Raw genomic sequence first — 72,089 nt, 5'->3', positions numbered from 1 at the left:
TTTCAAGGAATTGGTCTCTTTCATTAAGGATATCAAATTTGTGGGCATTGAGTTGTTCATAATATTCCTTTATTAGCGTTTTAATGTCCTTGGGATCTGTAGTGATGTCTTCTCTTTCAAACCAGATAATAGTAATTTGTGTCCTTTCTTTTTTTCTCAGTTTGCCTGGCTGAGGCTTATTGATTTGATTTGATCTGTTCAAAGAACAAGTTTTCGGTTTTGTTGATTTTCTCTATTGACTTCCTGTTTTCAATTTCATTGATTTATGCTCTAGTTCTTTTTATTTCTTTTCTTCTGCTTACTTTGGATTTAATATGCTCTCCTTTCTAAGTTTCCTAAGGTGGAAACTTACATTATTGATTTTAGATTTTTCTTTTCTACTGTATGCATTCAGTACTATAAACTTCCTTCAAGCACTGTTTTTATTGCATCTCACAAATTTTGTTTAGTTCACTTAGTTCAAAATACGTTTTTTGTGAAAAGGAACAGGTGAAGTAATAAGTGAGTATAATTCAAAATATGATTTTGAATATACATTACAGTAATTTTTGAACAAGTACTTGATTATAGCATAAGAATCAAATATGGAATACTTAAGAGGGAAAGAAAATGAGCTGCCCAGCTACACAATGAGGAATAAGTTGCTAAGTATGTGTCAAACAGAAAAATATGTAGAACTTAGTAGTCCACAAAATATCAACAAAAGGAATGGCATATCATAAGAAATGCTAGATAAATCTCATCAAATTCTAAGCTTGAACAGAATCATTTTTTAGTTTCAGTTGTACAACATAATGGTTTGATATGTGTATATATTGTGAAATGATCACCATAATAAGTCCAGTTAAAATCCATCACCATACATTGTTACAATTTTTTTCTTGTGATGAAAACTTTTAAGATTTACTTTCTTAGCAATTTTCAAATGTGCAGTAGAGTATTATTAACTACAGTCACCTTGCTATACACCCCTGTGACATTTATTTTATAGCTGGAAGTTGTACTTTATAACCCCCTTCACCCATTTTGCCCACCCCCCACATTCCCACCTCTGGCAATCACCAATCTGTTCTCTGTATATATGAGCTCAGTTTTGTTGTTGTTGTTGTTGTTTAGATTTTTGTTTTTAGATGCCATAAATAAGTGAGATCATATGGTAATCGTCTACCTGTCTAACTTATTTCACTTAGCACAATGCCCTCAAGGTCCATCCATGTTGTCATAAATAGCAAGATTTCATTCTTTTTTATGGCTGAATAATATTCCATTGAATATATATCCAATATATATACCATAATTTCTTTATCTATTCATCCATCGATAGACATTTAGGTTGCTTCCTTATCTTGGCTATTATAAATAATGCTGCAGTGAACATGGGGTGCATATAGCTTTTTGAATCAGTGTTTTTGTTTTTTTCAGATAAATACCTAGAAGTGGAATTGCTGGATCATATGGTAGTTCTACTTTTAATTTTTGAGGAAACTCCATACTGTTTTCTATAGTGGCTGTACCAATTTACATTCCCACCAACAGTACACAAATGTTCCCTTTTCTCTATACCCTCAGCAACACTTGTTATTTCTTGTCTTTTTGATAATAGCCATTCTAACAGCTATGAGGTAATACCTTGTTGTGGTTTTGATTTGCATTTCCCTGATGATTAATGATGTTGAGCACCTTTTCATGTACCTGTTGGCCATCTATATGTCTTCTCTGGAAAAATGTCTTTTCAGATCTTCTGCCCATTTTTAAATTGGATTGTTGGGGTTTTTTGCTATTGAGTTGTATAAGTTCTTTATATATTTTGGATGTTAACCCCCTATCAGATATGTGACTTGCAAATATTTTCTCCCATTCTGTAAGTTGCCTTTTCACTTTCTTGATGGTTTCCTTTGCTGTGCAGAAGTTTTTTAGTTTGATGTAGTTCTGCTTGTTTGTTTTTTTCCCTACTTTATTTATTTATTTATTTATTTTTGGCTGTGTTGGGTCTTCGGTTCGTGCGAGGGCTTTCTCCAGTTGCGGCAAGCGGGGGCCACTCTTCATTGTGGTGCGGGGACCGCTCTTCATCGCGGTGCGCGGGCCTTTCACTATCGCGGCCCCTCCCGTTGCGGGGCACAGGCTCCAGACGCGCAGGCTCAGCAGCTGTGGCTCACGGGCCCAGCCGCTCCGCGGCATGTGGGATCTTCCCAGACCAGGGCTCGAACCCATGTCCCCTGCATTAGCAGGCAGACTCTCAACCACTGCGCCACCAGGGAAGCCCTGCTTGTTTGTTTTTGCTTCTGCTGCCTTTCCTTTTGGTGTCAAATCTAAAAAGTCATTGCCAAGACCAATGTCAAGGAGATTACCATCTATGTTTTCTTCTAGAAATTTTATCCTTTCAGGTCTTACATTCAAGTCTTTTGCCTATTTTGAGTTAATTTTTGTGTATAGTGTAAGATAGTGGTCTAGTTTCATTCTTTTGCATGTGGCTGTCCATTTTTTCTAAAAGCATTTATTGAATAGACTATCCTTTCCCCATTGTATATTCTTGGCCTCTTTGTCATAAATTAATTGGCCATACATTTGTGGGCTTATTTCTTGGCTCTCTGTTCTGTTCCACTGATCTATGTTTTTATGCTGATACCATACTGCTTTGATTACTACAGCTTTGTAATATAGTTTGAAATCAGGGAACATATGCCTCTAGCTTTGTTTTTCTTTCTCAAGATTACTTTGGCTATTCTGGGTCTTCTATGGTTCCACAGAAGTTTTAGGATTGTCCTATTCCTGTGAAAAATTGCCATTGGGGTTTTGATAGGGATTGCACTAAATCTGTAGATTGCTTTGACGAGTATGGACATTTTAACAATATTAATTCTTCCAATCCATGAGCATGAAATATCTTTCCATTTATTTGTATCTTCATCAGTTTCTTTCATCAATGTCTTTCACCTTCTTGGTCAAATTTATTCCTAGGTATTTTATTCTTTTTGATGCTAGTTCAAAATATTTTTAGATTTCTCTTGAGATTTCTTCTTTGATCCATGTGTTATTTAGCAGTATTTTGTATAATCTCCATATACTTTGAGATTTTTCCAATTATCTTTCAGTTATTAATTTCTAGTTTAATTCCATACTGGTCTGAGAGCAAACAGTCTGTGGTTTTCTAGTTTAATTCCACACTGGTCTGAGAGCAAACAGTCTGTGGTTTCTATTCCTTCAAATGTGTTAAGGTGTGTTTTATGACTCAAAATGTATCTGTCTTTGTAAATGTTCCATGTGAGCTTAAGAAGAATGTGTATTCTGCTGTTATCGATGAAATAGTCCATGGATGTCAATTATATGCAGTTGACTGACAGTGTTACTGAGTTCAACCATGTCTTTACTGACTTTCTGCCTGATGGATCTGTCCATTTTTGATAGAGAGATACTAAAGTCTTAACTATAGCAGATTTATTTACTTCTCCTTGCAGTTCTATCACATTTTGCCTCATGTAGTTTGATGCTTGGTCGTTAGGTGCATACATGTTAAACATTGTTATGTCTTCTTGGAGGATTGACTCCTTTATGATTATGTAATGTCTTTCTTTATCCCTGATAACTTCCCTTTTTTTGAAATCTAAAATTAATATAGCTCCTCCTACTTTCTTTTGATTAGTGTTAGCGTGGTATATTTTTCTCCATCCATTTACTTTTAATTTATAACTGTCTTTATATTTAAAGTGGTGTTCTCGTAGACAACATATTGAGAGATTATTCTTTAACCACTCTGACAGCTTCTGTCCTTCAACTGGTTCATTTAGACCATTGAAATTCAAGGTAATTAATTTCTACCATATTTGTTACTGTTTTCTATTTTTTGTCCCTGTTCTTTGTTCCTATTTTGGTCTTCCACTCTTTTTCTGCCTTTTGTGCTTTTAACTGAGCATTACTTGATTCCATTTTCTCTCCTTTATTAGCAAATCAGTACACATCTTTTCTTCCTTTTTTTTAGTATTAGCCCTAGCATTTGCAATATACATTACAACTAATTCAAGTCCACTTTCAAATAACACTATATCATTTCATGGGTAGTGTGAATACCTTATAAAACAAAATTATCCTAATTTCTCTCTCCTATCCCTTGCATCATTGTTGTCCTTCATTTCACTTATATATAAGCATACTTAATTGTATATATATATATATATATATATATATATATATATATATACACATATATATATATATATATATATACACATATATATATATAGGGGGCTTACATAATTAAATACAGTGTTGTTATTATTATTTTGAACAATCTGTTTATCTATTAGACCAATCAAGAATTTAAAATTTTCAAATTTATTTTACCTTTAATTATTCCTTCTTCAATGCTCTTCCATTCTTTATGTAGATCTGAGTTTCTGACCTATAAGATTTTTCTTCTCTATAAAGGACTTTTAACATTTCTTGTAAGGCAAGTCTACTGGCAACAAATTCCTTCAATTTTTGTTTGTCTGGGAAAATCTTTATTTCTCCTTCACTTTTGAAGGATCATTTCACAGTGTACAGAACACTAGGTTGGTGGGTTTTTCCCCTCTCAACACTTTAAATATCTCACTCTATTCTCTTATTGCTTGCATCATTTCTGAGAAGGCAGATGTAATTCTTATCTTTGTTCCTCTACAGGTGAGACTTTGTTTCCTATAGTTTCTCTCAGTATTTTTTCTTTATTTTTGATTTTCTGTAGTTTGAAAATTACATGCTTATGGGGTCATTTTTGTTGTTGTTGTTGTTTTTGTTGAGGGAGGGCAGTGGCATTTATCCTGCTTGGCATTCTCTGTGCTTCCTGGTTCTGTGGTTCGGTGTCTGAGATTAATTTGGGGAAATTTTCAGTCATTATTGTTTCAAATATTTCTTTTCTTCCATGCTCTCTCTTGTCTTCTTTGGAATTCCCATACGTTACATATGCTACTCCTTTTGTAGTTGTTCCATAGTCCTTGGATATTCTGTTCCTTTATGTTTATTTGGTTTTTGGAGTTTTGGAGGTTTCTACTGAGAGATCCTCAAGCTCAGAGATTCTTTCTTCAGCCATGTCCAGTCTACTAATAATAAGCCATTCAAAGGCATTCTTCATTTCTGTTGCAGTGCTTTTTTATCTTTAACATTTCTTTTTGGTTCTCTCTTAGGATTTCCATTGTTCTGCTTACACTGCCTATCTGTTCTTGCAGGCTTTCTACTTCACCCATTAGAGCTCTTAGCATATTTTTCATAGTTGTTTTAATACCCAGTGAGAAAATTCCAACATTTTTGCCATGTCTAATTCTGACGTTTGCTCTGTCTCTTCATATTCTGTGTTTTGCCTTTTGGTATGCCTTGTAATTTTTTTCTTGATAACGAGATATGACGTACTGAGTAAAAGGAACTGATGTATATAGGCCTTTAGTAATGTGGTAAGGTTTGGGGAAAAAGGAAACGTTCTACAGTTCTATGATTAGGTCTCAGTCTTTTAGTGAGATGCCTCTGGACTGTGAACTTCTCAAGTATTTCACAGTTTATACTTCTCTCCTTTGGTGGGACAGGATGGCGAAAGTTGGCTGGAGTTGGGTATTTCCCTTTCCCCAAGTGAGTTAGGCTTTGATAACACCCCAGCAGTTTAGGCCTTGTTAACCAGTTTCTCCTAAAAGCACGCCTTGTTAAGGAGAACAGAGTGCACTGGGTACTTCAAAATGCCTCCTTTTTCTCCCTCTGCTGGAAGCAGAAGAAGATTTTTCTCCAATATTTGCTGTGAGAACTGGTCAAGCTCCTTGAGGTAAAACTCACAAAAATATGCGGCCCCCTATGACTAAGTTCCCCTTGAGCTTTTAACTCCCAGAGTTGTCCACACTGAGCTTCCATCAGAGTCAATTACAGTTCAGATTTTCCTACCCAGCACTAGTTCCCATAGCAGTTTCCTCTTGTAAGGCTCTGCTCTATCAGCCATGACTCCCTGTTTTTGCCTGAATGTCTCTCCACTCTTTGGGGCAGTGGTTTATCCTGTGTCCTCACCTCTCTTATGGATCCTAGGAGAGTCGTTGATTTTTCAGTCTGTTTGGATTTTTTACCTGTTTTAAGATAAAGTGGCAAATTCCAAGCTCCTTACATGTAGAACAAGAAAGAAGTCACTTCTGCTCAATTTTGTGGTGAACCTAAACTGTTCTAAAAAATTAAGTCTGTTAATAAAAATATTTTTTAAAAGAGGCCTCTAGCTCCTTCAGACTTCTGGGAACTGATAGCATAAACTACCCTTCACTTAACCCAGTCTCCTGAGCCTCCAGAGCTCTTACTTTCAATAAATAATCAGTATTCTGATAAATACCTATTCACAAATGTTACAATCTTAAAGAATCCTTCCTATGTTTTTGTGTCTGAACAGAGCAGCAACAGTATATGCTATTTCCTTGGAAGGAACTATAATGAACTACTAAATGGGTTTAATAATGAGGCTGCTTATAAGAAAGCTTGAGAAGTGTTAAGCCTTTCCTGTTTGCATAGAAATTCTAAATACTAGTATAGTATGTAGATGACAATTTTAAGGGACCTAGATTTCCACCCATAACTGTTCTGGTGTGAAGACCTGAATATTTTCCATCATGGCAACTCAAAACTTGCTTTAAAAAAAATCATTATAATCAGTTCACAGCAAGACATTGAGGAGCAGCCAGAGGCAAGAAAAATGTACGGGCCTCAAAACTAACTTTAAGAGAGTTAAATCGTAAAGTAGAATTCTGTATCACTTTTTCTCCTAGATTTTTGCCTTGTTAGCACCAAAGATTTATGATGAAAAGCAGCAATTTCTCATCTAACTCCTCCCCTCTTTCAGATACATCTCCAAGGATAATATCTCTTAACTTTTTATGTTTCTAGGAGTTTCAGTGGTTATCTCTATAAGTGTAAGTAAGAAGTTTGTTTCTTTTTATTATCTTGACTTATTAAGTTTAGATAATATCTGTTGACTGCCATCTTTATGAATTGTGAAAATTGAGTTCATTTTCCTTGCTCTCTCCTCCCCTTCTCCTCCTCCCAGTGTTGGATATTTATATTGTTATTTTTGCTTTTCTATTTGTTAACCATTAACTATAAATAACACATTAAACACCTACTTCTCATTACATTGCCTTTCTACAGAAGCTCCCAAACACACTTTGTAACATAAGCACATTAACATCCAAACATATTTTCTCTGGTTTTCATTAGATTGATTCTAAAAGATGGAAATCAATAAACACAACAATAATGACTATGTAAATTTGCTCTAATGTTATACTAGAAATATATTCCCTTCTCTACAGGTCTCATTATTTGAATAACATATATATGTTATAATGTGGTTTTTGCCTAAAAGAATTAATTCAACAAACATTTATTTAGCATTTACCACACACAAGTCAATATCAAATCTGATGGATAAATATATGAAGGAAAACTATGTGTTCCTGTACAAAAAAAAAACTACAATTCAGGCAGAAAGTCATGAGATCTGAAAAGTATTCGATTCGGTATGTTGTGAATGCTGATTTAACCCTTTTTTTAAGTGATTGGAATTTTAATTATTGGGATGCATTTAGACATGCAGCAAATATTCAAGTGCTTACTATGTATCAGGTACTACATAGAGCACTCAAGAAAAATTGGTAAGCCAAAATAAAGACGGGGCTATAAAGACTCTAAGGAAAGGTACGTTATAAGAACACAATAGAAGTGGACATGATTTAGTCCTGGGAAAGTGAAGACAGAGTTGGGAATGACAGTTGTGCTAAGATTTAAAGGAAATGAAAATTAAACTATGTCGAGAGGAAAGTAGGAAAACGGCAGGGAAAGTAGCATCCTGAGCAGAGCAAACAACATGCCTAAAGCCCTTGGGATTACTCTTTAGATAAACAGAAAGAAAACCATGTGGAACCCAGAACACAAGGGAGAATGCAAATTGTTTGATGCTTGATAGATTAATGATATGTATGTGTGTGATTACAATACATATTATGTAAGTAATTTTACATATATGTGTGTTCATTTGACCCTTGAACAATGCAGGTTTAAACTGTGCAGGTCCACTTACACTCAGGTGTTTTTCAATAGTAAATACTACTGTACTATATGGTCCACAGTTGGTTGAATCCATGGATGCAGAACCACAGATATGGAGGAACCAAACCACATATACAGAGGGACAACTATAAGTTTATATAGGATTTTCAACTGTAGGAAGTGTTGGTGCCCTAACCCCTTGGTTATTCAAGGGTCAACTGTGTGTATATATATATATATATATATATATATATATATATATATATATATATATATATATATACACACACACACACACACATATATATAAATAAATATATAAATTTCATATATGTGTAAAAACTTTAAAAGGATATATTATCATAAAAAATCATATCTGATGTTAATTCCTATATATCAATATTATACATATAATAATACAATTATGTATCCCTATATGTATTATATATGAATTTCTAATTAATTTACCAATTCCTCTATGGATTACTAAAATAATCAATTCTTTTTTCCAATAGAATTGTATAAGCAAACTATGAGAACCTATGTAACCCCATATGTAAGATTTAAGTTATTTCTTCCAAAAAATTTTCAGCCACCTGTTTATTGTAGCTGGAAAGACAAATATGATTTATGTAATGTCCACACTAGTGAAATTACTCACTGCTTTGCAGTTCTTGCAGCTCTTTTTTACCCCTCCCCTTTGTTTTTCAAACACTGCATGCTCTTGTAAACTCTGTTGTTTCTGTATGGCCCATTTCTTAGAATAGTATTTTTTTCAGCGGAACTTTGAATCCATTAATAAAATCAATTAAGTGAGTTGATTTTTTAAAAAGTGATAGGATAGAATCAAACTTTAAAAATGTTACAGTGCGGGGCTTCCCTGGTGGTGCAGTGGTTGAGAATCCGCCTGCCAATGCAGGGGACACGGGTTCGATCCCTGGTCCGGGAAGATCCCATATGCCACGGAGCAGCTAAGCCCTTGTGCCACAGCTACTGAGCCTGTGCTCTAGAGCCCGTGAGCCACAACTACTGAGCCCACGTGCCACAACTACTGAAGCCCGCGTGCCTAGACCCCATGCTCCACAACGAGAGAAGCCACCGCAATGAGAAGCCCATGCACCGCAACAAAGAGTAGCCCCTGTTCGCTGCAACTAGAGAAAGCCCGCGCACAGCAACGAAGACCCAACACAGCCAAAAATAAATAAATAAAATAAATAAATTTATCACAAAAAAAAAGTTAAAAAAAATTCATTAAAAAAATAAATGTTACAGCGCATTATACATAATGGGCAGTGTTGTTTCTGAAGCTTTTGTTTTATTTATATATATACACGCATACACACATCATATGGAAACTTTCTTATTGTCATAGTCAAAAACATGCGAGAGATACTGATCTAGAAACTATTATGCTAGAATAGTCAATAACAATGCCAAGGGAGTATTTTTTCCAGCATATATATGATTCAATCTGTCTGCAATAGAAGTGTTTGCACCATCATCATTAAATGTTAGGAAAGGCAGTCTCATGCATGCTATCTTTTGGCCACATAAGAACGAGCCTTGGGCCTAGAACACTTCCTCACCAAGAGATAAAGAATCCTCACAGTCTGTACTGGGTTATCACCTCCTGTGAGATTATCTTTCCCTGTTTCAGACTCAATGTGTATTCCTTTGTTCTGGTTAGGCAAATATGTCAATGGCCCTCACCCATGTTCCCTGCTTTCTCTATTTCAGATCCCAGAGGAGAGGGGCCAAGGTCTTTCTACTGCAGTAGGAAATGGGTGAATACAGCTATACTGCCTCTGCTGGCTTGCTGCAGAGTAGATCCACTGGCAATGGGGGACAGACACACTGCAAAGAATTGGATTTGTGCACTCTTTCTCTCCTCTTGCTATAAGTAAATGCTGTACCACTTGAGCCTGGGGTACCTGTTGTCTGTTCTCAGCAACCTCAAATAATGGTCTGGCTTCTCCCCTGTGTGGCACTTACTGCCTTTTAATCTTGGCTGCAGAGCCTGGCCACTTAGTGAATGGTGAAACATTAAGTATATCATCAAATAAGATTTAGTAAATGACTATTTAACTTGTAGAATACAGACAGAATTGAGCCTTGTTAAGACAGAGTTATATAAACGGTGCAACTTCCTGATTGCACATATTCCAAACATCTGAATCTTGACTGGAACAGAAGATAGGGTTCACCAGATCAGGCATCTATGTACAGCAATACTTAAAGTAGTTAGTTAATTTACAAAAGAATTACAAAAGTTGAACCACATTCAGTGCCCTTCAACATCATATTAATATACAATAAAATATAAAGAATATACACTAGTTCTCATGTCAGACTCCAGTGTTGACTCACTAAGGAACTATTGATAACCTCTAATGTTGGTGGTAAAGGAAACAGTTGTGATCAATATACAATCCTCTTTCCATTTCCAACATTGGAGAATTTTCTGAAGTGGTAAGACTTTAATCAGTTGGGGGACACTATTCACTGAACACCTAGTATACCAATCAGGGAAGACCTTTCATGGACTGAGAGTGTGTCATATACTAAGGACTACGGTTAAATCAAGTCTGTGCATCTGAAGTTTGAAAAAAAAAAAGAGGATGAAGAAAACAAGCATAAACATTGCTTCCTATGTCAAGAGACTTAAAAATTAGTACAAATTAGGAAAGAAGGAGAATTTTTCAGCAGTATGGAAAACTGATTGTAGGGAGACCATTCTAGGTAAGAAGAATAAGGAAGAAGAATATTCAAGTTTCTCATAGTACTGAAATTATTTCCTAAAGGTTTGTATAAGCAAATATTTAATTTGTCCTACTTCTAGAATTTTTTTTTTATCAAATGTCTGTGCTTACAGCACTCTAAAATCAGTATTCTTTTTGTGAAAATAAGTTTTAAAATATACCAGAATCTAAATCAGAAGACTATAAGAGGAAAAATTATTACCTAAGAAGCTGGGTGAGCAGGTTTTGAAAACTCATAGTCATCCCTTCAGGAAGAAGCAAGGTAATTTAACTGGAAAGGATGCTGGTTGAAAGGGAGATCAATATGTAATTTTAGCTAGATCGCTTCCCTATTGTCTTCTGGGCAAATGCCAAAGAAACTCTCTGCCTAGCTTGGGACAATGGGTCAAACCAGAAACACTGCTTTGCACCTGAAAGAGAAAATGAAGCTGGTACAGACAGTATGCTGAGACAGTCTGAGATTCCATTAGAGTGTCAGTCGTGAATAAGGTGAGATGCAATTTCTGTGGCTTTGAGATAGTTTCACCATCACCAAGTCTCCCTGGGCAAATTCATTGCTGTATTTATGATGAAACTTCTCATTTTCTGCTATGTTTTCTCTCTTGGACCTTAAAGTATATTCATCTTTTATCAGTTCCACACTTCACTGAGTGTCATGAGCTGGAAGAGATAATAAAATACTGGCTGGTGCTGCCCCCAGAGAGGACACTGAACCTGCCTTCATTTCAGGAGACTGTTCTTACAGGAATTGATTTACCTGCCAAGACCACTGTCTATTAAAAAAAAAAAAAAAAAAAAGAATTATCTTAAAGCAAAGCAGAGCCAGAAAATTAGAAGCTGTTGTCTAAATGTAGACACTGTCCTCAAAGACTGGTAGGAAGGAGGATAAGATGGTATCATCAAATTCAGAGAAGCAAGAATGAATAATTATTATCATCAATTCTTCCTTAAATTTTATTTTTATTTACAAATATTTTTCAGTGTTTATTTTGCCCTCCACTTCTAGGCAATAGCATTCACATTATTTTAAATCCCATAGATTTTCTAGAGAGAAAAATAACGTTTAAAAATAAGTCTTCTCAAGACCATGGTTCATATTACTGGTGTGTGTGTGTGTGTGTCTGTGTGTGTGTGTGAACACAAAGGTCAGGCATATCATTATCTAAGATCTTAACCATCAAAGTAATAGCACTTTTACCTTGAGACATGCCTTTAAATACAAAAGTTTTAGCCCTAGTACTTTAGTGATTACCCTCTTGCTCAAACTTGTTCTTCTCAGCCAAAAAAGTGGTTTCTTCCATATTGAGAAAAGTTTTCCAGATCAACATATTTTAATTCACAGTCAATGATTTTTACCTCTATTTAGACAAATATTAGGAGAATATAGTGAAATTAGGAAAAGACCTGGGGAAACCGGCACAGCTTAAACTGGAAACATTGAATCCCACTGGCCTATCTATTCTGTAAGACTTTTATGAAGTCAGCTATCTTGAGAAGACTCTACAAAGGAGGTACAGTTATTATGGGATTATTTTCTGATTTATTTTGATTTAACATTAAAATCTGCCAAATATCATGACTGCCTCTGAAGGCAAATCTAAAATATCCTTTCATAACCAATAAATGAATCCAGAATGTTAAATTCCTAAGTAATAAAAAGAGTTAATTTCCCTCAGATAATTTGTATAGGGGACATCGTTGATGGCATCTGTTGTCCCTTCCCTGATTTCTAACATCTGCTCAAGTATCCATCCCTAGGCCATTTAGCTCATGAACTTGAAGAGAAATTGATCACACTCACAATTTGAGGGTTGGCCCTGAGTGCTCCAACATAATGCAGTTTCCTTGCCATGACTGGTTCAAAAACCAGACCTAACCCAACCAGCCCATAAGCATTCCTTTGGTTGCAGGTTATTAACTAAATGATTAGGCTAGTGAGGCATGAGGGGAAGTTTACTAGACAAAGTGAAAAGAAAGTTTCCCTGCCTTAAGAGAAAGGCAGAAAAGACAGTCCATGTATGTAGTTGTGTACGGATGTGAGGCTTAGTACTGCTGCAGCCTTCTTGTGACAAGACTAAGAGGAAAACAACACAAAAAGGATGAAAATGCCAAGAATATCTCAGCCAATCAGACCAAGTTCTGGTTAAACTAGGCCTAGTTGCCACCCCAACTATAAATATTTTGGGGTTCTTGAGGGCTAGTTTGAGTTGAATCTTCCACTACTTATGACTTAAAATACTCTAACACATATAATTAACAGCCTTCTCTTTCATAATTAAGACAATTATATAACTAATCATGTTTCACTTTTTGCTGCTAGGAATTGAGATTCAAATTTGAAACTCAGCCACAAAAATTACGTAAGCCTTGTGGCCTACATTTTTAGTACCATTTAATAAGGTCCACTTTTCCATCCTGTCTATTTTTTTCTGGTTTTTCAACTTTTTCTTTATAATTTCTAATTTTTATTATAAACCACCACAGATTACTTACAGAATAAGTTGAGGTATAAATAAGTTAATAAAATAAAATAAAATGAATTAACACAAAATAAGTGGAACTTTCTCAGAAGGCCCATAGTACAAACACAAGCAAGGAAAATCAAAGAAATGATTAAAAGTATTTTACAAATCAGAAACTTTTTATCAAAGAAAGTATGTTCTGTTCATTTTCCAGATAAATGAAACATTATTATATTTTATGTAATCAAGCAGAAGAAATAGAATTGGTTTTATATGATTTTTGATGATCTAAATAGAATTCAAATTGCAAAGCAACAGAATTGATACCCTAAGAATTACTGCAAAGTGGCTCATGTTATGCAACTCATTTTATTTTTTCTGACTCAGACCATTTCACTTCACTAATCTAATTAATTTGTACTAAAATATGTCAAACCTGTTGCATTAAATTTTACATTAAAGTTGTTTGCTTGCCAAAGAATGTTTTTCTCTAGAATTGGGTTTTGGAATAAATGCATATTGCCCATTACACATTTTTCACCATTTTGATAGGCATACACTTTCTTTTCATAAGTATCCACAGCATGGAGATCATAGTGCATTTTGTACCTGAAATACATATTAAATATCTGATGAGAGTATTACAAACACAATTTAAATATATATATGAATTTACAGTAAGTCTGGTAGGAAAGCAATCAACTCTGCTTAATTTCATCTTTCCTTCTTTGTGATTACAAATCCAAATTTTATTCCTATAGGACCTAAACCTTAAAAAGCAAGACAGGCTGTCAACCAGACAGGAGGGAAATGTTTGTCAATCCGTATAAGGACTAGCAAATATGGTTTCTCTAAAAAAATTAATGGATAAAATATTTTGATAATTCTTTGGCACATTAATGGCTTACAAATAATAGAATGGGTTACTTTGAGGAATACAGGAAAGCACACTGAAGAAGGAAAAAGAAAAAAAAAGGAAGACTTCCCTGGCCCCTGAGAGTACAAACTCCCACCATTAGAGCTTCTTTTATATTAAGTATTACTTTCATCACTAAGACACTTGGGATGATCACTTAAATTTTCAGTTCTCTTAATATCATGAAAGCAAGATTTGATTAAGGGAAGAAAGTAGCATGGTGAGATTGGACAACAAAATGGGAACACCATAAACTTTGCCTATTTCCTCATTAAGCCCACGCCAGCTAAGAGGTATGCAAACACAGGTCAGCACTATTTCAACCTGTCTAAGTCATCCACATGTGCTGAAGACTCAGCAACCAGGCCAACTACAGAGAGAGGTTCTAGGCAATCTTATTGACCTCTCACTGCTCTACTTGTAGCGCTCATTGTAAATGATATATTTGTTATGTGGTTGTATAAAATCATTTACAAATCAACATTCATGAAAAATTTCTCTTGTAATAATTTGGAAATTTGTGTCAATTATAACTACAAAATTAAATATAAACAATTTTAAAATCTGCAACCCCTATACAAATGTATCTATAAATGATTTTCATTTAGTGACAACTATATATTTCTATGCGTGCCTTCATTAGATGGCAGCTGTCTTTAACAAATTGGCATAAACTGCAAAAGGAACTCAGAGATTTGTTGCTGCTTGTCAGTCAAGCAAACACTTATTTAAGCACCTATACAGTTCTGGGCACTTCTGACCACCACGAATATTCCCACCCCATTTTCCATCACTAATATGCTCTTGGGTAGCTTCATGGACAGCTCATCTGGGGGTTCGTAAGACTATTGCTGTAAGTAACTAGAATCTGAATGTGAGCAAATCACAACATATACCCATGTAAAGTCTCTGTGCAGGAAGACAGGCAACTCTCTCTTTAAACAGATTATTTTTAAACTTAAATGACTTGAACAAAGCAAATAATACAAGACTCTAGGAGCAGGGCAAAGTTCAGTGTCTGAGGCCTCCGTACCTTAAACCAAAAGTCTCAAATCAGGCTTCTTATGGAAACAATAAGAATGGAGAAAAAGCTATTCCCCATACACCCTTATGCCCCAAAGCAGAATTTCCTCACTCCATTTCCTGAAGGGCCCACAGACCTCTCTGGCCTCAGAAATAGTTATTCTGAATTTGTTTGTGGTTTGAGAATTGTGGATAACATTTTACTTATTATAGTATTTACATGTAACACTCATTCACCTGTTTTCTTGCTCTCGTTTTCCTGTTAGAATCATTGCAATAGCTATTCATTATTTACTAAGACAAATAAGAATTCAAACTGACAAGAACTTTCAAACTCCAGCAGAGCAGAGATTATGCTTTAGTGACTAGCTGTGAATTCATGTATATGGATATTCATAAAAACAAGTAATTTCAATTTTTCTCTTTAGTGTGTCTGCTCTTATGGAGGGATAAATGCTGACAAAGAGATGTTACATACGAACTCAAAGACCTAAGAGTTAATGTGCACTTTATTGTTGTCCTGCAATTCCTTCCAATCTGGCCCTAAATCCCTAACAATGACTTAAAAAGCTTTCAAGAAAAATACAAGAATATTGACAACTTTCTGAAATGCTGCCCTCAAAGTCCATGCCATCGATCTTTTATTCCCCAGTCCTATGCAGCTATAATCACAGAATGCCACAGAAGACAGGATTGACTTCTGAGTCAGACAGCCCTGGATTAGTATTCCAGCACAGTATTCTTCTTACTGTGCACTTATCTGCTCTAAGCCTCAGCCACCTCATCTACAAGATGGAGATAATATGAGCACCCACTTCAGAGGGTTCTGGAAGCTTTAATGGGACACCTAACGTACAGCGGCAGTGTCTGGCACAGTGAGTGCTCAGTAAACATTACTCCTTTCTCCATACCCCTCTACAATGCCTAAACTATTGCTAACCAGGGCAAAACTACAGATTAGGAGACAGAATCTCTCATGTAAATGGGATTCATAATTATGACTGCCATAGTTTCAGTATCAAACATGTGTAGGTAAATCCTGGGCCCATGCATGCTCACAGCCCTGTTGCTTTCACCTCTTGTCACCATTGGACTTTCTGCTGTGTTCCAACTGAACTTTCTCAGATGAAAATGGAGCATTGTTTATTTCCTTGGACTGACACTCATCCTACCTCTTGCCAACTATTTCTCCAAGGAAGCAGAAAAATTCAGCCTTCTCCCTCACATCCTTAAAGGATGGCTAGAGTTCTTCTTCAAATGAACAAATTATCTGAAAACTTTGAGTAATGCTGCTGTTAAGAAACCCCTATCTTGGTGGGAATGTAAATTGATACAGCCACTATGGAGTACAGTATGGAGGTTCCTTAAAAAACTAAAAATAGAGTTACCATATGACCCAGCAATCCTACTACTGAGCATATACCCAGGGAAAACCATAATTCAAAAAGACACATGCACCCCAATGTTCACTGCAGCACTATTCACAATAGCCACATCATGGAAGCAACCTAAATGCCCATCAACAGACGAATGGATAAAGAAGATGTGCTACATATATACAATGGAATATTACTTAGCCATAAAAAGGAACGAAATTGGGTCATTTGTAGAGACGTGGATGGACCGAGAGACTATCATACAGAGTGAAGTAAGTCAGAAAGAGAAAAACAAATATCGTATATTAACGCATATATGTGGAATCTAGAAAAGTGGTACAGATGTACCAGTTTGCAAGGTAGAAATAGAGACACAGATGTAGAGAACAAACGTATGGACACCAAGGGGGGAAAGGGAGGGTGGGATGAATTGGGAGATTGGGATTGACATATATACACTAATATGTATAAAATAGATAACTAATGAGAACTTGCTGTATAGCACAGGGAGCTCTACTTCACTTCACTGTACAGTAGAAACTAACACAACATTGTAAAACAATTATACCCCAATTAAAAAAAAATTAAGAAAGAAAGAAACTCCTGTCTTGCTCGTCAATTGGGTTCCATGGTTACTGGGGAAGATAACATTTCCAGAAACAGCATAATCTTAGTAACAACATTTTGCAAAACATACTACTGAAATCATAGGCTACATTTATGGAAGGCCAAGCTATGCTCAACTTAAATGTCTTATGTTCCAAAACACCATGTGTAAGCCAATTATTTGGAACTCAAAATGCATTCTCCCATAAAATGTTATACATTGACTTAGTGTTTCTGTCTATCACACATAAACTACTATAATTCATGATGCAATCTACCTGAGATAGAGTACCAGACATACTGATGTGCACAATTAGTCTCTATTTGTGTAACTCAAGTATTCACAGCCCTCATCAGCCTTCAAGTTTAAATTTGTTCATTTGTTCAACACATGAATATGATATGCATTGCCTGCTGCTAAATGCCAGGCACCTTTCTAGATACTTCAGATATAATGACAAGACAAAGCTCTTGGCCTCATCATGTTTACAGAATAATGGGGGAAAGAAACAAAGAACAGATAAGCACTATATAACTTCAGGTATGGAGAAGTGCTATGAAAGATTTTTTAAATCTTAGAGACATTCTTTCTGAGGAGATGACATTAAAGCAGACTTAAATAAGGTGGGGATGGTAGCAAAGTTACTATCAGGGATAAGCATTCCAGTCAGAGAAAACAGCAGTGCAAATGTCCTTAACTGGATTGGGCTTGGTAGTCAGAATATTCTCAGTCAATGTCAAAGGAAAATTGTACCAGATGGAGTTAAATAGGCAAGGAAGAGTCTATTCAAGACTATTGCAATAGAGAAAAGAAACTTAACTCTGCTGAAACAAAAGGTGGGAGAGTTTTTAAGCACTGTGGTGAGCTAGTGGAAAAGTACTGGAGTAAGTTAGGGAGGAGGTGGGTCAATCTGATTATACCATCTGTGTTTGCTAATTGGTGGTAATCAAAGTTAGGCTCCTACCCTTCCATAGAGACTGAGAGATAAAGGTGCTTTCTTTCTTGACAAGATTCCATTTCAAAGGGATGGCTCTCAGGTCCTTAAGAAAGACATTTTTGGGTTGAAGAAGACCTCAAAGGGGCAGAGAAAGAATTTACAGTTGCAATTTTTCTAAAGTAAACACTTTAAAGTGATATCTAATTGTGGTTTTGATTTGCATTTCTCTGAGGATTACCAATGTTGAGATTTTTTGTGTGCCTGTTGGCCATTTGTATGCCTTCTTTGGAAAAATGTCTCTTCAGGTCTTCTGCCCATTTTTAAATTGGGTTCTTTGGTTTTTTGATATTGAGTTGTATGAGCTGTTTATATATTTTGGATTTTTACCCCTTATCGGTCATATCATTTGCAAATATTTTCTCCCATTCAGTAGGTTTTCTTTTCATTTTGTCAATGGTTTCCTTTGCTGTGCAAAAGCTTTTAAGTTTAATTAGGTCCCATTTGTTTATTTTTGCTTTTCTTTCTTTTGCCTTAAGAGATGGATCCAAAAAAATGTATTTCTACAATTTATGTCAAAGAGTGTTCCACCTATGTTCTCTTCTAGGAGTTTTATGGTTTCAGGTCTTATATTTAGGTCTTGATCCATTTTGATTTTATTTTTGTATATGGTATGAGGAAATGTTCTAATTTCATTCTTTTACATGTAGCTGTCCAGTTTTCCCAGCACCACTTATTGAAGAGACTGTCTTTTCTCCATCATATATTCTTGCCTCCTTTGTTGTTGATTAATTGACCATAAGTGCATGAGTTTATTTCTGGGCTCTCTATTCCGTTCCAGTGATCTATATACCTTTTTGTGCCAGTGCCATGCTGCTTTGATTACTGTAGCTTTCTAATATAGTCTGAAGTCTGAGAGGGTGATACCTCCAGCTTTGTTCTTTTTCTCAAGCAATTCAGGGTCTTCTGTGGTTCTGTATGCATTTTAGGATTATTTGTTCCAGTTCTGTGAAAAATGTCATGGGTGTTTTGACAGGGATTGCACTGAATCTATAGATTGCTTTGGGTAGTATGGACATTTTAACAATATTTATTCTTCCAATCCAAGAACACAGGATATCTTTCCATTTCTTTGTATCATTCTCAAATTCCTTCATCAATGTTTTATAGTTTTCAGAGTATAGGTTTTTCACCTCCTTAGTTAAGTTTATTCCTGAGTTTTATTCTTTTTGATGTGGTTATAAATGGCTATCATCAAAAAGTCTACAAATAACAAATGTTGGCGAGGATGTGGAGAAAAGGGAACCCTTGTACACTGTTGGTGGGATTGTAAATTGGTGCAGCCACTATGGAAAACAGTATGAAAGTTACTCCAAAAACTAAAAATAGAACTACCATATGATCCAGCAATTCCACTGCTGGATATACAACTGAAGCAAACAAAAACATTAATTAAAAAAGATACATGTATCCCAATGTTCAAAGAAGCATTATTTACAATAGCTAAGATATGGAAGCAACCTAAGAGCTCATCAACAGATGAACAGAGTTATATATGTATGTATACACACACACACACACACACACACACACACACACACACATTGGAATATTACTCAGCCATAAAAAAGAATGAAATTCTGCCATTTGCAACAACGTGGATGGACCTAGAGAGTACTGTGCAAAGTGAAATAAGTCAGAGAGAGAAAGACAAATACTCTATGTTATCACTTATATGTGGAATCTAAAAAATGAAACAAATGAAAGTATGTTAAGCTGAGGGGAATGTTAAGGCTGTCTTGGTCAGTAAAAACATCAATATTCAATGACTACAGTTAATAAGAGAAATCTTTGTCTAAAATTTTGCCAGCTCTCTGTTCATTGCTGCTAAAATTCCTTAAATAAAGTGATACATAATGTCAGCACATGAATGCCATCTGCTCCAGAAAAGGTTGTCAAAGGCCCAGAATACTGTTGGAGCAGACACTACTCAGCTATAGGTAAATGCAGCTCTATCCACCTCCCAAATGGTTAGAATGTCAGATACATGAAATTTCAGAGATTGATATACCTCTTTGTCTTTGGGGTCTGGAAATGTCTGCCTTGTTGTTTTCTGTTTGTTTTCTTTGATTTGTTTTTTAAGTATTAAAAACCAAAAGTTTAGTCTAGAGAAAAGAGTCAGCCCTGATTTTGGCAAGGGCCTAAAAGAGTTATTTCCTAGAACTTTGAACCTGAGAACATTGCCTCCTGTGAAAACAGAGTTTCTTGATTCAGGCTTCCACACTATTCATACAAGGTCATATAAATCAAATATTTATAAGTCAAGAACTGCATACATAATGTCAAGATTAATAGACAGTTCTTAATTCTTTGTCAGTTTTTAAAAGATAGGGACATTTTTAACATTTGCAAAATAACAAAATTATAGAGATAGATAATAGTGGCTCCTAGGGGTTAGTGATAGGGGAAGGGTGCAGGTGTGACTACAAAGGGATAGTACAGGGAGCCTTGTGGTGATGATACCACCATAAGTTTAAGAGTAAATTAAGTATCTTAATTGTGGTGGTTTCACAAAGCCATATATGTGATTAAATTGCATAGCTATAGAGAAAGACACACACACACACACACACGCGTGCGCACGCGCATGCATATGTAACAGATGAAATCTAAATAACCTCTATGGTTTCTACCAATGTCAATTTCCTGGGTCTGCAACGGTACCACAGTTACACAAAATGATAACATTGGTGGAGTATGGGTGAAGAGTTCACAAAACCTCCCTATAAATTTCCTGGCAACTTCTTGTGAATCTACCATTATTTCAAAATAAAAAGTTAAGAGAAAAGATATGGACAGATTGAAGTGCCTCCAGAGGGTGACCAAAAAGGTAAGGAATTGGGGATATTTAGTCTTGATAAAGAAAGTAGTAAGAGGAGGCACTAAAGACCTTAAAATTGTTGAAGCATTATTATAAAGAAGTTGAGATTAAATTTATTCTGGAGAGCTCCATAATTTAAAACCAGAAACAAAATGTAGAAGTTCAAGAGAGGAAGATTTCAGCTCAGTGGAAGGGAGGGGAAGGTTTACTAATAAATTAGAGCTTTCTAAAATGAAAATGGAGTCTTGAAACACAGTAAACATTCTTTTACTGAATGTGTTCAATCAAACCTGGTTGAGTAATTTTCAAGAACACTGCTGGGGTAATTTCAGAATAGGGTAAGAAGATGGATTTTTCTAAAGTATTTGGCCAAAAAAAATATCCCCATGACTACTGTCTTCTCTGGCTGTAAGCATTAGTACATATAGTCTCTACCTACCTTATACTTACCAGACCAGACTTGAGTAGGAAAAAAAAAAGTAACTGTAATGAACAAATGTCATTTTCTCTGATTATCCAGAGAAATTCAAAGGGTGACACACTTATGTTAAAACAAATGGAAAACATATAGCAAATTATTTTCTAAAATATTTGAGTGAACAGCTAAAATAGAGCTGTTCACTCAAAACAGGAAACGTGATGGAATTTAGAAAAAGAAGCAATATTGCAATGCTGCAATGCACAACTTCTAACATGTACAAATTTGAACCAGATTTTCAAAATTTAAATATATGCAGTAAAAAAAAAAAATCCCCCAAGTGTTGGAAAACTATTTTCTAGTTCAAATTATATTAAAACCAAGTTTGTTTTTAAATTGTCTAAAATTACAGACACAATGTGTCAAAGGTATGATGGAATGATAGAATGTTTAAGACAGAATGGACCTTCGGGTTCCTTTGGTTAAACTGAAGGACAAACCACCTAACTCTAGCCAGAATTTCTAGACCAGTGTTTTTTCTACTATTCCTCATTCTATCTAAATTGAATACCCCTTAAAGCAGTTATGCTGCAAAGAGCTTAAAGAAAGACAAACCACACTTACGTGAGTAGACAGAAAAGCTAGAAATATGAAGTCAGACAAGGAACATGCACTAATGGCATGATTGACACCCTGAATACTGTCTCTGAAAGAACAATGATTGAAAATTGCTTATGTTTCTAGTACATTTGGGGTTTTATTTTAGTTTGTAAAGGACACATAAAGAACAAAAGGATAAAATGTTTCCACCTTATGCTCTAGCATGAGGGTCACACTTGGAGATGAAAAGCTCACATATAACCATTTGAGTGAGAAAAAGAACTACTTAATTCAGATGGCAGTGGTGTGGTGAGGAATGAACAAAAAAGGCAAGCAGTCAGCAATTTAGTGGTGAGGCGAGGAGCAAAATCATAGGAACCAAATTTATTTAACCAAACCAAAATTATAGGAGCAAAATTATAGTGAGTTCCAAATGAGTTCTGAGTAAGCATGCTCCTATCTGATGGTGCACTAGCAATTAGATTAAGTTTTGTAGCATCAATAAGAACTGTTATTGCAAGTGAAATGAATAGTTTAAGCATCGATTTCTTCAAATCTTCCCTAGAAATATATAACTTGCTTGATACAGCATCCATATAAATTGTGTTCTAATAACTGTTTAGTTCATCCATATATTCATCTAATACCCACACCGGGGTCACTTTAGTGCATCTATCCATTCATTCACTTATTCAATGTATATTTACATCATGCTTGTCATATGACTGTTACCTTCCTAGACACTAGTGATACAAATATAAATAAGTAAATGTTTTAACCTTCCAGCCAATGTAAGATTCTTTCTTAGAATGTCCCTGAAAGCTAGTCCCTGTTTGACTAGATTCAGTGACAGGAAACTTATAATTTCTCTGGCATGCAATTTCATTTTTGGACTGATAAAATTGTTTAAGAATTCTGTTTGAGATAGGTATAAACTGTTTTAAAATATTGAGAGCACATATAATTTCATATTTTTGAAATCAGAAAAACCAAATTAAAACAAATTCACCAAGATTGGCAGGAAAGTCACTAGGAGTCATTCCATGGGACTTCCTACACTCTCTGCATGTGCAATGACTCTATGTGACATAAATTTAGGTACTTATGATTCATTGTGGGTTGGCAGCTCAGTTGGCCATGGCAGATTCTCCCTGAGACCCAGACACTTAGCACCAAGACCTTCATAGCCTCTCACCGCGACAACCTCTAAGGTTCTGCAATCTCAGAGCTGATGCATTCATGGAGGCTCCAGAAACCAAGTTCACCTGAAAATTTACTACCCTCTCTAAACTACCAGCAATGTCTCTAGGTCAATACTTTAAGTCTAAGCACACAGCTTGTATCTCTTTCCCTCTTAGACAATTCTCTAATTGCTTCTCAGAGCCTTGATTTGTTAATTTCTCCTTGAGGGTAAGAAAAATATGGATTTTAAAGAAAATGCTGCTACTTCTTTGGAATAAAGAAGGGGAAAATACTTTTCATTTGTTTAAGCATGAACAAGACATGGTTAATTTCTCCATAGGTGGTTCTGAATAATTAAATGTTAATAACTTATCTGCTACATTCATCATGACATGAAATCTCTCATCCTGTAAATTCTTCCAAACAGTCCTAATCATGCCTCTTGTAAAGTCTACCATCAAAGGAGAGAGGCCGTGATATTTTAAGGCAGCTCTCCAGTTTAAATATTGAAGTCTTCTCTAGTTTAAATAGGCTCAGTGCCTTCAACTGCACCCAGCAGCACTTTATCATATTTAACACTGAAAACCTCTAATATGGCTAGAAAAAAATTTTTAAGTAGAAGAATGGTATGCCAGAATAGTGGCTGATTTTAAAGCACTTGATTTGCATCTCAGGGCTCAAACTCAATGACGGGTGATTCTAGGTTTGGCCCTCATTAAACCAGCATTAAGAATTTCTTCACTTCTTAACATCCTTTTCTTATCTCTTCCCTGTTCTCATCAGATGATAAAACTGTCTCACTGTCAACACTAACTCAGACATGGAGATTAATCCATCAAGCTATAATAGTAAGTCTCTAGTCATTAAGATGATCCAGCTAACTCTGCTTTTTATTATTCTTTGTGTATTAATAAATCACCAGTACCTATATAAAGAAAAAGTGAAAGAATCTATACAAAAGAATATTCAATAGCAAAACAAAGAGTGGTCGATTTAATCAAGGAAAGTTGATGAGAAGTGGGTCGATAAAAGCTCCAAAGAAGAAGAAAACTTTGAAATTTAACTCTGTTAGCTGGGCAGGGATGAAAAAGAGAAGGCTTTTTTTTTGCTTGTTTTGGGGTTTTTTTTTTTTGGTCACGCCACACAGCATGCAGGATCCTAGTTCCCCAACCAGGGGTCGAACCCAGGCCCCCTGCAGTGGAAGCGCAGAGCCCTAACCACTGGACCACCAGGGAATTCCCCAGAAGGGCCTTCTTGACAAAGAATTTTAGGTCTGCCCCAGACTGTAGCCCCTCAGGTACTGAGTTAACAGAAATCAAAGGAGTCTGGGCTTCAGGAAATCACTGGTTCAAGTCAACCTTTCTCTGGCTGGATTAACTATGGAAGTTTGTCTTTTTTCTCTGGCCGACCTCTTGGCTTTTCTCAAAGGATGTAAATCCCTGCCTTACTTTCCAGTACTTCTATTCCCCAAGGCTTAGATTCCTTCCTTCCATTTCAAGCATCCTAGAAGAGAAAATGCTGTTTGTAAATCTGAGCCTTGTAACTGGGCCCCCCACCACACCCCTACACACACATCTACAGCCAAATCAGCCTGCCTAGATTTCCACCAAAGGTCTTCAGCTAACCCTGAATTCTTTTCCCGGCCAAAATGCTAAGACATTCTCCTATTTGAGCTTCCTTCATCTGGACATTTTCTGTAATTTCTATGACGACTTTTCCTACTAGTGGGTTTCTTTGGTTTCTGGATTCCAACCTTTCCCAGTCTGGTCATCATAGAGAAGTCATAATTATAATTCATTTGTAAAACATCTACTTTGCTTGTAAAGAGCAAAACTGACTTGCGTGTGATTTATTTCACCTAAAAAAATAATGCTCCTTTGAAAGACTTAAAAAAAACTTAAACAAGACTTCCAATTTGGATAGGCTAGAATACTTTGTGGCAAACTAAATTTGCCACAAAGAACAACCAGATCAGCCAGATAAAACAATGCTTATAATCATCAGAGGTCTGAGGAACCAACTCAAACTATGGGAGTTAAAATTCTAAAGGGAGAATCTCAGAAAGGTAAGCTAGTGATCTAGAGCAGCTTTTTTCCTAGGGTCATTTGCTGACTCTGGCGCTCAGGCAAAAGGCTGAGGATCTGAAAAATCTGGTCTTGCCTCAAGCAGAGTGCCATGGAGTTAGGGTGACAAAATTGGAGACTTAAAAGGTCTCAGAATGACATTTCCCAAATTTTGAAGGCACATGGGGCTGGAGGCAGAAACTTCTGAAAAGTAGAATATTTTTCAGAGTCTTTCAAAGCTTTGAACATTACAGATTGGAGATAAGGAACCAGCAGAGAAAGGGTTCCCAGTAAATACACCAGGCTTTTAGTTCAAAGACTTGTAGAACTGTACCCTGGGCGCAAGAGCAAGTAAAAGATGGACTACAGCCTTAAGAACAAAATAAATAAGTAACTCCATTCAGCCTTAGCACAGCTCAGTCATCAACTGGATCAATGTGATTAGCTTCCACTCTATAAGCCACACTTCTTATAAACAATGTCTAATATTAAATCAAAATCAGTACGCATGCCAAAAATATGAAAACCAAGAGAAAAACAGGTGATAAAAATAGATGCACGAGTGATCCAAATATTGCTTTAGCAGACAAAAGTTTAAAAGAACTATAATTAATAGGTTCAGGGAAAGAGAGGGAAAGATGGAGAAACTATATTAAAATGGAGACTTTTGCCACAAAATTGATATCTATAAAATAATCAAGAGCTTCCCTGGTGGCGCAGTGGTTAAGAATCTGCCTGCCAATGCAGGGGACACGGTTCAAGCCCTGGTCCAAGAAGATCCCACATGCCGCGGAGCAACTAAGCCTGTGCGCCACAACTACTGAGCCTGCGCTCCAGAGCCTGTGAGCCACAACCACTGAGTCCACGTGCCACAACTACTGAAGCCCGTGTGCCTAAAGCCTGTGCTCTGCAACAAGAGAAGCCACCGCAATGAGAAGCCCGCACGCAGCAACGAAGAGTAGCCCCTGCTTGCCACAACTAGAGAAAGCCCGCGGGCAGCAATGAAGACCCAACGCAGCCAAAAAATAAATAAATAATTTTTTTTAAATTAAAAAAATAATCAAATGAAAATTCTGGAATAAAAAAATGTGTCTGTTATTAAGAACTCAATAGATGGGCAAACAAAAGGTTAGAAATAGCAAGAAACATGATTGATGAACTACAGGACGGACCAATTTCTGGAAAGAAACACAAAGAGAAAAAAGGATTAAAAATCCAGGAAAGAGTGGTAGAAATGTGTGGGACATAAGGAAAAGGTCTCATACTACATGTGGCTGGAGTGCAGAAGAAGAGGATTGAAACAGTGGGGAGGAAGAAATATTTGCAGAGATAATGACCAAGACTTTTCCACTGATGAAGGACATCAATCCAGACTTAAGAAATCCATTTAACCACAAGTAGGATAAATCCAAATAAAAACTATACTTGGTTGTAAAGGACAGAAAACCAACTCAAGCTGGTTTAAGTTAAAAAGAAATTTGTTGGCACAGAGATGAAAAGTACAAAGATAGAACTGACTCAAGAACTTTGCAAGGCAGTTACTCAAAGAATGTCATTAGGATGTATCTATCTCCATCTCTCAATTCCTCTTTTTTCTGACATACCTTCTTTCCCCGTAAGATATCCACAAGTAAATTAGACTTAGAAATCACAATAGAATGAAACTGTCCCCATACTTCCCTGGTGGTCCAGTGGTTAAGACTCCATGCTCCCAATGCAGGGGTCCAGGGTTCAATCCCTGGTCAGGGAACTAGATCCTGCATGCCACAACGAAGGAGCCCACACACCGCAATGAAGATCCCGTGTGCCGCAACTAAGACCCGGTGCAGCCACATAAATAAATAGATAAATAAATATTTTAAAAAAAAAATAAAGAATGAAACTGTCCCGTTCTTAATAGTTATAGCAGAAGCCCCATGGCTGCTCTTCATAGGCCCAGATTAAGTCATATATCTATCTCTGAAACAATCTCTGTGACTCTAATTATTTGGACCTAGGTCATGTACCCGGCCCTGGACAACATGGACTGAGGGTATGAGCGGTTCCCCTTTAAAAGATCAGTGTACAGTTAACAGGAAAAGGAATGAGGTTGAGTAAGATAGAAATAAGCAAATATCTTTTCTCTGAAATTTTCTCTACAATGGAGAAATTTTGCTTAATAGAATCTGTGGACCTGATAATGAAACACTTGCATAAATTCATATTTCAAAATTTTTCTCCAAATATAAGAAATCCAATTTGACAACATTTGAAATTCCTGAGAGTGTAATTATCATATAAGCTAGGGTGCTCATCCATGCAGTGATTCTTTCCCCTCCTAACTTCTTACTAGCATTTAAACTGTCTCTTTTGATGGCTCCAACTTGATGGAGACTGCATAATTTTATGTATTTATCATAAATTCAAGTTTGAGACAGGCATAAAGGGAGAAATGTATTCTGCATGTTCTATATAATTTATTCATGATTACAGATGTTAGAAGTTTAAAATTAGAAATTATCTAATGCATTACTACTTTCTATGTCGTAGAAAGATTTTTAAATGCTGCCTTGGAATAGATCATTACTTTGAAAAATATGCATCTAAACTCTTCATAGGTCCCCCAATTTGGCTCTACAAATGATAAAGAAAATAGGATTTCCATTATCTCATTCCAGTTGTTACCTTACTGATTTGCTATGGGCTGAACAAAAATTTCCATTGGGCTGCACAAAGATTCTGGGTGGCTTTTCAGAGTTCACTGTGGGTATTGCATAAAACTGAAGAACAAAGCCATTGTGAATCATGTTTCTGCCTTCATTCACAGAATAATAGGACAGTTAAAAGACCTATACCAAGTCATTAAATTCAAAGCATTCCTCTTCCTCTCTCTCTTGCCTGTGACAGACATCACTAACTGATCAATGTACTCCTTACACCTTTCTCAAAATAGCACTCCAGACAGCCACTATAAACAAAGGAAGCACTGAAAACAAAATTATTTACCAATTTTGTCCTTAACAATGTTTACTAAGCCAACCAACAAGAATTGAAAAATTATCTTACATTTTATCAATGACCCTATATGGATTTTTCTTCCAATCCTGGATCTTTTGAGCTTAATTTTCTTGGAATTATATCTATCTATACTTTTAGGCATAAACAATATCAATAGCTACCTAAGACTCCAGAGTTATTGGAATGTTCCATGAATCCCTGCCTAATCCCATCCAGAGGGCAATTTGAAATAGCCAGGAACAGCACTCAGAAGTGCTATGGACAGTGTTATGGACTCCTCCTGGCCTTTAGAATACTAAAGCATCTTTATCAGAGTGCGTTCCTGGGAGTGTCTAAGGAACCCAGAGAGCTCAGAAATAGCCCCTTGCCTTGCATAAGCCCAAATGTTGGCTCCAAAGATTTCCATATTCTCCAGGATTCCCTCAGCACAGAAACCTTCTTCTAGTCCTTTCCCCAGATGAAAAGTCTTTTTTCAAAGAACCATTCATTTAGCCAACTCAGTTTGCTTTTGAAATAAGTGCAAAGATCTGCTTTGAGATTTCAATCCATTTGCTTTTTCTTTTTTTTTTTTAACATCTTTATTGTAGTATAATTGCTTTACAATGGTGTGTTAGTTTCTGCTTTATAACCAAGTGAATCAGCTATACATATACATATATCCCTGTATCTCCTCCCTCTTGCGTTCCCTCCCACCAGCCCTATCCCACCCATGTTCCCTTTGGTTGCCTTGATAAGGAAACATAGCAATGAATAAATTAATAAATAATTAGAACAGTGTGATTGTTTTGATACAAATGTGCTTACCCATGGGATGACCGTATGGCTTTGGCATCATGTACTGTGCATCTGGGCAGAAGTCTGCTTGGGGAGTTACCTTGAGTCATACCCTCCCTCAGTGTGTGGAAGCAAATTCATGGAAATGAATTATTCAGTCTCTGGGGGCAAGAAAGCATTCTGGCAATGACATGAGCATTAGTTTCAGCACTGTTTCTAAGAGAACCAAAGGACCTTTCTATGAAATGAATTGTTATTAAACTTACAAAACATAGTAAAAAATATATCTCATCAAGCAATGTGGTATCCCTCACTTTATAGAATAGTGGTGTTTGGCCAAACAGTTTATAAAGGCAAAGTGAATCACATGTTGTAAATGTCTGTTATAAAAATCATGTGTGTTTCAACATGGAAGAGTCCACCAAATGATGGAATTTATCAAGTTTTAAAGGAAAGCAGTCACAATTATAGCTATGTCCCATGGCATGCACTATGCCTGCACTTAGGGATAGACCTCCCTAGCAGTTCATTTTTCTTCTGCAGCACTTTTCTTGTTACAGACCTTCTTCCTAAGGCCAGGCACAATACTATCCCCATCACCTCAAAATAATATGAATTCTGGACAATCCCAGAAATTATGTGACTCAACATCCCCAACATGTCCCCTCAGATGCTTTTTGTCAAGACATTTATAGTATCTAACAGCTTAAAATTGTCAAATTAAGTGAAACTGGAAAGGTGGAAAGGGCAGACTTGAGAGAAGCTTTTGAATTACCAAATTACCAGCAGGTACTTTCAACCTGAACAATTATGAGAATGTAAGTTCGGAGGTGTGTTTATAAATAGCTACCTGTCATCTACAGAATTCCTTATCAGAAGAAAATATTCTCATTTGTTCCTCTGATTTGACATTAAATTTAAATATTTATTTTAGTTTAGTTGATTTTTAGTATGCCTGAAAAAGTATCAGTACGCTGCTATACAGCACAAAGAAACTAAGTGATTTGCCCATAATTTGATCATTTGCTAAGAATCACTGTCTTTTTTAAATATAATTTTTATGAAATAAACTTGATGTCATTTATGCTAATTCAAATGACTCAATAAAACTTCAGAGTTAAGATGTAACTAATTACATTAGATTAAATCATAGGTTCTCCTATACAATACATGCAACATTGCCAGTTAATTAGCCAAGTCAGTCCTTCATTTATTCATCTCGTTGTGTGCAAGTTATTATGCTAACTGCTGTGAAGACTGGAGCAATGTACTCAAGCAAGTAAGACATAAACAGTAAAACTACAACCTAGTGTCAAAACTGATAAGTGCAACAAGAGAGGAACAAGGAAATTTCTATGGGAGTTTAAAGAAGAGAGACAATATTTCTATTTGAAGGAATCAAGAGAGTAGCAGAATTGGCCTTGAAAGATAGGTAGGATTGTATTTTTTTAATAGATCTTTATTAGAGTATAATTGCTTCAAAATACTGTTTTAGTTTCTGTTGTACAACAAAGTGAATCAGCCATATGCATACATATGTCCCCATATCCCCTCCCTCTACAACCTCCCTCCCACCCTCCCTATCTCACCTCTCTAGGTCATCGCAAAGCACCGTGCTGATCTCCCTGTGCTATGCTGCTGCTTCCCACTAGCTACCTGTTTTACATTTGGTAGTGTATATATCAATGCTACCCTCGCTTGGACCCAGCTTCCCCTTCCCACCCCATGTCCTCAAGTCCATCCTCTATGTCTACATCTTTATTCCTGCCCTGCAACTGGGTTCATCAGTACCATTTTTTTTTTTTTAGATTCCATATATACGCATTAGCATACAGTATTTATTTTTCTCTTTCTGACTTACTTCACTCTGCATGACAGAACCTAGGTCCATCCACTTCACTACAAATAATTCAATTTCGTTTCTTTTTATGGCTGACTAACATTGCATTATATATATGTGCCACATGTTCTTTATCCATTCATCTGTCGATGGACACTTATGTTGCTTCCATGTGCTGGCTATTGTAAATAGTGCTGCAATGAACATTGGGGTACATGTCTCTTTTTCAATTATGGTTTTCTCTGGGTATATGCCCAGTAGTGGGATTGCTGGGTCATATGGTAGCTCTATTTTTATTTTTTTAAGGAACCTCCATACTGTTTTCCATAGTGGTTGTATCAATTTACATTTCCACCAACAGTGCAAGAGGGTTCACATTCACCACACCCTTTCCAGCATTTATTGTTTCTAGATTTTTTGATAATGGCCATTCTGACTGGCGTGAGGTGATACCTCACTGTAGTTTGATTTGCATTTCTCTAATAATTAGTGCTGTTGAGCATCTTTTCATGTGCCTCTTGGCCATCTGTATGTCTTCCTTAGTGAAATGTCTATTTAGGTCTTCCGCCCACTTTTTAACTGGATTATTTGTCTTTTTCATATTGAGCTCCATGAGCAGTTTGTATATTTTGGAGATTGATCCTTTGTCTGTTGTTTCATTTGCAAATATTTTCTCCCATTCTGAGGGTTGTCTTTTTGTCTTGTTTATGGTTTCCTTTGCTGTGCAAAAGCTTTTAAGTTTAATTAAGTCACATTTGTTCATTTTTGTTTTTATTTCCATTACCCTAGGAGGTAGGTCAAAAAAGATCTTGCTGTGGTTTATGTCAAAGAGTGTTTTTCCTATGTTTTCCTCTAAGAGTTTTATAGTGTCTGGTCTTGCATTTAAGTCTTTAATCCATTTAGAGTTTATTTTTGTGTATGGCATTGGCTAGTGTTCTAATTTCATTCTTTTGCATGTAGCTGTCCAGTTTTCCCAGCACCACTTATTGAAGACGCTGTCTTTCCTCCATTGTATGTTCTTGCCTCCTTTGTCATAAATTTGGTGACCATGTGTGCATGGGTTTATCTCTGGGCATTCTATCTTGTACCAATGATCTATATTTCTGTGTTTATACCAGTACCATACTGTCTTGATTACTGTAGCTTTGTGGTATAGTTTGAAGTCCAGAAGCCTGAACCCTCCAACTCCATTTTTTTCTCAACATTGCTTTGGCTATTCAGGGTCTCTTGTGTTTCCATAAGAACTGTAAAATCTTTTGTTCTAATTCTGTGAAGAATGCCTATGGTAGTTTGATAGGGATTGCATTGAATCTGTAGATTGCTTTGGGTAGTACAGTCATTTTCACAACGTTGATTCTTCCAATCCAAAAACATGGTATATTTCTCCTATGTCATCTTTGATTTCTTTCAACAGTGTTTTATAGTTTTCTGAGTACAAGTCTTTCACCTCCTTAAGCAGGTTTATTTCTAGGTATTTTATTCCTTTTGTTGCAACGGTAAATGGGAGTGTTTCCTTAAGTTCTCTGATTTTTCGTTGTTGGTGTATAGGAATGCCAGAGATTTCTGTGCATTAATTTTGTATCCTGCAACTTTACCAAATTCATTGATTAGCTCTGGTAGTTTTCTGGTAGCATCTTTAGGATTCTCTATGTATAGTATCATGTCATCTGCAAACGATGTGTTTTGCTTCTTCTTTTCCAATTTGTATTCCTTTTATTTCTTTTTCTTCTCTGATTGCTGTGGCTAAAACTTCCAAAACTATGTTGAATAATAGTGGTGACAGTGGGCATCCTTGTCTTGTTCCTGATTTTAGAGGAAATGGTTTCAGTTTTTCACCATTGAGAATGATATTGGCTGTGGGTTTGTCATATATGGCCTTTATTATGTTGAGGTTGGTTCCCTCTATGCCTACTTTCTGGAGAGTTTTTATCATAAATGGGTGTTGAATTTTGTCAAAAGCTTTTTCTGCATCTATTGAGATTATCATATGGGTTTTATCCTTCAGTTTGTTAATGTGGTGTATCACAATGATTGATTTGTGTATATTGAAGAATCCTTGTATTCCTGGGATAAACCCCACTTGATCATGGTGTATGATCCTTTTAATGTGCTGTTGCATTCTGTTTGCTAGTATTTTGTTGAGGATTTTTGCATCTGTGTTCATCAGTGCTATTGGCCTGTAGTTTTCTTTTTTTGTGACATCTTTGGTTTTGGTATCAGGGTGATGGTGTCCTCATAGAATGAGTTTGGGAGTGTTCCTCCCCCTGCTATATTTTGGAAGATTTTGAGAAGGATAGGTGTTAGCTCTTCTCTAAATATTTGATAGAATTCATCTGTGAAGCCATCTGGTCCTGGGCTTTTGTTTGTTGGAAGATTTTTAATCACAGTTTCACTTTCAGTGCTTCTGATTGGTGTTTATATTTTCTATTTCTTCCTGGTTCAGTCTCAGAAGGTTGTGCTTTTCTAAGAATTTGTCCATTTCTTCCAGGTTGTCCATTTTATTGGCATATAGTTGCCTGTAATCTCTCATGATCCTTTGTATTTCTGCAGTGTCAGTTGCTAGTTCTCCTTTTTCATTTCTAATTCTATTGATTTGAGTCTTCTCCCTTTTTTTCTTGATGAGTCTGGCTAATGGTTTATCAATTTTGTTTATCTTCTCAAAGAACCAGCTTTTAGTTATTGATCTTTGCTATTGTTTCCTTCATTTCTTTTTTATTTATTTCTGGTCTGATCTTTATGATTTCTTTCCTTCTGCTAACTTTGAGGGTTTTTGTTCTTCTTTCTCTAATTGCTTTAGGTGTGAGGTTAGGTTGTTTATTCGAGATGTTTCCTGTTTCTTGAGGTAGGATTGTATTGCTATAAACTTCCCTCCTAGAAGAGCTTTTGCTGCATCCCACAGGTTTTAGGTCGTCGTGTTTTCATTGTCATTTGTTTCTAGGTATTTTTTGATTTCCTCTTTGATCTCTTCAGTGATATCTTGGTTATTTAGTAGCACACTGTTCAGCCTCCATGTATTTGTGTTTTTTATAGTTTTTTTCCTGTATTTGATTTCCAGTCTCATAGCATTGTGTTCAGAAAAGAAGCTTGATACAATTTCAATTTTCTTAAGTTTTCTGAGGCTTGATTTGTCACCCAAGATACGATCTATCCTGGAGAATGTTCCATGTGCACTTGAGAAGAAACTGTATTCTGCCACTTTTGGGTGGAATGTTCTATAAATATCAAATCTATCTGGCCTATTGTGTCATTTAAAGTTTGTGTTTCGTTTTTTATTTTCTGTTTGGATGATCTGTCCACTGGTGTAAGGGGGGTATTAAAGTCCCCTACTATTATTGTGTTACTGTCGATTTCTCCTTTCATGGTTGTTAGCATTTGCCTTATGTACTGAGGTGCTCGTATGTTAGGTGCATAAACATTTATAATTGTTATATCTTCTTCTTGGATTGATCCTTTGATCATTATGTAGTGTCCCTCCTTATCTCTTGTAACAGTCTTTATTTTAAAGTCTATTTTACCTGATACGAGTATTGCTACTCCAGCTTTCTTTTGATTTCTATTTTCATGGAATATCGTCTCTCATCCCTTCACTTTCAGTCTGCATGTGCCCCTAGGTCTGAAGTGGGTCTTTTGTAGACAGCATATCTATGGGTCTTGTTTTTGTATCCATTCAGCCAGTCTGTTTCTTTTGGTTGGGGCATTTAATCCATTTACATTCAAGGTTATTATCAATATGTATGTTCCTATTACCATTTTCTCAGTTGTTTTGGGTTTGTTTTTGTGGGTCTTTTTCTTCTCTTGTGTTTCCTGCTTAGAGAAGTTCCTTTAGCATTTGTTGTAAAGCTGGTTTGGTGGTGCTGAATTCTCTTAGTTTTTGCTTGTCTGAAAAGCTTTTGATTTCTCCATCAAATCTGAATGAGATCCTTGCTGGGTAGAGTAATCTTGGTTGTAGATTTTTCTCTTTCATCACTTTAAGTATATCCTGCCACTCTCTTCTGGCTGGCAATTTCTGCTGAAAAATCAGCTGATAACCTTATGGGGATTCCTTTGTATATTATTTTTTGCTTTTCCCTTGCTGCTTTTAATATTTTTTCTTTGAATTTAATTTTTGTTAGTTTAACATGTGTCTTGGTGCGTTTCTCCTAGGGTTTATCCTGTATGGGACTCTCTGTGCTTCCTGGACTTGGGTGACTATTTCCTTTCCTATGTGAGGGAAGTTTTCCACTATAATCTCTTCAAACATTGTCTCAGACCCTTTCTTTTTCTCTTGTTCTTCTGGGACCCCTATAAGTTGAATGTTGGTGCATTTAGTGTTGTCCCAGAGGTCCCTGAGATTGTCTTTAATTTTTTTCATTCTTTTTGCTTTATTTGGCTCCTTGGCAGTTATTTCCACCTTCTGTCTTCCAGCTCACTTATTTGTTCTTCTGCCTCAGTTATTCTGTTATTGATTCCTTCTAGTGTATTTTTCATTTCTGCTATTATGTTGGTCATCTCTGCTTGGTTGTTCTTTAGTTCTTCTAGATCTTTGTTAAACAGTTCTTGTATTTTCTCAATCCGTGTCTCCATTCTATTTCCGAGATTCTGGATCATCTTTACTATCATTACTCTGAATTCTTTTTCAGGTAGACTGCCTATTTCCTCTTCATTTGTTTGGTCTGGTGGGTTTTTACCTTGCTCCTTCATCTGCTGCATATTTCTCTGTCTTCTCATTTTGTTTAACTTACTGTGTTTGGGGTCTCCTTTTCACAGGCTGCAGGTTCATAGTTCCTGTTGTTTCTGGTGTCTGCCCCCAGTGGGTATGGTTGGTTCAGTGGCTTGTGTATGCTTCCTGGTGGAGGGGACTGGTGCCTGTGTTCTGGTGGGTGAGGCTGGATCTTGTCTTTCTGGTGGGCAGGGCCACGTCCAGTGGTGTATTCTGGGGTGTCTGTGAATTTAGTATTATTTTAGTATGATTTTAGTTATGTTCCTGTCTTGCTAGTTGTTTGGCATGGGGCATCCAGCACTGGAGCTTCCTGGTCGTTGGGTGGAGCTAGGTCTTAGCGTTGAGACAGAGATCTCTGGGAGAGCTCTCACCAATTGATATTACGTGGCACCGGGAGGTCTCTGGTGGACCAATGTCCTGAACTCAGCTCTCCCACGTCAGAGGCTCAGGCCTGACACCAGGCCAGAGCACCTAGACCATGTCAGCCACACAGCTCAGAAGAAAAGGGAGAAAAAAAAGAAACAAACAATAATAATAAATAAATAAATTTTTTTAATTATTAAAATTAAACAAATTTTTTTATTATTAAAAAAAATAATAATTTTTTAAAAAAGAAGAGAGCAACCAAACCAATAAACAAATCCACCAATGATAACAAGCACTAAAAACTGTACTAAGATTCACATAAAAATCAGAAATAAGTGAGTCACAGACAGCAAACCCTAAGTCTACAGTTGCTTCCAAAGTCCGCCGTCTCAATTTTGGGATGATCGTTGTCTATTCAGGTATTCCTCAGATGCAGGGTACATCAAGTTGATTGTCAGGATTTAATCCGCTGCTCCTGAGGCTGCTGGGAGAAATTTCCCTTTCTCTTCTTTGTTCTCAAAGCTCCTGGGGTTCAGCTTTGGTTTTGGCCCCACCTCTACATGTAGGTCATCCTCAGGCATCTGTTCCCACCCAGACAGGATGGGGTTAAGGCAGCGGCTGATTAGAGGGCTCTTGCTCATTCAGGCTGGGGGGAGGGAGGGGTATGGTAGTTATAATTGGAATGCAGGGCGAGCCTGCGGTGGCAGAGGCCAGTATGACATTGCAACAGCCTGAGGCACACCATGTGTTCTCCTGGGGAAGTTGTCCCCGGATCACGGGACCCTGGCATGGCGGGCTTCACAGGCTCCCAGGTGGGGGTGGTGTGGATAGTGACCTGTGCTTGCACACAGGATTCTTGGTGGCTGCAGCAGCAGTGTTAACGTTTCATGCCCATCTCTGGTGTCCGCGCTGATAGCCGTGGCTCGCGCCCATCTCTGGAACTCGTTTAGGTGGTGCTCTGAATACCCTCTCCTCACACACCCCAAAACAATGGTCTCTTGCCTTTTAGGAAGATCCAGACTTTTTCCTGGACTCCCTCCCGGCTAGCCGTGGCGCACTAGCCCCCTTCAGGCTGTTTTCACACAGCCAACCGCAGTTCTCTCCCTGGAATCTGATCTCTGAAGCCCGAGCCTCAGCTCCCACCCGCCACCTGCACCGGCAGGTGAGCAGACAAGCCTCTCAGGCTGGTGAGTGCTGGTCGGCACTGATCTTCTGTGCTGGAATCTCTCTGCTTTGCCCTCTGCACCCCTGTTGCTGAGCTCTCCTCCATGGCTCCAAAGCTTCTCCTCCATGACCCCCATCTCTGCCAGTGAAGGGGCTTCATAGTGTGTGGAAACTTTTCCTTCTTCACAGCTCCCTCCCAGAGCTGCAGGTCCCTTCCCTATTCTTTTGTCTCTGTTTTTTCTTTTTTCTTTTGCCCTACCCAGGTACGTGGGGAGTTTCTTGCCTTTTGGAAAGTCTGAGGTCTTGTGCCAGGGTTCAGTAGGTGTTCTGTAGGAGTTGTTCTACATGCAGATGTATTTCTGATGTATTTGTGGGGAGGAAGGTGATCTCCATGTCTTACTCCTCTGCCATCTTGAAGGTCCCCCAAGCCACTCTTCTTGAAAGACCTAAAATACAGTGTCCAGGGGACCTCCATTATACTGCAGAACTAGCACAAGGCATCCACACTCCAGCTTTCAGCTCTATCACAGTGATAATAAACAACCCTATAAAACTGTCTCCATACGACTGAAAGATTTTCAAAGATAGTATTGGTATTTAAGCTGACTGTATAGAACAGAATCCTTAATAAATTTGGAATTGTTAGCCATTTTAAGGATATTCACAGACTACAACAGAACTTTTCATTTTTGCAGCAATAATTGACACAAAAATAGCTTCATGTGGTGACTCTGTATTCTTACAAGCTTTCTTCGAGAAATGATACAACAAAATGTTTTCACCTCATTTATTCTCTCTTTCTGGCTAATGTGATATTGCATTAAATCTTTCCTAGGGCCTGGAGTCTGACTGTGGTTGACTTTAATTTTCTAGTTACAAATTTGAAAGAAAAAGCAGAACAGAAAATAAAAGAAATATAGGATTAAGGTTAGTAAACATGCCCTAGACTATCTTCCCTTATAATTTATCACTCTTTCTACAAATATTTATTGAGTCCCAACTCTGTGTCAAGTACTATTTTAGTTACTGGGAATATAGAAATAAACCAAACAGAAAAACTGTCTGCTCTAATGAAACTTACATCAAACTAGAAGACAAAAGATAAACTAGAAAACAAATACATTAAAAACAATTTCACTTAGTGATTTGTGCTATGAAAAAACTAAAGAGGACACTATAATCATTACTGGTCTGAGTTGGGAGTGTAGCCTTAGATTGGGCAGTTATTTTTAAGCACAATGGGAAGATGAAAAATCTACTAGATGGTTTTAAGCAGGAAAGAAACATCCAATTTAATTTTTGAAAGACCTTATAGGCCGCTGTGTGGGTATTAGATCATAATGGTACAAAAGCAGAAACAGCGTAACCATTTACAAAGTTATTGTAGCAACTGAGGAGAGCAGTGGCATCCTGGTCCAGTGTAGGATTAGAAAAAAAGATCATCAGAAATAGATTGGGGATATACCTTGATGGTAGAGCACACATGACTGGCCAATGGATTATATCTGGAGGTGAGGAATCAATAAAACTTCTTAATTTATTAATGTGATATGATGCTGCTTAGTGATATGGAAAAGCCTGGAGAGAAGCAGATTTGGGGGAAAGGGTTCTGGAGCGTTCTCTTGCGGTCCTTGGATTAGGATAGGATACATTCTGCTATGGTAATAATAACTACAAAATCTCAGTGACCTATCATAACAAAGATTTATTTCCTACTCAACCTACATGTTCATTGTTCAGCAATGGAGCTATGCACCACACAGTCCCTCAGAGACCCAGGATGATAGAGATTCCATCATGTGGTAGGTGCATTAATTGAATCGCAAAGCTCCCTCAGTTGCCAAAGGAAGAGAGAGAAAGAGACTAGAGAATTATTCATGGGCTTTTCACTGCAAAGTGTGGGTTTGCATTTCACTGGCCAGAACTAATCTCATGGCCCTACCTAACTTCATGAGGTCTGGGATATGTAGAGGAGCAAACTGAAACTTTGTTGAGATTTCTGCCTCTGCTATAGTCCTGTGGTTTCTGAGATGCTTATCAGTCATTCTTGTTTATCGTTTTCCTTCTGAAACCATGCAAGTTATTGAGACTTTAGTCAATCAGCAAAAGTGATTTCTTATCAAACCAATCACTCAGAGCTAAAACAATCATGTACTAGTTAACATACTTCTTTTGATCTGAACATTCCAAAATAGTAGGGAACTTCAGCTATCAAAGTCTCAACAAAAAAAGGATAACACACTCAATTTAGGATAATTCGAGGATGATTTGTAAAGGGCCTTTTTTTTAAAACAAAGCCGTGGGTGAGTATAGGAGAACCATACGGGAAATAGTGCAGGAACCTGGATTAACCTCCAAAATATACAAGCAGCTCATGCAGCTCAATATCAAAAAAACAAACAACCCAATCCAAAAATGGGCGGAAGACCTAAATAGACATCTCTCCAAAGAAGACATACAGATGGCCAAGAGGCACATGAAAAGATGCTCAACAGCACTAATTATTAGAGAAATGCAAATCAAAACTGCCATAAGGTATCACCTCAAACCAGTCACAATGGCCATCATCAGAAAATCTACAAACAATAAATGCTGGAGAGGGTGCAGGGAAAAGAGAACCTCTTGCACTGTTGGTGGGAATGTAAATTGATACAGCCACTATGGAGAACAGTATGGAGGTTCCTTAAAAAACTAAAAATGGGGGAGGAGCTTCAAGATGGCGGAACAGTAAGATGTGGAGATCACCTTCCTCCCCACAAATACATCAGAAATACATCTACACGTGGAACAACTCCTACAGAACACCTACTGAACGCTGGCAGAAGACCTCAGACCTCCCAAAAGGAAAGAAACTCCCCACATACCTGGGTAGGGTAAAAGAAAAAAGAAAAAACAGAGACAAAGAATAGGGATGGGGCCTGCACCAGTGGGAGGGAGCTGTGAAGTAGGAAAGATTTCCACACACTAGGAAGCCCCTTCACGGGTGGAGACTGCGGGGGGCAGAGGGGGGTAGCTTCGGAGCCACGGAGGAGAGCGCAGCAACAGGGGTGCAGAGGGCAAAGCGGAGAGATTCCCGCACGGAGGATCGGTGCCAACCAGCACTCACCAGCCCGAGAGGCTTGTCTGCTCGCCCGCCAGGGTGGGCAGGTGCTGAGAGCTGAGGCTTGGGCTTCGGAGGTCGGATCGCAGGGAGAGGACTGGGGTTGGCGGCGTGAACACAGCCTGAAGGGGATTAGCGCAACACAGCTAGCCAGGAGGGAGTCCGGGAAAAAGTCTGCAGCTGCCGAAGAGGCAAGAGACTTTTTCTTGCCTCTTTGTTTCCTGGTGCGCAAGGAGAGGGGATTCAGAGCGCCGCCTAAACGAGCTCCAGAGACGGGCGCGAGCCGTGGCTATCAGCACGGACCCCAGAGACGGGCATGAGACACTAAGGCTGCTGCTGCCGCCACCAAGAAGCCTGTGTGCAGACACAGGGCACTATCCACACCGCGCCTCCCGGGAGCCGGTGCAGCCTGCCACTGCCATGGTCCCGTGATCCAGGGACAACTTGCCCAAGAGAACGCACGGCGTGCCTCAGACTGTTGCAATGTCACGCAGGCCTCTGACGCCGCAGGCTCGCCCAGCATCTGTACCCCTCCCTCCCCCCGGCCTGAGTGAGCCAGAGCCCCCCAATCAGCTGCTCCTTTAACCCCGTCCTGTCTGAGCAAAGAACAGATGCCCTCAGGTGACCTACATGCAGAGGCGGGTCCAAATCCAAAGCTGAACCCTGGGAGCTGTGCGAACAAAGGAGAGAAAGGAAAATTTCTCCCAGCAGCCCCAGGAGCAGCAGATTAAATCTCCACAATCAACTTGATGTACCCTCCAAATGTGGAATACCTGAAAAGACAATGAATCATCCCAAATTTAGGAGGTGGACTTTGGGAACAACGATATATATATTTTTTTCCCCTTTTTCTCTTTTTGTGAGTGTATACGTGTATGTTTCTGTGTATGATTTTGTCTGTATAGCTTTGCTTTTACCATTTGTCCTCGGGTTCTGTCTCCATTTTTGGTTTTTTTTTATTACTTAAAAAATTTTTTTTTCTTAATAATTATTCTTTATTTTTTATTTTAATAACTTTATTTTATTTTACTTTATTTTATTTTATTTTATCTTCTTCTTTCTTTCTTTCTTTTTTTCCTCCCTTTTATTCTCAGCTGTGTGGAGGACAGGCTCTTGGTGCTCCAGCCAGGCATCAGGGCTGTGGCTCTGAGGTGGGAGAGCCAACTTCAGGACACTGGTCCACAAGAGACCTCCCAGTTCCACATAATATCAAATGGCAAAAATCTCCCAGAGATGTCCATCTCAACACCAAGACCCAGCTCCACTCAATGACCAGCAAGCTACAGTGCAGGACACCCTATGCCAAACAACTAGCAAGATAGGAACAAAACCCCATCCATTAGCAGAGAGGCTGCCTAAAATCATAATAAGGCCACAGACACCCCAAAACACACCAGAAGACGTCAATCTGCCCACCAGAAAGACAACACCCAGCCTCATCCACCAGAACACAGGCACTAGTGCCCTCCACCAGGAAGCCTACACAACCCACTAAACCAATCTTAGCCACAGGGGACAGACACCAAAAACAACAAAATATACAAACCTGCAGCCTGTGAAAAGGAGACCCAAAACACAGTGAGTTAAGCAAAATGAGAAGACAGAAAAACACACAGCAGATGGAGGAGCAAGGCAAAAACTCACAAAACCTAACAAATGAAGAGGAAATAGGCAGTCTACCTGAAAAAGAATTCAGAATAATGATAGTAAAGATGATCCAAAATCTTGGGAATAGAATGGAGAATATAAAAGAAAAGTTTAAAAAGGACCTAGAAGAAATAAGAGCAAACAAAGAGATGACCGAAACAATAAATGAAATTTAAAATTCTCTAGAAGGGACCAATACCAGAATAACTGAGGCAGAAGAACGGATAAGTGACCTGGAAGATAAAAGAGTGGAAATAACTACTGCAGAGCAGAAAAAGAAAAAAGAGTGAAAAGAATTGAGGACAGTCTCAGAGACCTCTGGGACAACATTAAACGCACCAACATTCGAATTATAGGGGTCCCAGAAGAAGAAGAGCAAAAGAAAGGGACTGAGAAAATATTTGAAGAGATTATAGTTGAAAACTTCCCTAATATGGGAAAGGAAATAGTTAATCAAGTCCAGGAAGCACAGAGAGTTCCATACAGGATAAATCCAAGGAGAAACACGCCAAGACACATATTAATCAAACTATCAAAAATTAAATACAAAGAACAAACATTAAAAGCAGCAAGGGAAAAACAACAAGTAACACTTAAGGGAATCCCCCCCATAAGGCTAACAGCTGATCTTTCAGCAGAAACTCTGCAAGCCAGAAGGGAGTGGCAGAACATATTTAAAACGATGAAGGAAAAAAACCAACAACCAAGATTACTCTACCCAGCAAGGATATCATTCAGATTTGATGGAGAACTTAAAACCTTTGCAGACAAGCAAAAGCTGAGAGAGTTCAGCACCACCAAACCAGCTTCACAACAAATGCTAAAGGAACTTCTCTAGGCAAGAAACACAAGAGAAGGAAAAGACCCACAATAATAAACCCAAAACAATTAAGAAAATGGTAATAGGAACATACATATCAATAATTATCTTAAATGTAAATGGATTAAATGCTCCAACCAAAAGGCATAGACTGGCTGAATGGATACAAAACAAGACCCATATATATGCTGTCTACAAGAGACCCACTTCAGACCTAGGGACACATACAGACTGAAAGTGAGGGGATGGAAAAAGATACTCCATGCAAATGGAAATCAAAAGAAAGCTGGAGTACCAATTCTCCTATCAGACAAAATAGACTTTAAAACAAAGATTATTACAAGAGACAAAGAAGGACACTACATAATGATCAAGGGATCAATCCAAGAAGAAGATATAACAATTGTAAATATTTATGCCCCCAACATAGGACCACCTCAATACATAAGGCAAGTGCTAACAGCCATAAAAGGGGAAATCGAAAGTAACACAATCATATTAGGGGACTTTAACACCCCACTTTCAACAATGGACAGATCATCCAAAATGAAAATAAATAAGAAAACACAAGCTTTAAATGATACATTAAACAAGATGGACTTGATATTTATAGGACATTCCATCCAAAAACAACAGAATACACATTCTTCTCAAGTGCCCATGGAACATTCTTCAGGATAGATCATATCTTGGGTCACAAATCAAGCCTTGGTAAATTTGAGAAAATTGAAATCGTATCAAGTATACCTTCTGACCACAATGCTATGAGACTAGATATCAATTACAGGAAAAAATCTGTAAGAAATACAAACACATGGAGGCTAAACAACACACTACTTGATAACCAAGAGATCACTGAAGAAACCAAAGAGGAAATCAAAAAATACCTAGAAACAAATGACAATGAAAACACAATGACCCAAAACCTATGGGATTCAGCAAAAGCAGTTCTAAGAGGGAAGGTTATAGCTCTACAAGCCTATCTTAAGAAACAAGAAACACCTCAAATAAACAACCTGACCTTACACCTAAAGCCGTTAGAGAAAGAAGAACCAATAAACCCCAAAGTTAGCAGAAGGAAAGAAATCATAAAGATCAGATCAGAAAGAAATGAAAAAGAAATGAAGGAAATGATAGCAAAGATCAATAAAATTAAAAGCTGGGGGCTTCCCTGGTGGCACAGTGGTTGAGAATCTGCCTGCTAATGCAGGGGACATGGATTCGAGCACTTGTCTGGGAAGATCCCACATACCGCGGAGCAACTAGGCCCATGAGCCACAACTACTGAGCCTGCGCATCTGAAGCCTGTGCTCCGCAACAAGAGAGGCCACGAGAGTGAAGAGGCCCACGCACCGCGATGAAGAGTGGCCCTTGCTTGCTGCAACTAGAGAAAGCCCTCGCACAGAAATGAAGACACAACACAGCAAAAAATAAATATAAAAATAAATAAATAAATAAAAGATTACTATTAAAAAAAAAAAGCTGGTTCTTTGAGAAGATAAACAAAATTGATAAAACATTAGCCAGACTTATCAAGAAAAAAAGGGAGAAGACTCAAATCAATAGAATTAGAAATGAAAAAGGAGAAGTAGCAACTGACACTGCAGAAATACAAAGAATCATGAGGGATTACTACAAGCAACTATATGCCAATAAAATGGACAACCTGGAAGAAATGGACAAATTCTTAGAAAAGCACAACCTTCTGAGACTGAACCTGGAAGAAATAGAAAATATAAACACCAATCAGAAGCACTGAAATTGAAACTGTGATTAAAAATCTTCCAACAAACAAAAGCCCAGGACCAAATGGCTTCACAGGCGAATTCTACCAAACATTTAGAGAAGAGCTAACACCTATCCTTCTCAAACTCTTCCAAAATATAGCAGAGGGAGGAACACTCCCAAACTCATTCTACAAGGCCACCATCACCCTGATATCAAAACCAGACAAAGATGTCACAAAGATAGAAAACTACAGGCCATTATTACTGAGGAACATAGATGCAAAAATCCTCACAAAATACTAGCAAACAGAATCCAACAGCACATTAAAAGGATCATACATTATGATCAAGTGGGGTTTATCCCAGGAATGCAAGGATTCTTCAATATACGCAAATCAATCAACGTGATACACAATATTAACAAATTGAAGGAGAAAAACCATATGATCATCTCAATAGATGCAGAGAAAGCTTTTGACAAAATTCAACACCCATTTATGATAAAAACCCTCCAGAAAGTAGGCATACAGGAAACTTTCCTCAACATAATAAAGGCCATATATGACAAACCCACAGCCAATATCGTCGTCAATGGTGAAAAACTGAAACCATTTCCACTAAAATCAGGAACAAGACAAGGTTGCCCACTCTTACCACTATTATTCAACACAGTTTTGGAAGTTTTAGCCACAGCAATCAGAGAAGAAAAAGAAATAAAAGGAATCCAAATTGGAAAGGAAGAAGTAAATCTGTCACTGTTTGCAGATGGCATGATACTATACATAGAGAATCCTAAAGATGCTACCAGAAAAGTACAAGAGCTAATAAATGAATATGGTAAAGTAGCAGGATACAAAGTTAATGCACAGAAATCTCTTGCATTACTATACACTAATGATGAAAAATCTGAAAGTGAAATTAAGAAAACACTCCCATTTACCACTGCAACAAAAAGAATAAAATATCTAGGAATAAACCTACCTAAGGAGACAAAAGACCTGTGTGCAGAAAATTATAAGACACTGATGAAAGAAATTAAAGATGATACAAATAGATGGAGAGATATACCATGTTCCTGGATTGGAAGAATCAACATTATGAAAATGACTCTACTACCCAAAGCAATCTACAGATTCAATGCAATCTCTATCAAACTACCACTGGCATTTTTCACAGAACTAGAACAAAAAATTTCACAATTTGTATGGAAACACAAAAGACCCTGAATAGCCAAAGCAATCTTGAGAAAGAAAAACAGAGCTGGAGGAATCAGGCTCCCTGACTTCAGACTATACTACAAAGCTACAGTAATCAAGACAGTATGGTACTGCCACAAAACAGAAATACAGATCAATGGAACAGGATAGAAAGCCCAGAGATAAACCCACACACATATGGTCACCTTATCTTTGATAAAGGAGGCAAGAATATACAGTGGAGAAAAGACAGCCTCTTCAATAAGTAGTGCTGGGAAAACTGGCCAGCTACATGTAAAAGAATGAAATTAGAACACGCCCTAACACCATACACAAAAATAAACTCAGAATGGATTAAAGACCTAAATGTAATAAGGCCAAACACCATCAAACTCTTAGAGGAAAACATAGGCAGAACACTCTATGACATAAATCACAGCAAGATCCTTTTTGACCCACCTCCTAGAGAAATGGAAATAAAAACAAAAATAAACAAATGGGACCTAATGAAACTTAAAAGCTTTTGAACAGCAAAGGAAACCATAAACAATATGAAAAGACAACCCTCAGAATGGGAGAAAATATTTGCAAATGAAGCAACTGACAAAGGATTAATCTCCAAAACATATAAGCAACTCATGCAGCTCAATATCAAAAAAACAAACAACCCAATCCAAAAATGGACAGAAGACCTAAATAGACATTTCTCCAAAGAAGATATACAGATTGCCAACAAACACATCAAAGAATGCTCAACATCATTAATCATTAGAGAAATGCAAATCAAAACTACAATGAGGTATCATCTCACACCAGTCAGAATGGCCATCACCAAAAAATCTACAAACAATAAATGCTGGAGAGGGTGTGGAGAAAAGGGAACCCTCCTGCACTGTTGGTGGGAATGTAAACTGATACAGACACTATGGAGAACAGTATGGAGATTCCTTAAAAAACTAAAAATAGAACTACCATATGACCCAGCAATCCCACTACTGGGCATATACCCTGAGATAAACCATAATTCAAAAAGAGTCATGTACCACAATGTTCACTGCAGCTCTATTTACAATAGCCAGGACATGGAAGCAACCTAAGTGTCCATCGACAGATGAATGGATAAAGAAGATGTGGCACATACAGACAATGGAATATTACTCAGCCATAAAAAGGAACGAAACTGAGTTATTTGTAGTGAGGTGGATGGCCTTAGAGACTGTCATACAGAGTGAAGTAAGTCAGAAAGACCAAAACAAATACCGTATGCTAACACATATCTATGGAATCTAAAAAAAAAAAAAAGAAAGAAAGAAAGAAAATGGTCAGAAGAACCTGGGGCAAGACGGGAATAAAGATGCAGACCTACTAGAGAATGGACTTGAGGATACGGGGAGGGGGAAGGGTAAGCTGGGACAAAGTGAGAGAGTGGCATGGACATATATACACTACCAAATGTAAAACAGATAGCTAGTGGGAAGCAGCCGCATAGCACAGGGAGATCAGCTTGGTGCTTTGTGACCACCTAGAGGGGTGGGATAGGGAGGGTGGGAGGGAGGGAGATGCAAGAGGGAAGAGATATGGGGACATATGTATATGTATAACTGATTCACTTTGTTATAAAGCAGAAACTGACACACCATTGTAAAGCAATTATACTCTAATAAAGATGTTAAAAAATAAAAATAAAAATAAATAAAAATGGAACGACCATATGGCCCAGCAATCCCACTACTGGGCATATACCCTGAGGAAATCATAATTCAAAAAGACACATGTACCCCAATGTTCATTGCAGCACTATTTACAGTAGCCAGGACATGGAAACAACCTAAGTGTCCATCGACAGATGAATGGATAAAGAAAATGTGGTACATATCTATAATGGAATAGTACTCAGCCATAAAAAGAAATGAAATTGGGTCATTTGTAGAGATGTGGATGTACCTGGAGTCTGTCATATAGAGTGAAGTAAGTCAAGAAGCGAAAAACAAATATCATATACTAACTCATATGTGTGGATTCTAGAAAAATGGTACAGATGAACCTATTTACAGGGCAGGAATAGAAAGGCAGATGTAGAGAATGGACGTGTGGACACAGGGGGGAAGGGGAGTGTGGGATGAATTGGGAGGTTAGGTTTGACATAAATGCACGACCATGTGTAAAATAGATAGCTAGTAGGAACCTGCTGTATAGCACAGGGAGCTCAGCTCCGTGCTCTGTGATGGCCTAGTTGAGTGGGATGGAGCAGGGAGGGAGGTCCAAGAGGGAGAGGATGTGTGTATGCGTATGGCTGATTCACTTCACTCTGCGGCAGAAACTAACACAACATTGTAAAGCAATTATACGCCAATAAATAATAATAATAATATTGGCAAACCTGTAGCTACACTAAAAAAGAGAGAGAAAATATGCAAATAAAATAATAAAAGAAAGAGGAGACATTATAACTGATAACTCAAAAATAGTAAGGAATGGACTTCCCTGGTGGCGCAGTGGTTAAGAATCTGCCTGCCAATGCAGGGGACACAGGTTCAATCCCTGGTCTGGGAAGATCCCACATGCTGCGGACCAGCCAAGCCCATGCACCACAACTACTGAGCCTGTGCTCTAGAGCTCGCGAGCCACAACTACTGAGCCCATGTGCCCTGGAGCCTGCACACTGCAACTACTGAAGCCCATGTGCCTAGAGCCTGTGCTCTGCAACAAGAGAAGCCACCGCAATGAGAAGCCCACACACTGCAACGAAGAGTAGCCCTCGCTTGCTGCAACTAGAGAAAGCCCACACGCAGCAACAAAGACCCAACACAGACAAAAAATAATTTTAAATAAATAAATAAATAAATAAAATTTTTTTAAAGTGACGATTATAAGAAATTACCATAAAAAATTACATGCCAACAAATTATACAACCTAGAAGAAATGGATAAATTCCTAGGAACATAAAACCTACTAAGACTGAATCACGAAGAAACAGAAAATCTGAACAGACTGATTACTAGTAAGCAGATTGAATCACTAATCAATAACCTCCCAACAAACAAAAGTCTAGGACCAGATGGCATCACTGGTAAATTCTACCAAACATTTAAAGAATAATTAATACCAATCCTTCTCAAGCTCTTCCAAAAAATGGAAGAGGAGGGAACACTTCCAAACTAATTTTATGAGGCCCAAATTACCCTTATACCAAAGCCAGCAAGGACACTACAAGAAAAGAAAATTACAGGCCAAAATTCCAAATGAACATAGATGCAAAAATCCTCAACAAAATGTTAGCAAACCAAATTCAACAATACATTAAAAAGATCATACACCATGACTAAATGAGATTTCTTCCAGGGATGCAAGGACAGTCTAATATCCACAAATCAATCAATATGATACATTACATTAACAAAATGAAGGATAAAAATCATATGATCATTTCAATGGATGCAGAAAAAGCATTTGAGAAAATTTAACATGCTTTCATGATTTAAAAAAAAAATTCTCAACAAACTGAATATAGAAGGAACATAACATAATAAAGGCCATATTCAACAAGCCCACATCTAATATCATACTCAATGGTGAAAAGCTGAAAGCTTTTCCTCAAGATCAGGAACAAGTGAAGGATTTCCATTCTCACCCTTTTGTTCAACATTAGTACTGGAAGTCCTAGCCAGAGCAATTAGTCAAGACAAAGAAATAAAAGGCATCCAAATCAGAAAGAAAGAAGTAAAATTGTCTCTGTTTGCAGATGACATGATACTATATATAGAAAACCCTAAAGATTCAACAACAACAAAAAAAAAAGCCTGTTAGAATGAATAAACAAATTCAGTAAAGCTACAGGACACAAAATCAATATTAAAAAATCAGTTGCATTTCTATACATTAACAATGAACTATTGGAAATAGAAATTAAGAAACAGTCTCACTTACAATAGCATCAAAAAGAATAAAATTACTTAGGAATAAAGTTAACCAAGGAGGTGAAAGCTCTGTACACTGGAAACTGTAAGACATTGATGAAAGAAATTGAAGAAGACACAAATAAATGGAAAGATATTCCATATTCATGAATCAAAAGAATTAATATTGTGAAAATGTCCACACTAACCAAAGTGATATACAAATTTAATGCAATCCCAATCAAAATTTCAATAGCATTTTCACATAAATAGAAAAACAATCCTAAAATTTGTGTAGAACCACAAAGACTCTGAATAGCCAAAGCAATCTTTGAAAAAGAACAAAGCTAGAGACATCACACTTTCAAATTTCAAACTATATTACAAAGCTATAGTAATCAAAACAGTATGGTATTGGCATAAAAACAGACACATAGATTAATGGAACAGAATAGAGAGCCCAGAAATAAGCCTATCCATATATGGTTATTTAATTTTCAACAAAGGAGCCAATAATATACAATGGGAAAAGAACAGTACCTTCAATAAATGGTGCTAGGAAAACAACAGCCACATGCAAAAGAATGACACTGGACCACTATATCACACCATAGACAAAAATCAACCCAAAATAGATTTAAAGACTTGCACATCAGGCCTGAAACCATAAAAATCCTACAAGAAAACATAGGGGGTAAGCTCCTTTACATTGATCTTGGCGATGAATTTTTTGGATTTGACACCAAAAACAAGGGCAAGAAATGCAAAAATAAACAGGTGGGACTGCATCAAACTAAAAGCTTCTGCACAGCAAAGTAAACCATTAACCAAATGAAAAGGCAACCTATGGAATGGGATAAAATATGTCCAAACCACATATCTGATAAGGGGTTACTATCCAAAACATATAAGGAACTCATACAACTCAACAGCAAAAATAAATAAATAACCCAATTTAAAATGGGCAAAGAACCTGATAGACATTTTCCAAAGACATACAAATGGCCAACAGGTACACAAAAAGGTGCTCAACATCAGTAATTATCAGAGAAATTCAAATCAAGACCACAATGAGATATCATCTCACACCTGTTAGAATGTCTATTACCAAAAAGACAAGATAATATGCTGGCAAGGATGTGGAAAAAGAGGAACCCTTGTGCACTGTTGGTGGCAATGTAAACTGGTACAGCCATTATGGAAAATAGTATGCAGTTTCCTCAAGAAATTAAAAATAGAACTACCATACAATCCAGCAATTCCACTTCTGGTTATTTATCTAAATGAAATAAAATCAGGATTTTGTGGAGAGGGTGCGGAGAAAAGGGAACCCTCTTGCACTGTTGGTGGGAATGTAAATTGATACAGCCACTATGGAGAACAGTATGGAGGTTCCTTAAAAAACTAAAAATAGATTTACCATATGATCCAGCAATCCCACTACTCGGCGTATACACAGAGAAAACCATAATTCAAAAAGACACATGAACCCCAGTGTTCATTGCAGTACTATTTACAATAGCCAGGTCATGGAAGCAACCTAAATGCCCATCAACAGACAAATGGTTAAAGAAGTTGTGGTACATATATACAACGGAATATTACTCAACCATAAAAAGGAACGAAATTGAGTCATTTGCTGAGACATGGATAGATCTAGAGACTGTCATACAGAGTGAAGTAAGTCAGAAAGAGAAAAACAAATATCGTATATTAACGCATGTATGTGGAACCTAGAAAAATGGTACAGATGAGCTGGTTTGCAGGGCAGAAGTTGAGACACAGATGTAGAGAACAGACATATGGACACCAAGGGGGGAAAACTGCGGTGGGGTGGGGATGGTGGTGTGCTGAATTGGGCGATTGGGATTGACATGTATACACTGATGTGTATAAAATTGATGACTAACAAGAACCTGCTGTATAAAAAAACATACAAAACAACTAATACTAAACTTTCATTGGGTTATTTGTATGGAAATATGTTAATATAAATGTTTCAGACATTACATGAAATTTCTAAAAATCTTATATCTTCTGGTATAATGTTATAAGTCATAATTCTAGTTATTACTTTAAAACGTATATCTCAGAAATAAAAAAAAAAAAAGATTGAGTTGAACCTGGATGATGGATACAGAAGAGTTCATTATACTGCTATTTTTGTTCATATTTTATTGTTTTCTATAATAAAATGATTTAAAAAATTTCTTTTTTAAAAATCAGGATTTTGAAGAGATATCTGTTATCTTCTGTTCATTGCAGCATTTTAACAATATCCAAGGAATGAAAACAACCTAAGTGTCTATCAGTGTATGAATGGATCAAGAAAATGTGGTATAGATACAAAATGAAATATTATTTGACTGTTAAAAAGGGAAATCCTGTCATCTGCAACAACAAGAATGAAACTAGAGGGCATTATGCTAAGTGAAAAAATCCAGACAGAGAAAGACAAATATTGCATGGTATCATTTATATGTAAAAAAAAAAAAAAAAAAAAAAAATAGGCTCACAGAAACTGAGTAGAATGGTGGTTGCCAGGAGCTGGTTGTGGACAGAAATAGAGATTGATAAAAGGGTATAAACTTTCAGTTATAAGATGAATACGGTCTGAGGATCTAATGTATAACATGGTAACTATAGCTGATAACACTGTACTGTGTGATTGAAATTTGTTGAGAGTAGAACTTAAATGTTCTCTCACACACACAAACAAAAAAAAGGCAAATATGTGAGGTGAATGGTGTGCTAATTAACTCAATGGGGGAAATCCTTTCACTTTTTATATGTATATCAAATCATTACCTTGTACACTTTAAATGTATTACAATTTTATTTGTCAATTATACCTCAATAAAGCTGAAAAAATAAATAAAGATCTTTGACTTCTCTGAGAAAAAAAAATAAGTAACAACTGAAGTCATGGGTAAATGTTATCACCTAGGGAACATGCATAGAGCAAATGGTTGAAGATGGACTCTTAGGGAATACTGCATTTAACATGTATTATTGACTAGGAATACTCATTACACTAAGTCAAGTGGTATTCACATCCCATAGAAATATCTTTTAAGTATTTTTGACACTGAAATATATTAAGAAGGGTAACTGAAAGAAACACAAAATATAACATTTATCAGTATTTGGTATGACAAACTGATAAATCCCTCTTTTTTCCCTTCCCATGATCCTGGCCTTGCTTTAGATGGATCAAGATGAGAGAAGTAGTTCTTTTACACGTTATTTTTTTGCCACTTCTGCTGCCTCACAGGTTTTGTGTTTCTATCAGCTGTATCTCAGCCATTCTGCTCTTTCAGTGGTTCACAATGCCCACTCTAGTTGGAAGAATGGGTTCCATCTTCATTCCCCACTCTTTATGTTTTTCAAGCCAGAGAGTCTCTTCCAGTTTTTTTAACTAATTTCTTTTTCCTAGCTTTCCAACTAGTTCTAGAACAGTTTATTCCCAATCAGTCTTCCAATCACTCCCTGTTCCATGAAATATTTGTACAATATAATTCCAGGTGCTGGGACAAGAAAATTCCATTTTCTCTTTCAATTTAAGATAAAAGGAAAGTTGGACCATTGCCAAAAAACACTGCATTGCCCCATTTCTTGACACTACAGACAGAGCTGGTACAGGCCTCAGAGGCAGGATACCAAGCCTGATGGAGCAGGGGAAGAAAGAGATGTCTCGAAAACAGCTGAGTCCTGAAGAAGCAGAGAAGAAAAAACTGACAGTTTGTGACTAATGTGTGAATTTTTGACTACTCTCTAAACACATTAATCTCAACCATCTAGCTCAGTGAATAAATACTGTATACTGATGTTAAGATTTCTGATCTAAAAAATACTAATGGCATCATTACCAGTTTCTACAAAGCTCCTTAAATATAAAAGGGTGCTTGTCAGCTGACTGCTATTTTGAATATATCCAACTGAAATTTGGTTTCTTCTTTTTGACCATCTTTTTTCATCACTCTGCTCTGACTTTCAGCTCTGGTTAGCTGATCTGAGCTGATCTTTTTCCCTGATGGCAAAGGAGACGAAAGCATTAGAAGCCCGTGCCTCTGCTCAGTCATCTATTATCAGCTGAAGATTTGGCAGATACAGAAGGGGAAATCAGGCTGCAAGGTCTTTATCTTACCCTCATTGTTTCTATCTATTTTAGGTTAGAAAAGGTTTAGAAGTTAGGGCTATTTTGTGCAGTATGTCATAAATTCTGGGCAAGTTATGTAAAACTAAAAAGGCAGACTTCAGAAACAATGGGGTTCATATCATATCCTGTGACCATTTTCTCCTCTTTCCCTAATTGTTCAAAATTTTCACAGTGTTAAATCTGAGTATCAATAATCTATAAAAAATAACATATTTCTGGTGATGACAGAAATTTCATGAAATCATGTATCTCAGATTGGAGAGTTCTCAGAGGTAATCTGCCTGATTTAAATAACATTGGATAAGAAGACATACAATATAAAGCAATAAACAGAGCAATCTTGTGCATCTACTCTAGCATAATCTTTGCTAGTAACTTATCAGGAATAACTAACCAGGAGTTCTGATTTAACTAGAACATACCCAGTTTTGATTATCTTTATGATGCTAGCTGTGGACTGACTTGTATACTCTCAAAATTCATAAGAAGTCCTAACCCCCATTGTGATGGTATTCAATATTTGGAGATTGGGCCTTTGGGAGGTAATTAGGGTTAGATGAGGTCATGAGGGTGAGGACCTCATAATGGGATTAGCAGTTTATAAGAAGAGGAAGAGAGAGAAGGAGGCCACCTGCAAGTCAGGGACAGGGCTCTCACCAAGAACTGAATCAGCCGGCACCTTCATCTTTGACTTCCCAGCCTCCAGAACTCTAAGAAGTAAATGTGTTGTTTAAGCCACCCAGTGTATGGTATTTTGTAATTGCAACCATTGCAGACTAATACAATGCCCAGGTGGAAAAATAACTTGCTTAACAAAAGAGTAACCAAAATCACCAAAGAATTTAAATTACCTCCCCAAGTTACCTTAATCGTAGATGGAAACAGTATCATATGAAGGCACAGTATATGTTAACTCTTTTCCTCAACTCCCACATTTAATTCATAAACAAGTTCCGTTAACTCTACCACCAAATGATCATATGACAAATCCAACCATTTCTTTTCATTTTACTAAAGCCACCACCATCATCTTTCACCCAGATAGCACAGTAGCCTCCCAACATGTCTCTCAGCTTCATCTCTGGGCTTCCCACAAGCCATTCTCCCTACAGCAGCCAGAGTGGCTTTTTAAAAATACAACACATGCTCCAGCTTAACAATCTCCTATGGCTTTGCACTGCACTTAAATAAAATCCAAATTTCTCACCCAGTTTACAAAGCCCTGTACATCCTGGGCCCTGATTACCTCTCCAGCCTGGTCTCATATCACTCTCCTCTGCAACTTTGCTGTTTCCCCAGCCTGCCCATCAAGCACATTTCTGCCTTAGTACTATGCTATTAGTGTTCTCTTATGAGGTCCTCTTCACTTTGCTCTTCACCTTGCTGGCTTCTCTTCGTCGTTCAGATCTCAGTTTAAAAGTCAGCTTTTCAGAGAGGTTTTCCTGACCACACAGCCTAAAATAAGCACTCTGTCATTCTCCATCACACCATTCTGTTTTAATTATGTAGAACATTTGTTGCTGGCTGATATTTTGCTTATTTACTTCCTCATTTATTGAATGTAAGCTCCATGAGAGCCAGAACTCATTTATCTAGCCAGCTCCTAAGAGAGCCTGGCACAGAGGTAGTCACAAACGTTTTTAAAGTGAATGAATAAACTATATAATTTCAGAACATTAAAGAGGTCTACCTATAGAAATGTATTCCTTTTATTTGCCATAGTTCCAGAAATTTCTACAATTAGAATCATTTTTATGAATGGAACTTTATTAAAATATAAGGATGTAAGTAAAATGACCTACTAAAGTATAATTAATCATTAAAACTTTCATATAATTAATTAACCCTAGATAAAAACATTGCTTCAGGGCTTCCCTGGTGGCGCAGTGGTTGAGAATCTGCCTGCTAATGCAGGAGACACGGGTTTGAGCTCTGGTCTGGGAGGATCCCACATGCCGCGGAGCACCTGGGCCCGTGAGCCACAACTACTGAGCCTGCGCGTTTGGAGTCTGTGCTCCGCAACAAGAGAGGCCGCGATAGTGAGAGGCCCGCACATCGCGATGAAGAGTGGCCCCCGCTTGCCACAACTGGAGAAAGCCCTCGCACAGAAACGAAGACCCAACACAGCCAATAAATAAATAAATAAATAAATAAATAAGTAAATAAATAATTTAAAATGAATTAAAAAAAACAGGAACCTCTTCACGACTTTCCATTTACAAAGTGGGAGGAAGGAAGCTAGAGTCGGGCAAAAAAACATTTAAAAAAAAAAACAAAAAACATTGCTTCAATAGAATGAGTTGTAAGAGGGGGGAAAAAAGGAGTGTAGAATTTGGAAGTTACTTCCCAGAAAGAGAAAGTAACATAATAGGAAGGCCTTGAGTAGCTAGAGCACGTCATGGAGGTAAATTAGTGAAGGGGTCACCTGAGCTACAATTGTGTATAACTCCTGCTCTGAGAAAAGTGTATGTACTGAGTAAACGAAGGCAACCCAGGAACTCTTAATTTTGTATCTCATTTTTTTCTCTCAAGTGTTAAAGTACTTTCCTAGTTATGTTCTCAGTAATCATCTACCGTCTCTGTGAATCAGGCAGGTTTCATTGTCCCTGCCAATCCACCAAAATGGAGAAATTAGACACTCTGCCACATGGTTAGTCACTGGTAGATCTGAGATTCCAGCCACAGCTCTTCTCATTGCCAACCCATTCTTTCACAATGTCCAGTTTGGACACCTAGCTCAGAAAATTCTCACTGAAAATTCTATGAGCTGGTATGATTTTCATATTCTATGAGTAACATGAGAGGCATGAAAGGTGCTGTTTGGAGGGAAGCAAATTACAGGGATGAAACGATTTTGGAAACATCAATAACCTCACAACTAGCCTCCTATCCTGCTCCACCCACCTCCAGATTGTTGCTCACATATTTACATCACTTGATTGCACTTTGCTTTGTAATTCACTCATTGAACATTCAGCAAATATTTATTGAGCATATGTGAAGTGACAGGCATTGGTCTAAGTACCTGGGACACAGTAGAGAACAAAATTAATTCCTTTTCTTTATTTTACTTTATTATGCAGATATTGCAAGGTTTTCAAGTTCCTTAATGGCAAAATGTATTTTTTAATTCAGGTCTATAATCTTTCCCTTAGATATCCCCTATCCTTACTCCATTGCCAAATAAATATTTGTTAAAGTTAATGGTATTGAATGGAATAGGACAGAGTAGAACAGCATGCTCTGTGTTCTGACCCCACACCCTGCACCCAGGTCATGTTTGTCTTATGCTGTTTAGGGCTTAAGTAGTATTGTGGAAGATTTGCAAATGTTGCAAACAACTGAAAGCATAAGTCAGTGTTTCTCAGAGTAGGGTCTTTGGACCATAGGCATCTGTGGTCTAGGATATCTGTTAAAAGTTAAAATTCTAAAATTCCAACCCAATCTATTGATATTATGTCAAAATCTCCTAGGCACATCTGCAGGAATCCCAAGATTCTTAGACACTTTCAAGTTTGAAAACCACTGCTTTAAGGCTCAAATTAGAGCCAGAGACAATAAAATAATGTAGTCCACTTGTTCTGAGAGTGCTAAATCACTTATAAATGATTTCTTTTTGTATCTCTTTTGTTGACACAAGTTCAATTGCTAGTACTTGATAGATAAATGACAAAAAAATTTAAAAAGCAGCCATCTTAGATAAGGCCCTGAAGTTAAGATGTATATCTAGAGCTTATCAAGCATCTGATTGACACAGTCACTTTTTTTTTTTTTTTTTTTTTTTTTTTTTTAAAGGATTTTCTTATTTATTTATTTATTTATTTATTTATTTATTTATTTTTGGCTGTGTTGGGTCTTCGGTTCGTGCGAGGGCTTTCTCCAGTTGCGGCAAGCGGGGGCCACTCTTCATCGCGGTGCGGGGACCGCTCTTCATCGCGGTGCGCGGGCCTTTCTCTATCGCGGCCCCTCCCGTCACGGGGCACAGGCTCCAGACGCGCAGGCTCAGCAATTGTGGCTCACGGGCCCAGCTGCTCCGTGGCATGTGGGATCTTCCCAGACCAGGGCTCGAACCCGTGTCCCCTGCATTAGCAGGCAGATTCTCAACCACTGCGCCACCAGGGAAGCCCAACACAGTCACTTTTGTGGAAGTTCTGCAAAGGGCAGACAGCATCTCTCCAAAACTATCTAGTGATGACTGACTTTGGTTCTTTTATTTTAGCTGAATAATTAACTCAAATAAAGGCAGCTTTTTGATCTAAACATCCCTCAACAATTATTCCCATTTCCTGCTTGATTTTAATTGCTGAAGATTTGGTTGATTGATGCCAAGTAAATATATTGCTATCATTTTTAATAATATAATTCCAATTATTACAAAATTAATTGTGAAATCAGAACTACATTTATTGATAGGAGCACTTTTTTCCATATGAAGGTAGCTTGCGTTATCACAGTAATTCTACCTTAATTTCTTTACGTTGATTTTTTTAATATATCACTCTTTCAAACTATTTGTAGTCTCATCAAGGCATTTATCTAATGAAATCCTTTAAAACTACTTCCCCAGATAATGTCAGAACATAATAACATCAAAATGGCCCTATCATGTAGTCCCACTGGGTTCTTACTTAAATTTTTTATTTGAATATATTGAAAAATAAAAAAGAAAGGGTGCTTCTATGGATTAGAATATAATCCTCATGAGAATCTATTACATACAAGTTCTTCCTGTCCATTTTTTAAAAGATTTTGTGCTGTGTAACGTCTTTATTATGGCTATCTATTTAAGGCTGGGTATTATCAAACTATCTGAATTTATTTCCCCTACTCTGAGAAAGAAACCACCACTCAAAACCACTGAAAATATAGTTCTTTGTTTTTACCATTAGACATAGATTCAAATTAACCAGTTTTATTTCACAGATTAATCTGCTTTATATGCTACTTCATTTTATCACTTCTTTTATTGCAAGTAATATATAAGCCCAGCCCACCTCCAAAATAAAGTCATTTACATTTAATTTATTATTCTAACATAACTTGGTAAAGAGTGGTAGAGACTTGCAATAATTTGAAGGATGGATTTTTTAGGTCTAAAGTTTACAGAGTTTTAGGCTATATCCAGAAAAATATCAGCAGCCAGAGTTTTAGGAAGAAATAGTGGTATTGGCTTCATAATTTCCATACTCATAGCTCATACCCAGTCCCTCTCCAGGCCCAGTATCCTATTCCATGCTTCACTCTCAGCCTTCTTCCCAAAAACGTTCTTGATAGGCCAGGAGTTTCTGGGATACAGATGGAGGACAGTACAAAAAAAGAATCAAATGGCTGTGAGAGAAACCTGAAACAGGCAAAGGAGTGTAAAGGAATGAAACTTTACTGTGGTTCAGTCTGTTCAGCCAAGAAAAGATGGAACAGAAGTAGTCCCTTTCTCCTATTCCCATATTTATGGACAAATATCATCAGGCTACTTTTGTAGGAGTTGTGAAGAGACTCTAAAACTAGAAAAGCTGAAAGTACCACATGCTGCTCCACACCTTTTAGGTCAGGTGATTTGAGTGGGTGCTTCTGGGGTATTTTGGTTGGAGGGAAGGGGAGAGTTGGCAGATTTAGCAAGTAAAAATACAGAACCACCAGTTAACTTTGAATTTCAGATTTTAAAAAATGACAGGCTTTTAATATAAGTATGTTCCTTGCAATATTGGGAACATACTCATACTAAAATAGTATTCATTATTTATCCAAAGTTCAAATTTAAGTAGGCAACCTGTATTGCCTTGGAGTGCAAAAAGTAACAGGAAAGGGCCCAAAAAAGAGGGAGTAGAAGAGTCACTGGCTCCAGGGACAGAGAAAGGAGGGAACAAGGAGATAGAATACCTTCTAGGAAATCTATCCTATCTCATCAAAATGGGCAGAAGATAAAACCTGTCATCTGATCACTCAGCAAGGATATCCATTTGATTTAGGAGAGAAAGGACTGACCCAGAGAACTTAAAGTACTTTAAAAATTAAAGAGCATATAAGAACCACACTCTAACCGATTGCACCACTGGAGCTAACCTAGTAAAGAGTAAAGAATAAAATAGATGAAACACATTAAGCCTGTTGATTATGCTTATAATAAAATCATTGTGTTTAAATTCGCCATTTAGGAGGCAGTAGCTAAATGGTTTTCCTTCAGACAATTTAAGATGCATATATGAAACTTGCCCCTGAAGGGTCAAAATTAAAAGTCAATGCAGTTTCAAAAAAAAAAAAATTAAAAAGCACAATCTTAATCTACTCACTACAGAGGGTAATGTTGCCCCAGAACTTGCTCTAAAACTCAACAATTTGGAATATACTTTATAATAATAAATCTATTCTAAGAAAAAAAAATTAAGTTTGACTGCTTCTCTGAAACTTGCCAAAAGTTCTGGCTGAGCAGTCAGGTGAGATATCGTTCATGAACAAGTTTCATGCAAGGTTTCAAACTTAAGTAGCTGCTTTTATTTCCCCTTCAGTTCTTTCACGTACCAGGAGAAATCTGCTGCATAGAAATGTTTATTTAAAATTATTAGATCCATATGATCAATTTGAATTTTATTCAAATTATCCTTGAGAAATATCAAGCTTTTTGGTTTCAATAATTTGTGCTCAGATTGAGTTAAATTCCCCCAAGATTTAGAACTTAAAAGTCCATATGTTCAGGCAAATAATATTAAGACATTCTTAATGTTCTTTATAATTTACTTTAGGAAAATATTTATAAACATTGATAAACAATGTTACAAAAAACCTTCTTAGCAAAAATATTATGCTGTCATTCATCATTTAATGATCTTAATAAAGATCAGTTTTTATTAATCTTTCTTCTTTTATCTCATCACAAACACTTTGACATCTGATGACATATTGCATTCCAGGAGCTCAAAATCAAGGGAATATTAATATATGATATTACATTACATTATTCTTATACAATTAAGGAAACTTGTTATATGAGAGAGATGACACTGCAGATCAATTAAAAGCCAGTCAATAAACAGAGCTAGGAAAATTAGTTATCCTTCAGGGAAAAAATACTGAATTCCTACCCTACACCAAAACCAAAAATCTATCACAGATGGACTAAAGATTTAAATATAAAAAAGCAGAATTTCCAAGTTTTTAGAAGAAAATCTAGTAGATTATCTTCATGACTTTAGGATAGGGAAAGATTAAAACAGTAAAAGTATCCATCATTTTTTAAAAATTGGAAAACATTAAAATTAAAAATTTCTGCTCACCAAAATAGAATTTTTTTAAGTAAAAGAGACAAGCCACAAACCAGGAGAAGATATTTACAACACATATACAGGCATATCTCATTTTATTGTGCTTCACTTTATTGGGCTTCTCAGATACTGCACTTTTTACAAATAGAAGGTTTCTGGCAATTTTCATTGAGCAAGTCTAACGGCACCATTTTTCCAACAGCATTTGCTCACATTGTGTCTCTGTGTCACATTTTGGTAATTTTCGCAATATTTCAAAACTTTTTTCATCATTATTATATTTGTTAAGGTGATCTGTGATCAGTGATCTTTGGTGTTACCATTACAAAAAGATTATGACTCACTGAAGGCTCAGATGATAATTAGTATTTTTTAATTAAGGCATGTACTTTTTTTAGACATAATGCTATTGCACACTTAATAGACTACAGTATAGTATAACATAACTTTTAACTTTCAATGCACTGGGAAACCAAAAAATTCACATGACTTACTTTACTGTGATATTGCTTTATTGCAGTAGTCTGGAACAGAACCAGCAATATCTCCAAGGTATGCCTGTAATGACAAAAGATTAATTTAAGAATATATAAAGAATTTCTACAATCAATAAGAAAAGAATAGGAGCAGGCATTGCACAGAAGAGGAAACAAAAATGGCCAATAAAAATATGAAAAGATTCTCAACCTCATTAGTAATCATGGAAATTCAATTTAAAGCCATCATGAAGTTCCATTATGGTAAAATTAATATTATGCTCACTAGATTGGCAAAAAAATTAAAAAGCTGATAGTATCAAGTGCCAACAAGCACTGGAGCAAGAGGAACTCATAAATAGCAGGTAGAAGTATAAATTGTTACAATCTGTTGGAAAAATGTTTTAGCATTCTCCTATAAATCTGACCATATGAATTTACCACAGCTCAGTCATTTCACTCCTATATGTATGTTGGTATATACAGATATAGATATATAGATATAGATATACAATATAGAAGAGGAAAAAAATGTCTTTTTCTTCTACCCTTCTAACACCTGTAACGAAAAAAGGATTAGCAAGAGACAAGCATACCAATTCACTTAATATAAGTTTCATGTGACACAGGAGCCTTCATAAAGAAACAAAGACCCAAAGAAGTGGTTAAACCTGAATGGTTTTATGCTAGGTTTGATGAAGAGTGCAGAGCCATAGAAAAATGTCATAGAACAAAAATAGAAAATGAGCTAAGTGTGGTAAACTGGGGGAAACAGCAAGGCCTATTCACTCAGATTCCTCTTGGTATCTTGGAGATAAGGATGTACCTTTCCTCTGGGCATGAGGAGGGCACCTCACACATGCTTCAGGGGAAGTTCCTTCCTGCCCATGCCATTTCTCAGATTCCTTCAGCTTGAAATATTTAATATGCCAAGGTGCCATATTTTGGAGTAGTGTGTTCTGAACCCCATCAACATACACACATACCCTGTAGACACTCCTGTACATGTGTAGCAGGAGATGTGTTCAAAAATGTTAATAACAGCAATGTTCATGTAGCAAAGAAATTGATAACAACCCAATTGTCCATCAAAAGGAGATTAGATAAATTGGAGAATATTCACACAATAGAATATTATTTAGCAGTGAAAATAAACTAATCACTATACACAATACACTCAACTATATATCAGTATACACTAAACACAATATTGGATGATTTTCATATGCATAATATTACTTTTAAAAAAAGTCACAAAACACTACATATTGTATGATACCACTGAATACAGCTGAAAATAAGCAAAACTAAAAATACTTTATTTACATTCATATATGGTAATTTTTCTAAAGCAACGTAATGCTGAATGTTATTGCTGTCAAAGAAATAGGGGAGTGAGAAGTACAGATAGCTTCAATGTTATAGGTAATTTTCTGGTTATTAGTGGAGAGGTCTGTTCATAAGGATTTGCTGCATTATTACGTTTAATAAATTTAAGTTACATATTCTGTTGTGTGACTCAAATAGTACATACAAATGTTTATTAAAGAATTAGAGCATTAGATTTTAGCTGAGTTGACTGATCCAACTGAACTCCCATGGCAAATCTCAAGCCAAGAAAAAGTCATCAAAGCAATGGAAAGTTACAGAGAAGGAAGGAAGGGAGGGAGGGAGGGAGGAAGGAAGGAGAGAAATCAGACAATACGCCATCATTTAATTGTGTAGACCTGGCAACATTCAATGTTTTTAAGTATACTGGTCTCCTTTTCACGATCTAAATCATATCTGGAGAGGTAAAATTACTTGCTCAAGTATCTATAATCCAAAACCAGACAATGGGACTACCAAACCCAGGCTGTATTTTGCTTCCAGTAGTGTTGGGAATCATTCTTAAAAATAAGACTTCCCTTAAGCCACTGAAAATATTTATATAGCTCTTTGCAGTGCTCTAGGATAATATTCTTCTTCTGTTGCTAAGCGTCCTACAACAATAAACAGCTGGTTACAAGAGAGTGCCAACTGCTATGATAGAGAAGTTCACGGTGTGTCGGGAGTATATAGCTATGACACCATACAGAGGGAAGTAGCTCAAAGGCTTGCCAGAAGATGGCATCTACTTGAAGTTCAAAGGACATATAGGAGTTGTCAAATGAATAAAGGGGTGATGAACTATTCAGGAAAATGTAGTCATTCATTCCTAAAATACTACCAGGTATACTTTATGAACAGTTTAAGAGATCTTCAGGGGGTAATTCCTGGTGTTCCAGATTTTTGCCTTAAATGGTAACTTTGAAACCTAATTCCTGCACTAAATTCAATCCTAATATATATTGAAACACTGCTCTTGAATTCCAAGCTAGGATATTTAGTTTTTAGAGTTTCTTTTCTAAATTTACTCCTAACCACCATATTAGTTTTAAAAGTCATGTAAATACAGTCTTGGAAGAGACTTGAAGGATCATCTAATCCATATCCTTTATCTTATATATGCAATTCTAATAAATCCAGAATCTCATGTGAATCAGTTTCAAAACAGTGGCATATTTTAAAAGCTCAATTAACAATCAAAAGTAATTTGTTTAGTTCCATTTTTACTTACTTTTCTCATAAACCATTGTAACTGATTCACTGAGTAAGCTGGACTCATTCAAAGATGAAAGGAACCATATTCTTCTTACTGCTCCCCATTAAGCCAGCTTCATGGACTTCATTTCTTTGCCCCTTCTGGATGGAATCCCAGATAGGTCCCAAAGCTTTTCCAGTCACTATTACATATTAAATAAGAGGAAGCTTAGTTTTTGGCATTTTAAAAAATGTAACCCAATATATAAATCAGGTAAGTCTGTCCAGGCCAGTGTAAAAATCAGAACTCAATTCAGAACTTCTTCCCTCCCCAAAATCACATCTGACCCCAAGGGTCAGTTTGGAAGCCCAAGGGATGAAGGCAGCCATGTGGTAAGGCCTGCCTTCTTCCTCTCCCATATGCTACCCCCTCCAAGGCCACAGCATAAAGCTAAAGAAGAGGTAAGCAGAAGAAGTCTCACAGGACTGCTCCAGTCAGGATCTTGGATTGGTGCCCTATATATATGGCAGATGTCCAAAGTGAATCCTTTTTCTCATCGAGGGAAATGAGGAGACTTTGGCAGGCACCTCACAGACCTCCTCACTAGGGACCTCAGACAGCAAGTCTATATTCCCAGGGGCAAATGCAGTGCCCCTCCTCCAACTAGATGCCTACAACGATTCATTCCATTCCCAGTGTTCACCTTCTCTTCTTTGGGTTACATTGTCTAATGGTCTTCTTGGGCAGGATAGTTTTTAAGAAGTCTCTGACTATCAATATCCATAGGCTCCAGGACTTCCCTGGTGGTGCAGTGATTAAGAATCCGCCTGCCAATGCAGGGGACACAGGTTCGATCCCTGGTCTGGGAAGATCCCACATGCCGTGGAGCAACTAAGCCCATGTGCCACAACTACTGAACCTGTGCTCTAGAGCCCACAAGCCACAACTACTGAGCCGGTGTGCTGCAAATACTGAAGCCCGCATGCTTAGACCCCGTGCTCTGCAACAGGAGAAGCCACAGCAATGAGAAGCCCACGCACCGAAACGAAGAGTAGCCCCTGCTCGCCACAACTAGAGGAAGCCCGCGTGCAGCAATGAAGACCCAACACAGCCAAAAATAAATAAATAAATTTATTTTAAAATATATATATATCCATAGGCTCCACATCTGTCCCCAAGAAATCTTGCCTTTGCCCCACCACTGGTGAAAATGCAGCTTGCTTCTATCACAGCCCACATTCCTCTATAATCAGAAAGGACCAGCTCCAGCTTCTCGCGTCTTGACATTTCAGACATGAGTTAAATATCAACCTGGAGTCCTTCATCTCCTAAAGGACACAGACAAACTTTCTACTGGGTTTAAAGTAAAAGGGAAATATCCTCCTACCCATTGCCTCTGCTGGGGCATGGTTGGTGAAAGAGAATAATCCAACATACTGAAAACTTTCTCCAATAAATTCTCTCTCTCAGCCTCTTCAGCCTCACCCTCTTATATGGATGCAACATGGGTGATGGATTACTAAGAAAATCCAACTTGGACCACTCCCTTTGCAAGTGCCACCTAGGTTGCCAGCACATCACTTTAGAACGTGAGTCCCCATTAATGCTCTCAGCCTTTTGACCTCTTCTGAAACTCCGAGGCAAGAGGAAGACATGGTATTGACATCTTGTTTCACCATGAACACACAATCCACAGCCTCATTAATTCAAATTCTTGTTCTTCTATCCACTTCCTGACACCCCACAGCTTTTCCAGTACCATACAGCCCTCCAAAATACAACCCCCCCCCCCAAATAACTGTTTATCCATCAGAGACAGACCTGAATTTCCTTTTTCTTCCTTTACCTTGCTTTGGCCTTTTTTCCAACTGGTTTTTAAAAATCCTTTGGAAGAAGTAAAAATGACCTGCCAGGTACAAGATTCACTCTTTATAGGCTAGGACAGTATGAGGAAGTCGATGCACTGTCTCAAGTTAATGACTTGTCCCTTACACATATGAGGAATCATATCTAGAGAGGTAAAATAATTTGTTCAAGTTCACATAACTAATTAGGGGCAGAGGTGCCAATGGAACCTTCCTGGGACCAAGAAATACTCTAATCAGTAGAATAACTTATATTACATCTTATCAAGGATTTAGCAAACAATTTAAATAATTTAGGAGGTTTTAAGCACATCAATCTATTGTTGGTTTGGAAGCCATTTTTTTTTTTAATGGCAACTCCGTGGTTTCTTGAATGAGTAAGATAGTTTACAGTGAGTTATCCTATCATTTCTGATAATACAAATTCCTAGTCACTGAACCATACAGGTTGCTTGGACATGTCAATCTTTGTACATGGGTAGCAAAAAACAAAACAACAAAACATAAAACAATTTAGAGGCACTAATGAGCATAATACCTCTTAAGATTTTGAATTCCTATGTCTTTTGCTGGAAGCACATCTGCGACTATAATTAGATCCCCCAGTTAGAGAAGGAGAATTTCTATAAAGGTTTATTTCCTTTTTGAAAAAATAAATTAATACCTACTATGTGTCTAGCCTATGTTAGACAGGGTAGAAGATATAAAGATGAATAAAAATATACCCTGCCTTCCAAAAACTGACATTTTTATTTTTTAAAAAATCAATATATATTACAAGTATAAAAATGAAAGTGTCAAGATAAAATGATATGGGTTCACAAAAGGGTTCTCAATAAGTATTTTTTGAATGAGTGAATGACCACTCTCTGGAGGAGGTGGCATTTGAAAATGGGTAGAATGTGAACATGCAGAGACTGGAAAAGGACCTTAAGTCAGAGGGACTAGCGTAAGTAAAGGTAGGTGAGAAAGCACAAAGATAGGAACCACAGCTACAATTTGTGCCTGGCACTTCATTTAGCATCTTACAAGTATTCTCTGATTCTGGCCTCACAGTAATGATGTTATTATCCTGATTTTACAGATCATAATAAGAGCTAAGCTTTATCGAATGCTTATTTTGTGCCAGGCATGTTCTTAGTACTTGTATGTATATGTAGTCCCATTTAATCTTCTTAACAAACCTATGATATGAATAATGTGATGTTTCCATTTTACAGTGGAAAAAAATAAGGATCAGAGCGATGAAATATTTTGCCAAGGTCATGAAGCAAGTAATGATGAAGCCTGATTTCAAGCTCAGGTCAATTCAATTTGCTCTAAATTTCTGTTATGCTCCTTCTCTAGAAAGTAACAAGTTCAGTTTGGTCTGAACAAAGGGTATAAGAAAAAGGATAGTTGAAAATAAAGTATTAAAAATAAAACAGGTCTTAAATATTTGGCTATGTTTAGGCTTTATTCTATGCACATCAGGAAGTTATTTAAGCCTATTTGTAGGTTCTGGGCTTCAAAAACCATTCACAACAAGAATGTTTATTGCTTTTTATTCTAGATGTTAAAGAGCTCATAACTGCGTGTCTTCATACTTGCGTTTGCCAAATGTGGGAAAGGCAGACTCTGTGACAAATAACCTCCCACAAACTCCACATAGTGGTGGGGGAGGGGAGTGTGGCCTATGAGCTTCTCCTTCAAAGACTGAGGAGAAAAGATCAAAACCAGGGAATTCCCTGGCAGTCTAGTGGTTGGGACTCTGTGCTTCCACTGCAGAGGAAACCTAGGGTTTGATCCTTGGTCAGGGAACTAAGATCCCACAAGCCACATGGCAAGGCCAAAATAAAATAAAATAAAAAGACAGCTGTCATTTTAAAAAAAAAAAGATCAAAACCAGTGGCCCCCCAGCCAAATCCTGGGCACAAATGTGTTTCATTTGGCCCACACCTTGTTTTAAAGGTTGGAAATTTTCACCTAAAAATCTGAATTTCAGGCTTTTCTTAAAAATTCAGCAGATCTCACAATGCCATATTACACGGCAATATTTAGCTGGAGCCAAACAGAGCCTGCCTGCTTTAGACAGGTCATGCTCTCCAGCTTGCCACCATCCCTAAAACTCTCTATGTGTTTTTATTTAGCCCTTCCTTTATCTTTTTTAAACTTTTTAGGACTAATTATAAAATATTTCAAACATACAAAAAAATCACATAGAGTAAGAAAACAGACACACATCTACCCAACCCACCACTCTATTCAAGACACTTTGTCATACTTGCTAAATATCAATGTATTTAATTTAAAGAAAAAATGTTATGGAATTTTTTAATATTTCTGGTGGGAACGAAAACTACTATAAGTACTTTGGAGAGCAATTTGGCCATACCTAATAAAGTTCAAATCTTCAGACATAACCAATTCTAGAGACATGTACTCTAAAAAAACTCTCATACATATGCATGAAACACATTACTTTCTGTTCACCTATAATCAGCCCACTTCACTTATTTATATTATTTCCCTCTGCTTGTTACCTGTCACTGATCTATGTCCCTAATTACCCACTAGTGTGCAGTCCTAGGACCAGCAACATCAGCATCACCTAGGAACTTGTTAGGGATGCAAATTCCCAGCCCCCTCCCTAGACCTACTGAAATTCACAGGGAGGGGATGGGCTCCAGAAATGTATATTTTAATGTTTGGAAAGCACGACTCTAGGATTACAGACTACCTTCATCTTTAAAACATATTTTTCCTAAGTGTTATGGGCTGAATTATGTTCCCCACCCCAAATTCATATGTTGAAGCCCTAACTCCCAATATGTCAGAATGTGACTATGTTTAGAGACAGGGCCTTTTAAAAAGTGATTAAGTTGAAATGAAGGTTAGGGTGTACTCCAATCCAATATGACTAGTGTCTTTATAAGAAGAGGACCCACAAGTTAAGGAGAGGCCTCAGAAGAAATCAAACCAGATGACACCTTGATCATGGATTTCCAGCCTCCAGAACAGTGAGAAAATAAATTCCTATTGTTTAAGCCACCCCGTCTGTGAGATTTTGTTATGGCAGCCCTAACAGACTAATACATTAAGTGAAATATATATTATTTTTAATTAACCATATCAACTCTCTCCTCCATGATTTGGATTATTTTTATCCTGATCTATACTATTCTGGTTTCACACCTTCATTTGGACCCTTTTTCTTTTTTTTTAAACATCTTTATCGGAGTATAATTGCTTTACAACGGTGTGTTAGTTTCTGCTTTATAACAAAGTGAATCAGTTATACATATACATATGTTCCCATATCTCTTCCCTCTTGCATCTCCCTCCCTCCCACCCTCTCTATCCCACCCCTCTAGGTGGTCACAAAGCACCGAGCTGATCTCCCTGTGTTATGCAGCTGCTTCCCACTAGCTATCAGTTTTACATTTGGTAGTGTATATATGTCCATGCCACTCTCTCACTTTGTCCCAGCTTACCCTTCGCCCTCCCCATGTCCTCAAGTCCATTCTCTAGTAGGTCTGCATCTTTATTCCTGTCTTGCCCCTAGGTTCTTCATGACCATTTTTTTTTTTTTTTTTTTTTTTTTAGATTCCATATATATGTGTTAGCATACGGTGTTTGTTTTTCTCTTTCTGACTTACTTCACTCTGTAGGACAGACTCTAGGTCCATCCACCTCACTACAAATAACTCAATTTCATTTCTTTTTATGGCTGAGTAATATTCCATTGTATATATGTGCCACATCTTCTTTATCCATTCATCTGTTGATAGACACTTAGGTTGCTTCCATGTCCTGGCTATTGTAAATAGAGCTGCAATGAACATTTTGGTACATGACTCTTTTTGAATTATGGTTTTCTCAGGGTATATGCCCAGTAGTGGGATTGCTGGGTCATATGGTAGTCCTATTTTTAATTTTTTAAGGAACCTCCATACTGTTCTCCATAGTGGCTGTATCAATTTACATTCCCACCAACAGTGCAAGAGTGTTCCCTTTTCTCCACACCCTCTCCAGCATTTATTGTTTGTAGATTTTTTGAGGATGGCCATTCTGACTGGTGTGAGATGATATCTCATTGTAGTTTTGATTTGCATTTCTCTAATGATTAATGATGTTGAGCATTCTTTCATGTGTTTGTTGGCAATCTGTATATCTTCTTCGGAGAAATGTCTATTTAGGTCTTCTGTCCATTTTTGGATTGGGTTGTTTGTTTTTTTGATATTGAGCTCCATGAGTTGCTTACATGTTTTGGAGATTAATCCTTTGTCAGTTGCTTCATTTGCAAATATTTTCTCCCATTCTGAGGGTTGTCTTTTCGTCTTGTTTATGGTTTCCTTTGCTGTGCAAAAGCTTTTAAGTTTCATTAGGTCCCATTTGTTTATTTTTGTTTTTATTTCCATTTCTCTAGGAGTTGGGTCAAAAAGGATCTTGCTGTGATTTATGTCAAAGAGTGTTCTGCCTATGTTTTCCTCTAATGGACCCTTTTTCGATGTAAGTCCAACTAACTGCTCTCTCTTCAATACCCAGCTCTGTCCTGCCCTCTGTGCCTTTTCAGTCTGGTCTTGTCTGCAAATGCCCAACCACAGATCCATCTAACCTGCACCTTCTCTGCTCCTGTCACTGGACTACTCATAATGAAATAGGGATATTAGTCAGCCTCTGTCTTTCTCAGTTGTAGGCCCCTTAAGAAAAACACTCTGTTTTCTACCTGACCCATATTAGTTGTGTGTTGAGTGAAAAAAGAAAAATCTACATTTGAAAGCAAAGATTTGAGAAAACTAGTGTGTCATGACGTACCAAGAACAAAGCTAATGAAAAGTTTTCAGAATAAGGGAAATAGTACAGAAAATTTTACATAACAAAGAACTTGAATATTAATTCAGGGATTTGTCAAATCACACTTCATTGTGAACCATGCATATAACTGAACATTTGCATCTGCTGAGGAGCACACACAGCCAACAAATTTATTGACATGAGCTGAACAGCTCATCTAGTAAGGTGAGGACATGCTGTGAATTCCATGAGAAAGTGATACTGAAATGTCAAGTATAATTGAACAACTTACTGTGGTTTCTCAAGCTCAATTTTTTAAAGTTAATATTAGTTCTAAACTACAAAAAGAAAAGACAAGTATATACAAAATTAAGAGGAAGATGGGCCAAATAAATTTCCTTCAGTGAATGAAATTATAAAAATGAGACTTACTAAATGGTCATGGATGAAATTATTTAATAGGACACAGTTCTGCAACAGCCTTGGGGGAGGGGATTTCTAAATGTTCTCCCTTCAAACACGAGAGGATCTTAGCACCTGGAACCACCTCTAGATTTACTAATTTTTTTAAAAAGTCATACTAATTCAGGCATGTAAGTAGGTTTGGCAGGGGAGAAGCTTAATTCATTACTTACTTTATGCTTCATTCATCCTACTGTTGGCTTTTGGGAGAAGTAAGGTAAAACATTTTCTAGAAAATAAAACTATTTTCTGGATACTCACATGCACTGTACTCAGTATATGACCACTGGATGTATGTTGATGTGAATTTATAAAACAATCATTGATGAAAAAGAACAGCAAACTTCTACCAGGAATAGTATAGTATTTGCTATCTAGAAAGTTGTTCATGGAAGTGCATGGAGGGCACTACCCTTTCATTTTCAGAGTTTCTTTCACTCACTCATTTGTCTATTTTTTTCATGCAACAAACATTACTGTGCACATACTATGTGCCACCTTTGAGCAGCCTCTGCACTCAAGAAACTCCAATCAAGCAGGTGAAACAGGTAAGTAAACAGCTGATAGTCTGATGGACCAGGACCTTTAATCAGATATGAAGCAAATGTTATGGAGCATGGGACAATTAAGTATTCATAAAAGTGTAACATGATGTTAGATGTAAAAACCATTTCTGCTCCCACAGAACTTTCCACCTGGGGTAGAGACTACACTGGAAACAGTTCAGAGCTGAGAACAAAAAGAATTTCATGATTCACCCCCTAAATTCAAAGAAAATCAGCATAAGTAACACTATATATAAATAAAAGTTTTCAAAGTCCAAGAGAATGTTATAGCAAAACATTGCCCCTTCTCCCAACTCTGCCATCTGTGTAGAGAGTTTGGGAGTTATCAAAGATCCCTTGCTCACCTCCAGCCTCCTTCCCTTGGGGATGGGTTTTTTCTTCCCCCCCAACCCCAAGCTACAGAGCCACAAGCCTGCAGATGGACCTCATTCTGTCAGAATATGGGGAAAAGTCTATATGGGAAGCTGAGAGATGGAATGCCCAG

Source organism: Balaenoptera acutorostrata, chromosome 8, assembly GCF_949987535.1.
Source record: "Balaenoptera acutorostrata chromosome 8, mBalAcu1.1, whole genome shotgun sequence".
Classification (NCBI taxonomy): domain Eukaryota; kingdom Metazoa; phylum Chordata; class Mammalia; order Artiodactyla; family Balaenopteridae; genus Balaenoptera; species Balaenoptera acutorostrata.
The sequence above is the reverse complement of the archived record's forward strand: the minus strand, read 5'-3'. Positions refer to the sequence as shown.